We start from the raw sequence: 72,089 nt of genomic DNA, 5'->3' as shown, positions 1-72,089 counted from the left end.
TGTTGTTATTTCATTTTGCTTTCTCATTATTCCCAATATGTTATTTTGCTCTCCATTGTTGATACATCATGGGAATTTAATACATTTCCTTGTGATCTCCGTTCCACTGTTTGGCATCTAGATGGATGTTGTTCCACTGGCTGAGGCTGTGAAAATACCCGTTGTTGTACAATTCTCTCTTTAGGCCTTGCACCTGATTCCAAACACTCATGCATTGATCTTTTTTCTCTTAAAAGCTTTGGAGGAACAAATAATTTAGCACTGGCATTAAGACTTTGTGTTTTCTTTTGTTCCTTCTCTAAATGTTTCCTTCCTGAACGGTCAGATTTACTGCTGGACACACTCTGAGATTTCAAAACATTCAGTTTGGCCATTTGAATTGCAATTTCTCCATGCAAATTAAGTTGTTCCTTTTTTTTCCGTAGCTGTTCCTCTTGATCCTCCAACTCATGTTTATCCTTCAAGAATTTTTGTTGTGCCCTTAATGCTGCTAACTCAGCCTCTGCTTTGAGACGTACAGAAGAAGTAGATGATGCCGCAGATCTTCTTTCCGTTGTTGAGCTTTGAATTTGGGATAATATACTCCCCACATTTGATACACTGTCATTTGGTTTGATGTCATCTTGTAAGTTATCTGATATAATCATGGATGAAGCATGAACTAGCACTTGAGTATTGGGGAACTCTTCCTGCATTGCACCAGCACAAGATTGAACAGACATAACATTCTCCAATGATCCTTCTGGTTCACTCAACCAATGTTGAACCGCATCTTTAAATGTGTTGCTGTATTTCATAATACTCCAAAACCATTCGTTTTGTTTTTCCTGTTCATCTTTAGGAAGTAAAGGAATCACCATGTCATGCATCTTGCTGGCATTTTCACAAAGCTGAACAAGAGTTTTAAACTCAATTTGCATCTGGAAGGCATTTTCCTTTCTTTTCATCAGATTTTTCATCTCTGGTATCTGGCTCTTAAGTTTGTTTACATTTGATTTTCGTTTCATTTGCAAACTTTCAATTTTGTTCACCAAGGCCTTTGCAGTAAGTTTAGTTTCTCTTTTACCGCAATCCATTTCAAAGCCAGTGACGTCATCAACACTCACTTCACTCATGTTTGTGTTTTTTCACAAGTCAACAATGTTCGTATATTCATTCAAATCCTCCAATAACACAGTGTCGGCAGCACGTAAACAAATGCCGTCAACAACGCGACATTATTTTTCAACACAAAACGGATCGCCAACAATACGTTTTAAACACCAGAGCTCTGTGTAACATCAACTGAAGCCAAACAACAAACAATAACACAACCGCGCGATCAACCCCAATGGATAGATAGCGATCACAATTCAATATGCGCGCAATCCAATACTGCACAGCTGATTAGAACAAAGCCTAACAGGCTTACCTTGGCTGTGATTGTTTGCTTGCTTCTCTTTGGAGCTTTGCTGATCAAGTTTCGCTGGCGTTTCAACTTCTGTGGCTGTAGGATTCCTTTCCTTTTAATTGAGCAGAATCCTGTCTTCCGTAGTGCGATGTGAACTTAATCCATTTAGCGCGTCCGCTGAGAATGTTCTTTGTTGACATAATATAGCGGCCACTCAATCATATGATGATACCGCTGAGAGACTAAGACAGGGATTTTATGCACTTGTGACGCATAAATAAAAACATCGATTAGGTGGCTGATCTTTTACTAGCAATTCTTTATTGCTGGTTGATGTTTCTTGATGGTACAAAGTTTAGTGGTCAACAAAGAATACATCGCCCCTGCTCACCCCCTCACACCTATCTTAAACCGTGAACAGGGGACTAATATTCACATACCTATGTAATCCTGCGACACTCCCACCATGATCACGTGACAATCAAAACATTAACTCGTTCATGTCTACTACAGTGATAAATAAGATTCTCTGGTCTGATGAGACCAAGATAGAACTTTTTGGCCTTAATTCTAAGCGGTATGTGTGGAGAAAACCAGGCACTGCTCATCACCTGTCCAATACAGTCTCAACAGTGAAGCATGGTGGTGGCAGCATCATGCTGTGGGGGTGTTTTTCAGCTGCAGGGACAGGACGACTGGTTGCAATCGAGGGAAAGATAAATGCGGCCAAGTACAGGGATATCCTGGACGAAAAACGTCTCCAGAGTGCTCTGGACCTCAGACTGGGCCGAAGGTTCACCTTCCAACAAGACAATGACCCTAAGCACACCGCTAAAATAACGAAGGAGTGGCTTCACAACAACTCCGTGACTGTTCTTGAATGGCCCAGCCAGAGCCCTGACTTAAACCCAATTGAGCATCTCTGGAGAGACCTGAAAATGGCTGTCCACCAACGTTTACCATCCAACCTGACAGAGCTGGAGAGGATCTGCAAGGAGGAATGGCAGAGGATACCCAAATCCAGATGTGAAAAACTTGTTGCATCTTTCCCAAAAAGACTCATGGCTGTATTAGATCAAAAGGGTGCTTCTACTAAATACTGAACAAAGGGTCTGAATACTTAGGACCATGTGATATTTCAGTTTTTCTTTTTTAATAAATGTGCAAAAATGTCAACAATTCTGTGTTTTTCTGTCAATATGGGGTGCTGTGTGTACAATAATGAGGAAAAAAATGAACTTAAATGATTTTAGCAAATGGGTGCAATATAACAAAGAGTGAAAAATTTAAGGGGGTCTGAATACTTTCCATACCCACTGTATATTTTTCTCGAGTGTCTATGGTCATAATTATTAACATCCTAATGTTATGATACATTCACATAAACCTGCACAACGCCATTAAATATAAATATATATATATATATATATATATATATATATATATATATATATATATATATATACATATACATACACATACATATATATATATATATATATATATATATATATATATACACATATACACACACACACACACACACACGCACGTGCACACACATACATAGAATATATATAAAATATATATATGTATATATATTCTATGTAATGGGAGCAGCCAATTTCCCTCCAAAATTAAACACAAAAACGTATTAATGCAGTGTTTCTGCTACTACCCAGAAAAACAATGCTATTATATGCAAGTCATTTTAGTGTCAACATAATAAGCAATGTATATTATGCGTCAATATTTACCGATAATTGCTGCAATAAAAGCTGCAAGCTCTGCCCCGCTTAAAATCATTGGCAACGCAATTTGTTTGGAACTATTGAGAGCTACACGAATCACGTGACCGCGCGGCGGCGAGATCACTGTTGCAACCGTCTATGTTCACAACTCTCATATTTAACGGCTCTGGGGTTCGTTTCCCGTACAATGACGTAACTTGCTGCTCCACTACCATAGTACAATGCACTGTTGAAGAAATCAACTTGCTAGTCACGACTGTTTCCCGAAACCGTATTGTCGCAAATTGGTTGTTCAACCACGTTGGTTAATGATGTCACACATGTGGTGGAGTAAAACTACTTTTAATGAATCTGTTTGCGATCGAATTAATGCTAGATGTTTTGCTATAAATTACGGACATGTCATCTGAGGACTATCTCATATTTTTCTCAGTTATTTGCTTTATTTGCAGATTCAATCATAGGCTCGTTCTTGCACTAGAGCACGTTCACACATGCGCACTCTTCAAAAACGGTGCTTTAAATCTATTGACAAACTAAAAGACATAAAGGACATTTGTATGTCTTCTAAATAAAAGATACTGATTGTACTGAATGTCATCTTGCTTATTTGGCTCAAGATAATCATTTATTAAGCCCACATGTTATAATAACAAGAAACTCTGCTTCTAACCACAGGTCGAGAGCTGTCGTTCCAACCACACAACTCTGCGATGCTGTTTGCGAATGTTCGTTGGAACGATGGTTTCGGGAAACACCGACTCGTTGAACTATGATGATAACGACGGAACTTGCGACCATAGTTGGCTAACGATGCTTTTGGGAAACGCACCCCTGGTTCGCGCTTAGTAGATTCCGCCAAGGCAAGTTCAAAACAAAGCGCGTGCGCTGTACTGTGATTGGTGGCTCGTTTGACCAGTTACGTTTTTATCCACTCATAAATAAAAAGGAACGACTGATTTTGAAAATGTAGTAGAGTAAAAAGTAAGATATTTGACTTTGAAATGTAATGGAGTTAAATTAAAAGTCTCCCCAAATTTAAATACTTCAGTAAAGTACAGATACACAAAAAAGCTACTTAAGTACAGTAACGAATTACATTTACTTTGTTACTGTCCACCACTGAACATAGACATCTGTAGACATGAAGTGGCAGCTTCAGCCATTTGCAGCTATGAAAAATTTGGCGGCTGCAGCAGCCATTTAGGTTTTGGCTGAGCCGGCTAGCCAGCCAATAACTTCATCAGCCAGCCATTATTCTCAAAACAAATGGCTTTGGGCTCTAGTTCACACCTCCTCGCATACTACCTATCAACACTAAAAGTGTCTTACAAAAGTTAAATTACTATATTGTTTTGTATGAATGAGTGATCAGGATGGTTTTCACATCATTTTGTAACAAAAACTATAGGCTACAAGATCCGGTTCTCAAAAGTATTGTGGACAAATGTTTAGTATGTGTTCCTTTGACCTTATGACCTTATTTCAGTGACTTAAAATTTGAGTTTTTTCAAAAACCTTACATAAACATTATTTTCTCAAAAATACAAACCTGTACATGAATGTTGCTCCACATATTATTGTAGCCCAGTTTGTTCTGAATACAGTGTAATCAGACTTTAGCCATTAATATGTTTTTAAGCAACTGAAAAATGCACACGTCAAGGCATGTCAAAACTTCTCCAGGGCCCAAAATACCCTCAGACCCCAGAGGGTTAAGGGAAGTAGGTGTTAGCATTCTAAACTACCTCGATGACTGAGACGTGTAGTGGGCACACAGGAACCTGGTGCTCGCGCACCTCAGTCGGCTAGAGCAGGGGTTCTCAACCTTTTGCAAGCTGGGCTCCCCCAAAGCTGGTTCATTGCAGTTGGGGCCCCAGTGCCCCCTGCCCCATGCTTTATTGTTGTTATTATTATTATTATTATTATTATTATTATTATAATTGGCAGTAGCACCAGACTTCTAATGTGAGCTTGCAGGCATTATTATTATTATTATTATGAGTAGTAGTAGGCCTATCATCATTACTAGGCTATTGCTATATAATTATATGAGGTTACATGCTTTATTGTTGTTATTATTATTATTATTATCATCATCAGTAGGCCTATTATCATTACTAGGCTATTGCTATAATTGGGAATTGGCACCAGACCTCTGATATTAATTTATGCTTTATTATTGTTATTACTAGGCCTAATAGTAGGCATCATCTGCATTTTTTACAGAAGCTTGCTGGTAGGTGATATTAATGTGAGACCTGAGCCTGCTTTGCCTTGCAAAGATCCTCAATTCTTGGCTCAATGTTTGATAAACATAGCCTCAAATCATCCTCGATTTGTGCACAATTGCGGTATTTCGTTTTGAGTGCAGTCATTTTTGAGGATCCTGCCTCACACAAATATGTCGACGCGAAAGGAAGGAGAATCTTCAAGGCGACGTCACAGAGTTCAGGGTATTCCTGCATCAATGCTGCCCAGAATGACGAAAGAGGGCAGGAGCTAAAGAGTTCCTTCAGTCTACTGTCACTCTTCAGCTCAATAAGCTGTTCCTGCATATCAATTGATAGCTCGTTTGCTGTGCACACAAACGGATCTCGAACCCACGCAAAAGAGCGATAATCCTCTTTAAAGTACGTCGCAAATTGTTTTCTCATTGCTGACAGGTGCTCAGACGCTGATTGAAATAGGGAGGAGAAATCGTGTGACGTGCCTGCATCAGTGATAAAGCCTGCAAGGCTGGGGAACATGTCGCAGTTCCCTCGACTGATGCGGCCATGCCAGAGGTCTAGTTTTTGTGTGAAGGCGTGCACTTTGTCTGCAAGGAGCAAAATATGAGTTTCGCGGCCTTGCAAAGACAGGTTGAGGCCATTCAAGCGGTCAAATATATCGACCAAATAGGACAGAGACGCAAGCCACATCCAGATGCTTCGCCAGATCTGATTTGATTTCTGTCAAAAACCACTTCACCTCCTCTCGTAGCTCATACAACCGCTGTAACACCCGCCCCCTGGAGAGCCAGCGAACTTCAGTGTGCAGAAGCAGCTGTTCGTGCCCTGACCCCATCTCCTGGCAGATGACCCCAAACAAGCGAGAGTTTAGCGGCCGTGATTTGATGAGATTTATTATTTTCATGGATTGGTTCAGCACAGAGTCAAAGAGAACCGGCATTTTTTTAGCAGCTAGTGCTTCGCGATGGACCATGCAATGTGTCCATTTCACAAGTGGAGCTACTTGCTGAACTCGAGCAGCTAGGCCACGCTCACGCCCCGTCATTGCCTGCGCACCATCCGTGCATAGGCCAACGCATCGGTCCCAAGCCAAACCATTTTCACGGATAAAAATATCAAGGACATTGAAAATGTCTTCTCCTGTAGTGTGCGACTGAATAGGTCGGCAAAACAGGACATCCTCCTCAATCGCCTTGTCCCGCAGATACCTGACATAGGTGAGGAGCTGTGCCTGCCCAGCAATATCAGTGGATTCGTCCAGCTGCAGCGCGTAGTAAGGACTCTTTTTTACGAACTCTATCAGTTGCTCTCTGATATCATTGGACATGTCTACAATTCTCCTAGCGACTGTGTCATTGGCCAGTGGTACTGCACCGAGTTTGGCTGCTGCACTATCGCCTATCTTTATTCTGCACATGTCTTGCGCTGCCGGCAAAATGAGAGTCTCGGCGATTGTATGCGGTTTACCCAGTTTACCGATCCTTTTGGCCATTACATACGATGCCTCCAAACACTGTTTAGACACAGTGCTGTGCACTGAAATGGTTGCCAGTTGCTGATGGAGGCCATCAAGCTTTCTTTTAAAATATTCAGCTGGTTTATTTTTAATGCCAGCATGCTTTGTTTCGAGGTGCCTTTTTAATTTGCAGGGCTTCATACTGTCGTTTGCCAGCACCTCGGCACACACGACACACTGAGGTCTCAGATCAGCCGTGACTGTAAACCCAAACTGCAGGTATGCTTCATCGTACCTTCGAAGCTTTTTTGCAGCTGGTGGTGCATCGGTTGGCTTGTTGGTCCTCACAAGAAATTTCTCCATTTTGATGTGTTTTCAATAAAGTTTAGGCAATATGTAACTGTGTGTGTGGTGTATGTTGAGAGACGTATCAGGGGCTAATCAGTCGGGACTTAGGCACAATCTTTAATTAAACGAACAAAATAATTATTTTGCAGACAATTCAGATTTTATTTTAATACTTAACGATTGTAGTCCTCGTCAGTGTGTGTGTGTGTGTGTGTGTGTGTGTGTCTTAGTCATGTGGGTAGTTTTAGCTAAGTGTAGCTACTGCCTAGCAGTTAAAAAAAAATACTGGCTAGGGCTGAGATTTGATCTAATCTTAAAAAAGAATGTTTGTGGGTTTAGTCTTTAAAAAGACTGTTGGGGTTTTGTAGTAAAGGCCTATGTAAATCGAGATTGATAAGACTAGCGAGAGCTGGCACAAGCGAACTTGGCAAGAGACTAGACTAGAGTGAATGGAAAGCTATGTCGTGAGTCAATTTAAATGCAGTGATTTATTTTTGTGTGAGAGTGAGTGAACATTTACATTTATACCCCGCTCTGTAAGCCAGGGCGGTAACGGCGGCGGCCATGTGCATGCGCGATTCATTTGCAGCCTGGACGCGGATGGGTGTGTGTGTCTCCTCTCTGCTCTGACTGCTGCGTGAGGCTACTGAGAGACTGACCGCCTGTGAGTGCTTTTGGACGGGAGAGGGGCTCACGGCAGCACCTGCTGTTCGTTGAGCACAGTAGGCCTAACTGCAGAGTGATTCGTGCTTTCGAGTCTCCAAACACCACAAAAGTCTCCAAAAACACCAGTAAAAGTCGCTGGATTTGTCGCTTTTGACAAAAAAAAAAAAGCCGCCAGGAGGATGATTTGTTTGTGTTATAATCAGTGCTTGAACTCTCGGCACTCTCTTTGCATTGGCAAATCATGACATTTTTACAGTGAAAAACAAAACTTGGAGATATTGCTGTTACAACAATGTATTGTTATTTATTTAGGATAGCGCATCTCACAGCAATACTCAATCGTGTTTTGAATGATTCAGTGTTGTGAACGAATCGGTTGAGTCAAAGATTCAATGACCCATTCACAAACATCTGTCTCATTCTTGATGAATCGGCAGTTTGAACGAATCGTTTGAATGAACGACTCAATGACTCGCTTAATGAAACCGCTTGCTTATCACCTGCATTTGCGCTCACTATCGACAAACCAATCAAATTTGTTCAAAACTTTTTTTTTTAAATCAGTCCAAACACATTTTAATTTTTATTCAGGAGTTATGTATATACAAAACTATAACTTTTTATGACAGTAGTTTAGTGATAAAAAAAAATGTGCCCCTGACATGTTTTTTTTCCCTTCCGTCGTAGCCTACTCGTGCCCCCCCGGGAGAGTGCCGTGCCCCACCGGTTGAGAACCACTGGGCTAGAGCTTCGGGTCAACTGGGAAAAGAGCAAGCTCCTCCCAGTTCAGAGAATCACTTTACTCAGTTTGGAGTCTTGATGACGGCACACCTTAAGAACGAGCGCGCCCAGTCGGTGCTGACCTGTTTGAAGGCGTTCAGACAGAAGACAGTGGTCCTACTGAAACAATTTCATTGGCTTCTGGGGCATATGGCATCCTCGGCAGTGGCCACACCGCTCGGGTTGATGCATGTGAAACCACTAAAGCACTGGCTCCGGACTCGAGTCCCGAGATGGGCATGGCACCGCGGGACACATTGCGTGGCCATCATGCCGATCTGTTACCGCCTTTGCAGCCCTTGGAACGACCTTGTATTTCTACGGGCATGGGTTCCTTTGAACAGGTCTCCAGGTGTGTTGTGGTTACAACCGACGCCTCCAAGACGGGCTGGGGCGCTGTATGCAACAATCATGCGGCCGCCGGCCCCTGGATGGTCCCACGGCTATGTTGGCACATCAACTGCTTCGAGTTTTTGGCAATACTGGTTCCAGCTATTAATCCAGGGCAAGCACGTATTGGTTCGAACAGACAACACGGCAACAGTAGCATATATCAACCTCCAAGGCGGGTTACGCTCCCCTCGCATGTCACAACTCACCGCACAGCATGTGCCGCCCCCAGCAGGGCTACGAGCCCATTCCACCAGGAGTTTGGCGGCCTCCTGGGCTCTGACCAGTGGCACCTCTCTTGCTGACATTTGCAGAGCAGCGGGCTGGGCTACACCCAACACCTTTGCAAGATTCTTCAATCTCCGATCTCCAATCTCTTCAATCTCCTGGCCGGGTCGACTGGCCAGGTATATCGCTTGCGCCTAGCACCTTTCAACTCCCTTGAGCTGAAGATGTGCGTTGTTGATTTCCAGTAGTGTTCATAAATTTGTTCCCTGGTTGATTTCCTCCTAGACCTGCGGCAGATGAGTTTGAGGAGAAACTCACTGCCAGCCCAGTACTTGTGGTAGCTAAGCCCCGTACTTGGACAGGTGCCCCGCATGCGCTGGTTCACCATAGTAACACCTTGCGACATATATTCTGCTGAAAAACGTTTCCCTGCTGGCAATCTGCGTCTTGCTTGGGCAAGATCATGTGACGTATTTCCACTTAATATTCCCTCCCCTCACTCTGGGCGGTGTGTGGTCTTCGCGGTGTCTTCCCCTTGGGCGTGACAACCCCCTTATTCTCGGATCCTCAGCACAAAACCTGAATGAGCGTTATGCACTTAATGCATTTATTTTCTGTAATTACAGTGGTTGTCACAATTTCAACTATGATTTGTCCCATGCAAAAACTAAGAATGTTTATTTCATTTAAGTGTTCTTATAACTTGCAAATGATTACATATTCAGAACACAAAAATTTACTATTTTCTTAAATTTGTTATGTTTTTGTAACTGCATTCTGAATACAGTTACTTTATAACATTTTGTCATAATACTTCTACAATACTTACCTCATAATGACCACAAAATATGACAGATGTGAAAGAAAAAAGTCTCGTCAATCTAGGCTGCATCTGAAAATGAAGGCAGCTGACTTGATGATTTGCCTTATTAGTTAACAGCTTAACCAACAGTGACCATGTTTACATCCACTTAATAAAATGTTTTATTCCAGGGTTTTTGCAAAAAGCAGCATTCTGAAACGTCAAAAAACAAGAATGCAGATTTCCTTATGCTGTTTAAGGGATTAAGAGAAAGCGGTTTAACACACACAGCTTATGTGGACATGTAAACGCATAAGCGGCATTCTTACAGGTTTCTGAAGAGTGCCCATGTGCATGAATAGACTGGAAAACAAACATCATTTGATGGATCCCAAAAATGAGTCAACAAAATTGAATGAATTAAACATTTCTGGGAGTACAGTGGGAAAAGTACATACTCTATAAACAATACCCATTAATACTGACCAAAGTAAAATATCGACGGTCACTCACGTTCCTGTATATTTGTTGAAATATTGGGGGAATCGAAGAGTTTTATGTAGGAGGGAAACCTCACTATTGCAGCACAATTCTGATGCAGGTCATAATAGAAAGTTAAGACAACAAACACAGCTCGAACTGTGGAATATACGGAAATGAAGCAAAGCAAAGCAACAGAGAATAAACATAGTGAAATGTTCCCCAGATGCCATGTTTGTTATTTACACAAGCATTGTGGGGAAATGAAGTTTATTAATTAAGCTGCAGAGACAGCTTCTTACAGACTGAGCCACATGATATGGGAGTAAAGAGTATGCCCTAAAACAGTGCATGTAAGCGGCAACACTATCTCACAATAAGCCGCATTCTGATGTCCATATAAACAGTCAGTGTTTTTGAATGAATGGAACTCTTAAAGCAACTGCTCTCAGAACAGTTTCAATCTACATAGTTTTCATTCTACCTCCGAAAGCAGCATTTTCCAATTTTTTTTTATTTCTGCAAGTGGCATCCAGTTTTCATCCTGAAAATAAATATGGTTAATTTGTAGCCGAAGTCTCGAAGGGCCAGGGTGGATCCGGAGGCAGGGAGGACCAAGGTGGCACCGGAGGTTCGGAGGAGCAATTTGAAGATTCAAATGTCAAAAATATTTAAAACATTAAAAATGCCATTCTAAACATTCACAAACAACCCTGAGACTACCGGTTGTCAAGATGTACAGTGAAAAAGGAATTACATTTCTCACACAAAACCAAAAGGATCTTTTCAGAAGACATTGATTAAACCACTGGAGTCTGTTAAAGCTGAGATTTTATCCATAATCCAAAAGAAGCAAAAGCCACTACAGTTGTTTTTCAAACTTATTGTTCTTACTGACTGCAGAACTAATAGCCCCTCATAGCGCTAATTCCACAATGAAGATAAACATTCCATTGGTAACATTCACATGTAAACTAATAATACATTCTCTTTTTCAAGATATATATATATATGTGTGTTTTTTTTTGTTTTTACTAGAGACAGCAGGGAAGTACAACATTTAATGCAAACAAACCTTTTTGGCTGGAGCAAAACAAATAATTGTGTGCCTTTGAGTGCAAAGTGCAATGACACCCTAATCAATATGGGGAATTTGTACTATGCTTGAAAAATCTATTTAAAATGTCATAAACAACAATAGCAAATTACATGAGATTTTTTAAATGAATGTAGAACAGAAAGATGTAATGTTGCCGCTGGCAAGGACAAAGACGATGATGTGTGATGAACCCAAGTGCAGTTTATAATCAATTGTGAAATACAAAACCCGTAACTCCAAACATGAACAAAATACAAAAACATTATCCTGATGTAACTTGACTTGACTAAACTTGACATGACCAATTCTACAATATTACAGTCACAATACCTGACAATGTACAATGGCAAACATGAGGCTTAAATTCATGGACAATGGAGAAACATGATAACCAATGACAAGACAGATCTGATAACTAGATAACAAGATAATAAAACAATGAAAGCAAGACAAATTAAAATGGAGGGAAACATGAAATCACATGACCAGGGAACCACATGACATGAAACAAAAACTAAACTTTGAAAATAAAAGACAAGAAAAACATAAACAAACATACACAACCCTGACATATCCCCCTCTCACGATGCCCCAAAACAAAAACACAAAGATAAAGAGGGAGTGGGGGGGGTGGGGCTACCGTGGTGAGACATGGAAACATGGTGAAACAAGGTGTGGGGCATGGTCTGGTGATAAAATGGCCTGGAGCATGAGACCAGGGCGGAGCCTGTGGGGGGTGGAGCCATGAGAGGCTTGAGGGGCAGAGCCATGGAAAGCGGAGCCGTGAGAGGCTCGAGGGCCAAAACCATGGAGAACTGGATACCCGGAGAGTAGCCAAAGTCTCTAAGGGCCAGGGTGGATCCGGAGGCAGGGAGGACCAAGGTGGTGCCAGAGGTTCGGAGGAGCAAGGCGGAGTTGGGGAATCAGAAGATTGAGGCGGAGCTGGTGGGGCTGAGGACCATGGTGGAGCCGTAGGGAAGGAGGTCCCTGGTGGAGCTGAAGGATCGGAGATGAGGAATAGACAGAGGATCGGAGAGCTAAGGCGGAGTCAGGTGACCGACAGACCAAGGAGGAGCTGGAGGGACGAGAGACCCCGTAAAGCGACTGGCTGAAGGACCGCGGTGGAGACGAGGGAACATAGAGCCGAGGTGATATCGATGGATAGACAGGCCAAGGCGGAGTCCAGGGCTCGGAGGTTCTAGGTGGAGTTCGAAAGTTCTCCGTATCTGGGAAATTTCAGAGGGTGATGTTCGAGCCGGTGGCTTGGGGGGAACCGGATGATCAGGAGAACTGAGGGTGGGCACAAGGTCGGGAACTAATTCCAACTCAAATAGTCCAGTGAGAGATTGCTCTGGAACGGACAAGGTTTGCAATGCTGGCTCTGGGGCAGACGAGGCTTCCAACGCTGGCTCGTTGGATGTTGCAAAAGTGGGTGTTGGCTCGTTGACCGTGGCACGCTTGGGCAGTGGCTTGTTGACCAGAGGTGAGCCTGAGACATTGCATGGAGCAGACTGAAGTTTGGCTGTGATGTGGCATGGAGCAGTGTCAGGTATGGCTTTGAATTGGCATGGAGCTGACTGAGTCGTGGCTACGACATGGCATAGAGCAGGCTAAGGCTTGGCTGTAACGTGGGACTCTGGCTTGGTGGCCATGACATGGGACTCTGGCTTGGCGGCCATGATGTGGGACACTGGCTTGGCAGCCATGATGTGGGACTCTGGAAATGACGAAGACGATGATGTGTGATGAACCCAAGTGCAGTTTATTATCAATTGTGAAATCCAAATCCCATTTGTCCAAACATGAACAAAATACAAAAATATGAACTTGACGTAACTTGACTTGACTAAACTTGACATGAACAATCCTACAATGTTACATTCACAATACCTGACAATGGACAATGGCAAACACGAGGCTTAAATACATGGACAAGGGATAAGCATCACAATGATAACCAATGACAAGACAGAACTGATAACAAGGTAACAAGACAATAAACCAATGAAAGCAAGACACATGAACATGGATTTAAACATGAAATCACTTTACCAACGAACCACATGACATGAAACAGAAACAGGAACAAAACCTTAAAAAAAAGACATGAAAAACATAAACAAATACACACAACCCTGACAAAAGATCACTAAATCTGTACATCTTAGAACTGAAAGAGAAACTGCTGAATTGTGTGATGGAGACAAGTATTGTTGTTGTTCTTGTGAATATTAAGAGAGCAGCATAAATAAGACAAGTTCTTCTGTAGAATTACAAACAAAACTTTTTTATTATAACTTCAGACAACTTAGAAAAACACAGACGACACAAAAAGTGATTGACTTGATTACAATGTATATTCACAATGCTCTTTGTATTTTTGCTACTTTTTTCTGCTAATATTTACATTCAATATTTACATGAAAGTGGAAATGAAAAAATGCTTGCCACAGTATGTTTAATAGTAATAACAATACTACTATAAATAGCAATGAATATATATGTACATTGCAATGGCCGAAAGGACAGATAACAAAACAGCAAAGAATAAAATCATTAAATAAAGTACAAACTGAGGTGTTAGGTGTGGTTATCATGTGTTTACAATACAAAAATACAAATTAAGAAAATAAAAAGGTTAATGCTCAGCAGAATATGATGCTAAATGTTGAAGTTTCAGAGACCTTTGTCATTTCAGTAAGATAAAAATTAACTTTGATGAGAGTTTTTGTTCTCTGCACACTTTTTATCATCTATTTGGCTTCTTATAGCTTAATGTTTTCATTATATTTTCTGCGTGTAGTAGAGATAGGTCACTACAGGTGTGAATGAGATTGATGTTTTACTCCCTTCAAAGCACAAGTTGCCCAGTTTGCCTGTTTTTCAATCTTGATAAAATTGATGTATGGCTAAAAGACACCAAAAAGCATTAAAACTTTTAACTGGTCAAAACTTTTTAATCTACTTTCAAACCATTAACAGAAAAACTCCTGCAGAATATGCATACAAAAACTAGTGTTCTTCTGTCACAGTCATGACATATTAGTATGCAAAACAAACAAAGCAAATTTCATCTGCTACCAAGAGTGGCTCTGTACCAAAGGTAACATTTTCATGTTTTATACACTGAACACATATCGCATAATACATTACATCACATCAGTTAAAGCATTCTTTATGTGGTGTTTAACGTGGCTGTACCATGTAAATATTTTCATTGAGCACCTTCACAATTCCTCATATGCCACCTAATATTGTACAACCCTACCTAGATGCCCACTGATGGGCCGCCTCAGCAGACGGACAGAGCTGGCGGGCCCTGCCTCTGCTGGGTTTTCTTGAGCAGCTGGATACGGTTGTGGCAGTAGAATTTAACAGCTCTCCAATCTCGGCAGTTAGTGACCAGCAGAGGGCAGAGCGCCAGACAGCGTTCACAATCTGCTTTTGCAGGCACACGCAGCTCCATGATGTTCTGCACCAGGTGGGACTCCACAGCTGCCCGCTCTGCCTCAGACCAAGGGCGCTTCAGCACACCACGTTTACCTGAGAGAGAGAGAGAGAGAGAGAGATGACTATGTATGTTAATCATTATTCCTGTGCAAACACTGGTTAGGCTCTCCCCCAGGCCACACACACACACACACACTGAGGTTAATGAGCCAGTATTGTGCTGAAGGTCTCAGGCCTATACCTCTAGCCTTATGGCACATGTTATTGCAGACTGAACTTCACCAATGACCAGGTAAAGCCCCACACAGTACTGCTTTCCTGCTCCATCTCAGATTTCAAAAGTCTTAACGGTACAACACTATCTTCAGATGGTGTTTTTTTGAGACTGGCAGAAGTGGTTGAGTCTGGCAGACGTTCTAGAATGGCTAACATTGCTTACATCACCTTTGATTGAAATAAATTGTGGATATAAAAGTAGTCAATTAAATTTGCAGGTTAAAATCTGTACTACTCCTATAAACACAGGTGGACGTTCCATCAAACCAGCCAATAAGATTTGCGGTGAGTGGTTTGAGAAGGTGTTTTCCAATTTTGAGTGCTATGTGCATCAGACGGTAAGAGCATGGACTATGTGAGCTTGCCATCTGAGGTTGAGACTACCTCATGCCAGTGATATCCTTAAGCCTTGGAACTGAGGTGTAAAAAGAAATACTTTCACACTTTTATGAGACAGTCATACACTCAGACTCACCAGGCTTAGGCTGTCCTGAGGTCCTTTTAAGTCCTGATGAGAGCGGAGAGATGCTGCTCATCTTCTTGGGTCGGGGCGATTTGCTGTTGCTTGTTGTTTTCTTCATCATGATGGTGGTTGTTGGAGAAGCTGCCTTCAGTTTCTCTTTACTCTGCTCAACATCTGACTCCTCTGACAGCGAGTCTGCAGAGTTCCCTGACAACACTGAAATGAGCGGGCAGAGGTGTTACAGCAAGTTACTACTAATTATGACTGTTGTGTCCAATGCTCTTATTTATACCTGAAATATCTTTGTTTTTGTTTTTTTATCCCCCATTCTACCAATTTGGAATGCCCAATTCCAACTACTATGTAGGTCCTCGTGCTGGCACGGTTACAATGCGGGTCGCCTCAGTGTCTGAGACCCTCAATCCACGCATCTTATCACGTGGCTCGCTGTGCAAGACACTGTGGAGACTCACAGCATGTGGAGGCTCATGCTACTCTCTGCGATCCACGCACAACTTACCATGTGCCCCATTGAGAGCGAGAACCCATAATCATGACCACAAGGAGGTTACCCCATGTGACTCTACCCTCCCTAGCAACTGGGCCAATTTAGTTGCTTAGGAGATCTGGCTGGAGTCACTCAGCATGCCCTGGATTCAAACTCGCAACTCCAGGGGTGGTAGTCAGCATCAATACTCGCTGAGCTACCCAGGGCCCCCAAAATATCTTTGTTTTCTCTTTTTTTTTAGATTTGGTCACTTCATGCATTGTTACTAATCAGACAGCTCTTGAATCATGAAAATACCAAGTGTACATGCCGCCCAAGAACAGTGTACATTGATCTGGTCTCTCAACTTTCTCAAACTTTCAACATTATAATTTTGCCACCCAATATTAACATTATCACGGAAGATACATTTATGTTGCCAAGTGTATTGTATGGAATGTGCATATACAATCAGATAACAATCCATCAATCAAGATGCATAAAGTGACTAAATGTAAAAATCCCCTTTGGCTCAACAAATCACACTTACTCACCATCTAACTCCAGACAGATATGATGCAAACTCGTTCCTCGGAACAAGACGCCATCTCTCTCTCCACATAGTACCACCCGACCAATCAGCCCCATCAGCCCAGGGTTCTGTCCAATGGTTGCACAGTTTTGAGTCACATGATACTCTTTCTGAAGGAAGCTTTCCAATCTTTCTATGACAGCCCCTTGCTGCCCCTCCTCCTCTACTTCATTTAACAACAGCAACTGTGTAAGTATCGCCACCTGCCTGCGTACACTCATCTGTGTTAGAGCCCGTGGGTGCCAAGTACCACTGGACCGGGCTAGGCTGCGCAGTAAGTCTGTTCCTCTCAGCGGAGTGGCTGGAGAATGGAATGGCCGGGCAAAGACGTAGGGATTCTGGGGATCAATGCCTACACTGGCACGTGTCTGCAGAAGCATCTCCAGACAGGCTTCAGAGTGCGGTGGAAGGATGAGAGGCTGCACGCGGCCCCTCTTCCCCTGTACCCCGACACGAGGGAGATGGGGGAGGACCATCCGCTCAAAGGGTGAGAGTGATGCCTCGAGTGGAGTGAGAGCTGGCGGGGCTCCGGGCGGCACAGGGATGGGGATCTGGGGTGTGACGCGGGCCTGGTACTCAGAGATGGTGAGTTTGGAGACTTCACATTCACGGCGACGGTTGTAGAGGATGAGAAGTGCCAGGCTGGAGTGACAGAGGAGGCGCCAGGCCTCGGCCGACTGGGGTGAGTGAGAGAGAGAGATGAAGGCAGAGTGCTGCAGGCGCCGCAGGTACAACACCAGGGAGGAGAGGGAGGATAGAAGAGGTAGCATGTGGGGATGATGCGAACTGGGAAAAGAGAAAAAGTAGAGAATTAGATAAATGACACAGAATATACAGAGCCCCTTAGAGGACAGGGAGGGAATTACATTTTTTTTTTATGTAGTTTTGTGTTTCCATTAGGGCTGTCAATTGATAAAAAATGTTAATCTAATGAATTACACGGTGTCCCGATTAATTAATCACGATTAATCGCATATACAAATATTTGGTGAGAAAGCCCCTCATATAACAATAATGCAATATATAATGATTATGCATATTTATATCAATATATAATTATACATAGTTATCTTTAAATATTAAAAAATTATATATATATAAAATATTCAGATAATTAAAAATGTAAGCTTTACATTCCTATAGCAGAAGAGTTAATCATTGATAAGGCCATACAAAAAGCGGCTTTAGAATACAATGTATTGTTTACTAACATATAATTGATCATAAGTCAATCATTGGCATACAGTTCACAGCGATCCATTTCACAAGTGAATTTGTGGAGATTTATTATGAGGGCTTGTTTAAGGGCCCGTCAATTTACACCTGCGTCAGACATCTCGGGTGTGTTGCGTCATAAACATAAAATGTTTAGGTCACTGGCACAAGTTAAATATAGTTTAATACTCAATCTTTAAACACCTCTTGAGATCCCTTAGATCGCATTTGCGCTCCTTTGAGTGTTTTGAACGCAAGAATGTAACGCATGTTTGTTGTTCTGACTACTGAAGTGTTTTCTTCACTGTATAAACTGTGCATTGCTCATACAGCTGAAATTTCACTTACTGCCCTCTGGAGTAAACAGGTGGTACTAAAAGCTTGCATTTCTCAGGAATCTTCCTTATTATGGTCTGTGGGCATGCGATTAAATGCGCTATTTTTTTTAACGGGTTAATTCAGTACAATTAATTTGACAAAATAACGCGTTAAATAAATTTGCGCAATTAATCGCATGCTCACAGACCATAATAAGGAAGATTCCTGAGAAATGCAGCCATAAGTTTTCACACAATAGTTCAACTGGTATGTGTAGTAAAACCATAAGCACAAAATTTACCACAGTAATTTACAACAATTTACTGTGGTATAACCATGTTTTTTATTACCATAGTTTTTTGAAAAAGATAAAGTTCTTCAAGATTACTTGAAAATTACAGTCAGGTATGTAAGAACATGGTTGGAACTAAACTCTGAAAATAACTTTAGATGACTAACCTTGATAAGTCTGTATTATCCTCTGCTCCATTTTCTTCCTCTCTACCTCCATTCTCCTCTCCATCTTTCAGTTGCTCTGACTCCGGCTCATTCACCTGCGCCACAAACACTGGAGTTGGCACTTTCTCTTCTTTCATATTCTCAAAAATATCTACAACCTCTTTCTCTTTTTTCACTCTTCGCCCTGCTATCCTGGGGGGAGTCACTGGAGTAGGTGGGCTCCTTTTTAGCACAGACACTGGAACACCTCCCCTTCTGGTTGGGGTCGTCGGGGGCAGGGCAGAGCTTTTGCGAGTAGGACTAGAGAGAGCAGGGCTTTTTCTGAATGGAGACAGTGAAGTAGGGGGAGGAGACTGTGGTGCTCCCACCACCACACCTGGCACAGGAGTCTCTTGGGAATGCTTGCTGTAAGGAGATGATGATGGGAGGGAAGCCTCTAGATGAGGAGGATTGCTAGAGGAGTGCACTTGCTTCAGGGCAGAGCGAATTTCTGGTTGGTGGGCGTGGTGCTTTGCCAGATGCCGTGGGAGAGATCGGAAGTGACGGCCGCAGTAAATACAGCACTGTTTCTGTGCCATGGCACTCTGTCCACGACCCACTGCCACACTGACACTATTAACAGGAACTCCTGCAGGCGCCGGGCACTTAAACACAGGTCTGCAAGGAGCAGAGGGCTGCAGAGGGGAGGACGGGAGGGAGCAAGAAAATAAGGGAGGATGATTGGGGATTATCTGAGGTGGTTTTCTTTTGGTATGTGCGGCCGGAGAAGTGGGGGCTTTATTATTCTGATGATGGTAAGGTGTTCGCATATGCAGCTCTCTATTGGCTTCATCCGAGTCGCGGTCACTGGGCTCTGAGTGAGAGAGAGGAGAGGAGGAAGGAGAGAGAGACCAGGAAGGGGTGAGGTATTCCGACACAGGAAGAGAAAGTGGCACTGGAGCGGACTCCTCCTCCTGAGAGAGAGAAAAACAAAACACATATTCATCTACAGTACAAGATGTTTGCATCATCTAGTAAGCATCACATTCTAATTATTATGTACAAACATCTTATAAACATCTTAAAAAGATCAGATTTGCATACTGTACATTCAAAATCTTTCAAATGCTAAATGTCATTCTAAAATTTGAAATGAAAATTCTAGAGATGTTCAGGTGATGAGCAAAACTCAATTAATTAAATCTTAAAACAGACTTCTGGGCAAGGTTTATGTGCCAAGGTAAGTTTTGAGTTTTTAATAGAGTTTTAATTTTTATTTCATTTCCATTTTCAAATAATTAATCTGTTTAGTTTCAGTTATTTTGCAAACGGTGTTTGTTAGTTTTAGTTTAGTTTTTCAATTAGTTGTAGTTTTTCTTTTAGTCTATAATATACACTGCCAGGCCAAAAAAAAAAGTCGCTGTTAGGATTTAAATAAGCAGATACTTAAGAGCATATGATTGGATCATTATTGCAGTGATTAATATGTTTCAGCTGGCAACAATTTTTTTAACCCTAACTGATGCAGTGTGTAGATTCTAATTTCTTAAACAACCATTTCGGAAGACGTATCACGTGGTCATGCTAATGTGTTTCAGAAGGAGCAAATTATTGGCTTGCATCAAGCAAAGAAAACAACTAAGAATATTTCTGAAATCACTGGAATTGAGTTAAGAACTGTCCAACGAATTATTAAAACTTGGAAGGATAGTAGCGAACCATCAGCTTCATGGAAGAAATGTGGTCGGAAAATCATCTTGAATGATCATGATCGGAGATCACTAAAACGCTTGGTGAAGTCACATCGTAAATGAACGACAGTAGAACTCATGACTCACAAGATCTTGGCCAAATATTAATGCAACTCTGGATGGAAGTAAATGTTGTGATGTTGCATAAGGTTGTCGAAACAATGCCACAACGAATGCACACTGTAATCAAAGCTAAAGGCAGTCGAATTAAATATTACACTATGCAACTTTTTTTTTGGCCAGACAGTGTATTTTAGTTAAAACATTTTATTTAAAATTTAAATTTTATTTACACAGGGTTTCACTATATAGGCATATAGGCATAGTATAATAGTATATATATATATATATATATATATATATATATATATATATATATATATATATATATAGTTTCTCCAGGGATGCTTCTGTATTAGACACTGGAAATGTCCTGCCCCTTACTAAAACAGAAAATATATTTGGTAAGCAAATATCCAACTGCGTCTGAAATGAACGCTCTGATTGGTGTATCAGCTTAGTCCGACTGTCTGTCTTGCCAGTGCTCCCTAGTACATCTCCCTGCATGTTTAGAGAGAATCTCTGTAAATGTTTTAAAATAATAATAATAATAAAACACAATTCACTCAACGGTGCTGCGGCATTGCATTGTTAGATTGAAAAAGTTCCGGGTCAAAAGCTTGTTGTTCTGGTGGCCACGAGTATCATTAGTTATTTCAGGTGGGCATACAAAAAATCCTAAAACAGATAGAGGGCATACGACGTATATATGCCCTAGACTACACGATCAGAAGCTGTTTCTCTGATTTTCTCTCATTACCTCTACAAGGCACTAATCCCTCTTGTTTGAACATGTCTTGTGATGGAACAAGCGCTTGTCTTGTGTTTTTCAGCATTTATGAATGTTAAGATGAGTGGAAGAAGAAACAGTTCACATCCTGCACAAGTATTTGCTAATCTAGCCTAATCCATTTTATTTCACTTTGAAGCTTAAGATTATTGTTTGTGGTAACCAAATAATAATGTCCCTAGTTAAAAAAAAATAAATAAATGATTTAGAATCTATATTTTTGTGCGAGGATCGCTATTTTTGATACAACATCAGTATCGGAAGTATCAATACTTAAGGATCGATCCGCCCATCCCTAAACCACACTCAGGCTTGACACTAGCAACAGCACAAAATTATGATGCGTTCTTGCGTTCAAACAAAAAGTTTTACTACGATGCAACCTAAAATTGTTGTGTTTATGAAATAGGATGACCAAGCCGTGTTCCGCATCCTGACTGAGTTACAATTGTAATGCCTTTTGTCCCAATAATTAGTCTTAGCTACAGTTTGATTACTTTAACGCTACACTACAGATATGTTTTTGGTTCAACAAAATTCCATTATTGATTGAGTACATACAAAATCAGTGTTCAAAACAATGTCCTTGCCTTACCCAGATTCACAAAGTTAAGCCTACAAAAATTATTTGTATGAGTCGGTCAGTCACACAGTTCCGGACAGCATCACAGCAGTCTAGATGGATGTTTATCTGTTAACTGTTTGGCGAAGTTGCTTACTTGCTATAATGTTGGATATGTTTTATGGTAGGGTTCTTGAAGCTAACATTGCTAACACTGGAGTTGATGCTCTGATGCGAATCATGAATGACACTTTACGATTGCTGAAGGAAAGTGGATAACCACAGTATAACGTCAGATAAATATTGTGGAGGATGAGAGTTTAAGAGATTTAATTCCCACTGCAATGAATACTAAATCTATGGGGACTAAATCCATCTTTACACAGTAAAGGTGGCACAGGAGTTGCATCTGAAGTGGCAGTTGGATGAAAAGAGAGCAGGAATAAATGCATTTACACAGCAGTTGCAAATGCATAAATAATGTTATGAGATAATATTTTAATTGTAAAATTACGAGATATATATAGAGAATATAGAAATGTTAAATGGTTGAAAATATTAATGAATACTAATAATTTAAATAAGTCAACCTCCCAATTACACTTTGGTGTAATTTTAGTGCATTTCTATTTTTATACTGTGGAAGGCTTTGTTTGTAAAATAATAATAAAGCAGTATATTGTTACATATTGTTTTGCTTTCTATCCTAAGATGGAAATAAATGCATTTTGACAGGAAAATAAGTACATATGGTGTCAAATTTCCAAATTGGGCCCAAAGTGTCAATATTTTGTGTGGCCACCATTATTTTCCAGCACTGCTTTAACCCTCTTGGGCATGGAGTTCACCAGAGGTTGCCACTGGAGTCATGACGACATCACGGAGCTGGTGGATGTTTAAGACCTTGTGCTCCACCACCTTCCATTTGAGGATGCCCCACAGATGCTCAATAGGGTTTAGGTCTGGAGACATGCTTGGCCAGTCCATCACATTCACCCTCAGCTTCTTTAGCAAGGCAGTGGTCCTCTTGGAGCGGTGTTTGGGGTCGTTATCATGCTGGAATACTGCCCTGCGGCCCAGACTCCGAAGGGAGGGGATCATACTCTGCTTCAGTATGTAACAGTACATGTTGGCATTCATGGTTCCCTCAATGAACTGTAGCTCCCCAGTGCCAGCAGCACTCATGCAGCCCCAGACCATGACACTCCCACCACCATACTTGACTGTAGGCAAGACACACTTGTCTATGTACTCCTCATCTGGTTTCCGCCACATACGCTTGACACCATCTAAACCAAATAAGTTTATCTTGGTCTCATCAGACCACAGGACATGGTTCCAGAAATCCATGTCCTTAGTCTGCTTGTCTTCAGCAAACTGTTTGCGGGCTTTCTTGTGCATTATCTTAAGAAGAGGCTTCCTTCTGGGACGACAGCCATGCAGACCAATTTGATGCAGTGTGCAGCATATGGTCTGAGCACTGACAGGCTGACCCCCCACCCCTTCAACCTCTGCAGCAATGCTGGCAGCACTCATATGTCTATTTCCCAAAGACAACCTCTGTATATGACGCTGAGCACGTGCACTCAACTTCTTTGGTTGACCATGGCGAGGCCTGTTCTGAATGGAACCTGTCCTGTTAAACCGCTGTATGGTCTTGGCCACCATGCTGCAGATCAGTGTCAGGGTCTTGGCAATCTTCTTATAGCCTAGGCCATATTTATGTAGAGAAACAATTCTTTTTTTCAGATCCTCAGAGAGTTCTTTGCCATGAGGTGCCATGTTGAACTTCCAGTGACCAGTATGAGGGAGTGTGAGAGCGATGACACCACATTTTAACACACCTGTTACCCATTCACACCTGAGACCTTGTAACACTAATTTGTCACGTGTCACCGGGGAAGTAAAATGGCTAATTGGGCCCAATTTGGACATTTTCACTAAGGGGTGTACTCACTTTTGTTGCCAGCGGTTTAGACATTAATGCCTGTGTGTTGAGTTATTTTGAGGGGACAGCAAATTTACACTGTTATACAAGCTGTACACTCACTATACATTGTAGCAAAGTGTCATTTCTTCAGTGTTGTCTCATGAAAAGATATAATCAAATATTTACAAAAATGTGAGGGGTGTACTCACTTTTGTGAGATACTGTATATATATCCTATCTGTCACTCACTCGACATTGTGTCAATGAAGTGACACTAGGGGTCACTCTTGGGAGCCCGAGACACTTCTGATCTTTGATAAAATGTCAATGGAATTGGTGAGTGGTATTTGCATGCCACTCCCCCAACATATGGGTATAAAGGAGCAGCCGTGCGAACCGCTCATTCAGATTTTCTCTTCAGAGCCAAGCGGTTGCTATTCATTGAGCTGAATTCCCACGGCTTCCATTCACATCTGCTGGATTCTGACGGCGACTTCTCCCCTCTCTGCTCTGATGCACTGCAGAGATCGCCCCTGGGCACTTCGGCAGAACAAACTAAAAGAGTATATTCTAAAAGAGTATAAATCCTTAAAGAGTATATTCTAAAAGAGTATAAACCCTAAAAGAGTATATTCTAAAAGATTACACACGGAAACATCTTTTTAAAGATGTGTCTTTTTAAAGATGCCTTTCCATCTGTGTGTTATTCCTGGTTGCGTTTGTTTTCTCTCTCGCCTTCTGATGGCCACGATCCCACTGCAAGAACATGACCATGGCAACGTTGCGGTCGCAGCTTGCCTTCGAAAAAAAACAAGCCACCCCAGCGGTTCCCCGCCTCGGTCCTTCTACCTACGGGTATGACGCCAGCGTGGCAAGCACTGGGGGCAATTTGGGGAACTCAATGGGACCATCTCTGCGTATTATTTCCCCACGGACCTCCCATTCCCCAGCATGCTCATTTGCCCCGATCGGGCTTCCGGATGAGTGCGCCGGCTCGTCTCAGGGCAAGCTTGACCTCTTGTTCGGGGCCCGCGATGGTGATGAGCTATTGAGGTCAGCATCGGAGAGCGGGCTCATCCAGTCGGATGCGGAAGCCTTGGCTGGGCTTCCCATCTAGGGTACGGTCGCCCAGTCAGAGGCTGATGCGGAAATGACAGACATGCTTTCCCGGGCAGCTGCGAGCGTTGGACTAGAGTGGAACCCTCTGCTCTCCCCTGAACCCTTGCAGTTCGATGATTGGTTCCTGGGCCCACGGAGCCGCTCACAGCCACACCCCGCCCCAGTTCTTTTCTTCCAGGAAGTGCATGAGGAGCTGACAAGGTCGTTGGAGGCACCTTTTACTGCCTGGTCCTGATCTTTCAGCTCCTCCACCCCCACTACCCTTGATGGCCAATGCCTACGGTGCCGCAGGACAAGCCGCCTCCGCCCTGCACGCCATGGCTCTCCTACAAGTCCACCAAGCCAAGGCACTGAAAGAACTGCACAAGGGTAGTTCCGCCCGGGATTGATGCAGGAACTGCGCTCGGCGACTGACCTCACCCTCCGGGTGATGAAGGTCACAGCGTGGTCTCTCAGGCGGGTGATGTCCACCTTGTTGGTCCAGGAGTGCCACCTTTGGCTCAACCTGGTCGAGATGAGAGAGACTGACGAGGCACAGTTCCTTGACGCCCCATTTCCCAGGCTGGCCTATTCGGCGACACCGTCGAGGACCTTGCCCAGCAGTTCTCGACAGTGAACAGACAGAGGCTATCCAACAGACAGAGGCTATCCAACACATCCTCCCCTGACGCGGCTCAAGATCCCGCACCCCATCTGTTCGTCGCCAAGGGCGTCCTCCTGCGGCAACTGCACCAGCTCCGCCGTGGCCCACCCCCGCCCCCTGTCGAGCCCCCCGCAGGAAGCAGATGCCACCTGTTTCATGGCCGGCCGGCAAGAAGGCTTCGAAGCGCCTCTGAGATTGGCGACACGGGGATGAAGAACCTGCTGTTCCGGGGCTGGTGAACAGACCACTCCATCCGGCGGTGGAGGGCCGGGAGGAGAATCTTTTCCATCCACCATTCAATTTTGGCAGGTCCAGCGTTCCAGCGGAATTAAATAAAATTTTTTCAAGTGAACTAAGTGAAAAAAGTGACGAAACTGTAAGGTAGAGGCTTGATTTTACCATCTTGAATTTACTGGATAGTGAAAAGTGGGTGTTCACCGAATTGGAGCTAAAGCTGAACGTGAGTTTGCAGTTCATTATGGAGGGCTACTTCAGCACCCAATTTTTGATGAATCTGATGAATCTTGCACAAAAAGACCAGGAATGTGTATTAAGGAATGTGTGTATTGGTGTGTAAAAAAAAGTCTACAAATTGTGCATATGTTTACCATTTTAACATTGCTTTCATGGTCAGAGCTGCCCTCAAAACTACTAGGTTGCACAGTGCCATGGAAACCCTGGGGACACAAAAGCATTTCAAAAGCTCACAATTCTGTGACATTATAATGCTACTATATAGTCCCCCCACTATGCACTACATATACACATGAATACATTTATGTCAATGACTAAATTCAATACCATGCATTTAAAGTCATGTCACACACATCAAAAACGCCATAAAATTATGAACCGTCATCAATTTGAATATAACTAGTATCACCTAAGCGCAAATGGAGCTCAGAGCACCACGATTTCCTAGCCATTGTCATGGTTACACTTACTACTGCATTTTCTCTCCACTCCGTCAGACTGTAGTCCACTGTTATCTCCTCCCCTTTAGCAATGTCGCGGATTGCTATGACGATCAGCCTTACTTGATTGCTACAGTGCACTTCACGAATGCGACAGTTTGGTGGTGGGGGGTAAGAAATGGTCCCCCTGCCTCCACTAGAGCCTTCCACAACCACATCACTCACACTGGATGAGAGAGAGAGAGAGAGAGAGAGAGAGAGAGAGAGAGAGAGAGAGAGAGAGAACTACATCAGACAGCAATACATAACATTTTTATAGCTTACAACATAACAGCTGGGAAAACTTGCAGGGCATGTCTTGTAAACCACAGAGTAGCAAATTAATGCATATCCCATGCTACAGTCACTCTTGTCTTGGCTCACACACCTTTCATTATTAACATTAATACACATTGTATATGCTAATGCAGTGGTTCTCAAATTGGGGGAGTTTAAAAGGGGGGCATGAACACAAATATGTGACTTGCTCCATCAAAACGAGTATTAAGTCACAATGGGCCATTATTGAAAAAACATGAAAGTTGGTCTAAAACTGGATTTTCTTTACTTTTTGTATAATCAAAAACAAAAAATAAACATTTTATTTTTTTATTTTGATAAAACAAACTCACAGCTTTCAAATGATGTCAATGTTATCATGTAATTTCAACTATAAATGTTGTTTTATACTTTTAAATGCGGTGTGTCAAATCATGCTGCACATAGTGTCTCTCTCTACTGATCAGCGTTCCTCTTTACTACAAAATTACAACATGAAAAACACATGACTTTAGATGGAATGTTGAAAGACTCAATACCACTGGCTGAAATAATCATATCTCATGTAAACAGCAAATTCATTTTTCAACCATGGGATGATGTCAATGACATCAACAGCCTTCACTTAACTGTAACCTCAGAATGGTTATCCAAGGTCCATAGTTTGTTAGCTTGATAAAATGAACTGAAAATTGCTAATTTTATTTATTTATTTATTTTTAGTCTTGTTATTAAATTAAATTGTATAAGGCCTACCCTTGCATCTCTAATTGCAGTTTTTATGCTTTTTTTAATCTTAGCCCATTCTCCCTTCTCCAATTCCAATTTTAAATCTTTCTCCCATAATCTCTTGAGAGTGGTTGAGACTCTGTCTCCCAGACTATGAATTAACAAGGAGTAATACACTGATGCCTCATGACCTTTTCCAAAAGCAGAGATCACCTCTCCCAGAGTATCTGCTGCTTTATGATGGTGTATGCTATTCCCAAAAATAGTACAAAACAAGTGGTGCAGCTGTAAATACCTAAAGATCTGGGGCTCCCATAATATTGAACCAAATTTTCAAAGGATCTCAGAACCCCACTCTCATATAGGTCACCAAGTGTATTACTCCCACTTCCAATCCACTCTGACCAACAAAAATGGGATTTATTAATTCATAATTTGGGGTTTAGCCATAAGCTTGAGGCAAAATTTTGATAAATATCTGAATTAAACACTCTGGACACCTTTGTCCATACTGAATGCAAATGCAAAATAACGGAGTATAACTTAACTTCTCTGGTTAGTTTGATTAAAAGTCTTTGCAGTGGAGAGATAGGGGCAAGAACTTCCTTTTCAATACAAAACCAGGGAGGGGCTCTCAGGGGGAAGAGACGAATGAGCCAAATTTCTGAGACAGAATGCATAATAATAAAACAAAAATCTTGGGTAGGCCTAACCCACCTTTGTCAATTGGCTTACGTAACTTATTGAAATTTAACATGGGATGCTTAGCGTTCCAAATGAAGAACTTCGCTATGCTATCAAATTGCTTGAAATAAGAGAGGGGGACATCTACAGGGAGAGACTGTAACAGGTAGTTGAATTTTGGAATACAACTCATTTTAATAACATTAACCTTCCCAATCATCGATAAATGTAATGAAGCCCACCTGTCCACATCGTTTGAAAACCTTTTTATTAAGGGATCAAAATTAACTCAATTAACTAAATCAGACAAGTTTGCTTGGAATAAAATTCCCAAATACTAAATGCCCTGTTTGGGCCACTGGAAGGCGCCCGGCTGAAAAGACCTTAATGGGCAGTACGCTGCTAATGGTTCCAGGGTAAGACAGAACAATAATGGAGAAAGAGGGCAACCCTGCCAAGTGCCCCTTTCCAGAGAAAAATAATCTGAAATTACTCCATTTGTTAGTACTTCCGCTAACTTAATCCAACCAATAAAAGTACTCCCAAACCTGTATATTTCCAAAATCTTAAAAAGATAATCCCATTCTACCATATCAAATGTCTTTTCAGCGTCAAGTAAGATGGCAGCGACTAATGATCACGCCTAATGTTATCAGAAGAGCTACGACCTTGAATAAACCCTACCTGATCTATATGTATAAGAGATGTCATAACTTTACTTAATCTGTTAAGATTTTTTCAGGATTTTTTATAATTTTTTTTACATCTAACTGGATCAGGGAAATTGGACAGTAGCTTTTACACTCACTTGGATCTTTGTCCTTTTTAAGAATCAGAATGATCCGGGCTTGCGTCATGGTTGGTGGAAGCTTTCCATTCTTTAATGATTCCGTATAAACTTCTAACAAAAGTGGAGCCAGTTCTGTAGCATAAGATTTGAAAAACCCAGCGGCAAAAACCATCTAGCCTTGCCTGTAGACAGGGCCTTAATTACCTCATCAAGCTCCACCAAGGTTATCTCAGAATCAAGATAATTTTTTTTTGCTCAGTCATATCTTCATCAGTAGACGAAGACGTGTAACTATAAATATCAAGATAGAACTCTTTAAAAGCATTATTAATATCAAAGGCTGAGGTAAAAATTTTACCACCAGCAGATTTCACTGAGGGAATGGTAGAAAAAGACTCTCTCTGCTTTACATATCTAGCCACTCAAAAAAACTCAAAAGGTCCATGTATGCCTACGTTTGATATTTTGCAGTCATCCATAGTGTCCATTCTCAATCTAGCCAAAAACTTCAGTCTAAAAGCGATCTTCTGTCAATACACAAGTCACTTGGAGTGTCATTCCACAAAACAAACTGCAGCCGCTAGACGGAACCAACACAAATAGAAACAAAAATGATGCCCAGCTTCCTCAAACAGTCGAGTCAATGAACATCGAGTCGATCCACTCGCAAGGGAAACACCCAATGGTTACTCACCCACTGTTTTTATGAACTACAATGCTTGTTTGGACACACAATACCTTGCGACCATCTTTGGTGTCTATTCTCAGTTTGGTCGGAAACATCAGTGCAAAAGTGATCTTCCATTGATGTAAGAGTTTCTTACATTCCTTGAACCGATCGCGCTTCTCTCTTGTTGATTTCGCAAAGTCTGAGAACAAGAAGATATAGTGATTCTTCCAAGAAAGATTTCCTTTGCTCCTCGCCTGTCGCAACACGAGATCTTTATTGAATGATCTCAGAAATTTGGCTAGAATTGATTGATGCCTGTTTCCCTCAGCAGATCTCTGAGCCGGGACTCTGTGATCTCACTTGATTTCTAGCTTGTGACCTGTTATATCAAGCAGACTCGGGAAGAGCTCGTCTAGGAATTTCACCCTCTTCATGCTCAGGAATTCCAAAAATTCTGACGTTATTTCTGTGGCTCCGATTCTAAAAATCTTCAAGCTTTTCAAGAATATTTTCAAATCAACATTGGTTATGCATTAGCAGATAATTCCTTCTCCGATGACTCCAGATAATCGATTCGTTTTTCAACATCTGGCACTCTTGTAACTAACTCTAATTTTGTTTCCATGGCCGTAATCGATCAGCGTATTACAGTGAGATCTTCCAAGTCAGTAACAACCTTCGTCAGCATCACAAACATGTTGGACAATTGACGCTGGATATCCCCGGACGCGCCATCCAACTGGAGTCCCCGGTCCACAGGCCCGTCAGCGCTCTCATCTTGAACACTTAAGTGTTTTTTAATGTCTCCAGAGCCCAATGATTTTGACTTCTTGGCCATGTTTAGCTCAAAGAGCAAATGCATCACTGGGTGTATTGAATTTCACCAGATTATGGCATGAAAATAATAAAAAAATGTGCAAAGTGTGCAGAGCTGACTCTCACACGTCTGCTTGTCACATGGCGTCACGTTACTCCCACAAATTGCTGAAATTTGTAATCCTTACTGTAAGACATGTGACAATTGATGCAGATTGGATACAACTAATTTCAGAGACTTTAACCTATTGAGTGCCGGTGGATATGTGATCTCCACATGGATGCGTGAATGGAATCTTAAGAGCCATTTTTCTTAAAAGAGGTTTTATGAGAGCCAACATTCAAATGATAATATCTCAGCAATATAGATAAAATAAAATAAAAATTATATTGTTAGAAAGCTGAGACCTTTTTTTATTTAGTGCATAATACTCAAAATTGTGATTCTGGGTCCATGCGAGTCAAAATGATGGAGCAAGTCACATATAATATTTATAAATATCTATTTATTATAGTTTTTTAGCATGAAAAAGTGACCATAAATACTTATCATAACATTAGTTTTGGAATCATTAATAATTATTTACCAAATTATTCTAAGGATCCAGATGTCTGCGATGGCTGTAATTTGAAAAATAACACATGTTGTTTGTTTGGTTGCCATGGATTCCATCAGTGTGGGGACTGTTACAGTTGGCTATTTAACCTTGAACAGCAGCTTTCCTCCATAAACACCAGCGAGAGCAGCCTGTCTTTATAAATCATAGATGCATTTGTCACTCGTGAAAAGAGGAGTGATTGTAGCAATAGCCTATCAACATCTTCAAATAAAAAACAAAAACCTTTTACCTTTAATATAATGATTTACCGTTGGGCCTCATGTGCTCAGATAGGAGACAAAGGACAGCCTACACACAGTCATAAAGCCTGACTGAGGCCTGTAGGAACACTCAACACCTGATAACACAAAAACTGTGCCAAAATCAAACAAAGGGAGTCCAAACAGACTGAAGATCCCATCAAGCCTTGCTCACTTTACACCTAGGTGTGAAATTCTGAAGGATCGAACTCTCAACTCCTTTTGGATGGAACGCACAACAGAACGCATCCCTCAACCACAATGCCATCGAGAGTATAAAACCCTGGAGATTCCTCCTCAGCCTTGCTTCCAGTGACAGTATTTGTCACTTCTAGTTGCAGCCCTGCTGCTCCCAGCTGTATCCTCACTGCCCAAGGAAGTAATGTATGCACCTGAACTTTGGCCATACAATCTCCATCTCGCTGGATGGGCCGAGATTCTCCATGTTCCACCGAGCACGCTAACGGATCTGAAGGAGACTGCTCAGCAATCCGCATCTCACCCTTTTGCCTGCAGAAGTGAAGAATTTTTTTTTTCTTCCTAATTCAACTGAGTCGACTTCGCTGATTTCTCCGCCAACCCACAGAGAATCAGCTACATACTGCCCGTCGACCGAGCAAGGGAACGGCCTACCATCATCCCCTGAGCTTTGAGGAACTGAGTCAGACAGCGGACAAACACAAATTCTACCTGCATCCTCATGCGACTCAAGTAAGAGGTTTACGTCTAGGCAGAGATAGATTATTATAGTGTGTTATTCTTGTGTATCAAGGTTATTGCTTGTACAGTTTATGCAATAATAATAATCTAGGTATTACTGTAACTTACTATTACCATGAATGAGATTTGCTGTGTTGTCATCCAACCACGTTGGGCTGTTTGTGCATTTCTGCCATCGCGGTTGACCGGCACACTGAGTTTATCCATTAAAGAACCATCGGCCAAGGCTGACTGATTACGAGCCTTCTCTGAGTGATAAAACTAATGCTTGCCATTTCTCCCACGATCACAAAACCGGCTTTGGTGCTGTCACCCTGTTCTCTCTCTCTCGTACTAACCGTATACACACACACACGACCCCTCACAAACATACCCGCACACACATTTGGCGAACAGATAACAATATAACCCAGCTCTATCCCAAAGTTATCGTACCAGCAGAGACTTGTGTTAGACAGGCAGATGCCATTAACCAGTCTCTCCGGCCACATTCTACGCCACATTCTTTGGCCAGACATCTTGCATGACGCACTACTCACGAGAGCCACACCCACTATTTTGTGCACTCCTTCTCTCCTTACACACACCCATTCACACAAACACACCTCCACCCTCCTCTCATGTATTATAGGCTTATCTGTTACCATATCTAATCATGTTACTATTTAGTTTGTAGTTGGAAGTCGGAAGTTTATCGACTGCATTGTATTGATTATTTATTGATATTACTGCATCAATAAACTTTGTTATACTTTAAAGAGAAGTGTTCTGGCATTGTTCTGCATTCACCTGTTCCAAGGGCTAGCAGGGGATGTCAGTGCTCAGATTCAAGCCTTCATTGTTCCCCTTTTGAATGTCGATGATCTCCGGAATGACGATATTCTCTCTGTATATTGAGACTGCTATACTGTCTGGTTATTAGTCCCTGATTCCAGGGTGGCCCCACGGCAATATTCATTCTTATTAATATTCTATTGATTTTGATCATTGATAGTTATCTTTGATGACTGTTGATGTGAAGGATTAATAAGCTAATATTGATTCTAATAAATGTTCTATTGATTTTAATAATTATCTTTGATAATTATTGATTATTGCTAATAACCAAACACGTTCCTGAACAAAGCCCCAACAGGGGCTGCCACATCTGCTGCAGTTTGTGTATACGTATACCTTTTGCTTACAGCCCTCTGCATATTTGTTCAAAGCAGGGTTTTCAAATTTCATGGTACTGAATAATAAATACTACAATCGAGCACAAGTCGAAGATGATCTCAGACTGTCCCAGTCCAATATTAAACCATGGATTGTGCTGCTTTGCAGAACAATGCAAACTCGTCCTTCACACTGATAGTACAACTAGATGCGTATAATTCAGTCTTTCATTTTCAACAGTTTATTGTCCTTTATTCAAGTTTAAATTTGTATTAAATTGTGTCCATTTTATTACAGTGCAAATTAAACACTGCAATAAAATCACAGAATATTTTCCAATTTGTCAGGTACATTTTATAATTGGCAACCACCAACATTTCTTAGTAGAAACTCTGGTGTGTGTGTGTGTGTTCTCTGCATTGTGGCTAATTTATAGATTTTATTTGACAAAATAAGAAAATATTGCTCCGTGTTATAGTGTCCACAGTTCATTTGTGTGTTGTTTAAGTGTGTGTGTGTGTGTGTTTCCCAAACAAAATTCTTCAGAGTGTCTGATAGCAACATGAAGGGACACAGATATGAGAATCACTCAAAATAAAAGCTCAGTTTCAGGTACTGCACTAAAATAACCCAGAATTCTGCTCTAAGTGTCATGCTTGCGTATAATTAAGAGAAACTGCACCAGTTTTTAGTGCTTTGTTTTTCTTCTTTAACATTTTTGCACTTAATTATTATTCAGGAATACACAGATGTAATAATGGACTCTCCCCTCGAAATCCGAAGGTGTAACGTTGATATGTCACACTTGTTAACTTGTGATCGTATACCCCTAAACGCATCTTAATACCAGTGTTCACATTGCCTCAGTCAGGGATGAATGGTCGTGTAGTTGATACACCCAGTCTGCGATCATTCATGTAGTGTGCACACCAAAACGAAAGAAAACAAAAGACTGTTTGTCGCAGGGCGCTGACTGTAAGTCGTGTTGAGTGCATTTGGCTTTACTAAAGTTTGAGAACCCCTGTGCTAATAATGTATACTACTTTGATAAGCCCACTAAAACCACGATAAACTTCCTACATAAATAATAACTCATAATTAAAAAAAACACTGTGGGCCCCCCACACACAACTCTACATCATAAACACACATATACACATGACCAGTCTGACTCCATTTACACATATTTCTGTCAGCACTATGACTAAACACAGCAATAAACAGATGCAAACACACACACGTACCATAGGCCCAGCTACACACTGCGATAAACACACACAAATACACACATTCCCTCATTGGCCCAAAGATAATAAACACATTACAATAAACACACACACAAAGCCTGCATTCCAGTAATTCCCCACCTCCACACACTCACACAAACCAGTATCTCCGAACCACACAACACACACAATTACTTTCTATCTCCCCCAAGCATGCATATGCACAAACACACACCATTACAGTTTGCCTACACAGAGCACACACACTAAAGTCACTCACTCACTCACTCACTCACTCACTCACTCACCAGAGCTGAGCAGATTGTGTTTCATAGTATTGTCCAACAACTCCAGGCACTTTGTGTCTATTCACTGCTCCTTCACGACCATCACCTGAAACACACATTTAATGGGCTTTACACACAAAAACAATGCCTGAAATACAGTGGTTTTCCACATTGAAATCTCACTGAAAACTTTCTTAACAGAAAGTTTTAAGATTTGGAATTTGTTTAAACAAAAGTTATGATATGACATAAATAAGTCTCTAATCCAATAAGCAAATTTGTGACATATTTACAAAAGATTTGATGCTCTACATTCTCAAATCATGCTGGATTACATGGATCATCAGGAGTCCATGCCAACTTGAGTACATACGGTCATTAAACCAAATACTAAAAAATTCAGAAATGTATCTTAATTTTTCAATGAAACTTTTCAATCAAATTGTTTTGTAATTTGTAATTGATTTTGTTTTTAATTAGAAAAATGCAAAAGAGAAGCATTTTAGGTGAATTTTTTGCTTTAAAAATGAAATTCATTTATTGAAAAACGAAAAAGAACTGGATTCAGCCTCGTCGCAATTGGATGGGTGGTGGGTGCTAGTTTCGCACCCTGGGCTACTGTTTAACATATTTGCTGAGTTCACAGATCCATGTGTTTTCTATTTCCAAATATTGTCGATCGTCATCTGTCAAATCGATTTGGTAAATTTGTAAGATATTGTCGCTATCCAATTACATCGTCCCATCGCCCAGCCCTAGTGCACATGTTCAGGATATATGAGAGCTGTTCAAGTCCCACCTGGATTGTGTCTCGATCAGAACCCCCTCACCCACCCCCTTCCTGTCTACACTCTACTTTCCTATGAGTAAAAAAAAAAAGTAAAAAAAATAAAAATACACACTGTTGCACGTCACCTCATATCACCAACTCCCATTGAAAATGATGCTGCAAATTAGACTCTATGTTAAGCCACAATTTTTCAGTTTGGCTCATGTTATTTCCAATCCCATTCCCACCTCCACAACAATAATTTCAAGTCCTCTCTTTATTGTGCTCTCTGTATAACAATGACTAAAAAAACAGTAAAAAACACATACTTTACCTTTCTCTTGTCCATAGCTGTGCTCAGACATGCTCTCCTCCTCATCTTCTGCAGCAAATACTCTGTCACACACCTTCACTGGTGTCCCTTTCCTTTTCCTTCTACAGCCACGTCTACATCACACACACACACACACACACACACACGCACACACACAAACACACACATGTTGGTCTACCTATCATTATGAGGACTTTCCATAGATATAATGACTTTTATACTGTACAAACTATAGATTCTATCCTCTAAACCTAACACAACCCCTAAACCTAATCATCACAGAAAACTTTCTGCATTTTTACATTTTCAATAAAACATTGTTTAGTATGATTTTTAAGCGATTTGAATTATGGGGACACTAGAAATGTCCTCATAAATCACATTTATAGCATAATACCCTTGTAATTACTAATTTGTAATTTACAAAATTGTCCTCAGAATCACAAAAATCACACACACACACACACACACACACACACACACACACACACACACACACACACACACACACACACACACACAAACACATACAGATACACAAACACAAACACCATCACATTAAACTGACAGCCTGACCAGCTCAATCTGCAACATTACACACAGATGAATCAATAAACTGGTCACATCAGTGGATCAATGTAAATCATTGCACAAATGAATCTTTAGATCTCACTCACTCTTGCATATTCTCGAATTAAAAAAACAAGCAGAAGAAAGTTGAATTGGAGTCTTATCCTTGAAATAGACTTCTTTGAAGTTCAACTGCATTTATATGTTCCTTAAAATAGCACTACCTACATAATTAATCTTGGGGGATGGGTGATGTCACAAAGGGTCGAAATTCAGGAATGACAGACAGTCATTCTTGATGACCAATTTAAGAGCTCCAATAAATATTTCACATAATTAATTTGATCATTTGATCTGGACATCCGGCACTGTTAGTACTACTATTTTGTTAGTTAGTGGGTAAATACATTGAATACTAAACTTTAGCCAGAATGAATGATTGGACGATTTTCACTTGAAGTACAAGGAGTTCTGGGTTCTAATCCATCCAAATATAACTTTTATTAAACTTTTCAGGTAGGGGTAGGGACATGTACCACCTGTAAAACATTTTCTGAAGAAAGAGTGAATGAAATTTGCCCCTGCAGAAGTCAACACCATTATGCTTTGGTGTTGGGTTGCTAGGGCATTGCTAGCTGGTTGCTAGGGTGTTCTGGGTGATTTCTAGGTGGTTGCTCATGTCAAAATACCCCGCCATCAAACCTCTATGACCTCGTTTACACCTGGAAATAAGTTGCTTCTCTGGTGATCTGATCACATGTTGTCAGGCGAGACACATTGCTGTTTACCAGCGATATTCCCATGTGTCTCCTGTGACCAAAAGTGATAGGATTTCGAGGGGAGGTTCTCTGATTTCAAGACGACATACATCAGTCATTGTATAACTGCATGATATTAAAGCGTGAAAAAGAAATGTTTTGTTGACATTGTTTTATTGGAGTACCTGTGTAAGGTGAGTTTCAGATGTGTGTGCTTTTTATCTGTCCTCCCTTCATGTTGATATCAGACACATTGAAAAACATCAATAAAGCTTGTATATGTATTAGTTTTTTAATTTTCAGGTTATTTCCTTTTAAAGCTGCATGTAACCGGCACAGTTTTAAATCTTGTTTTAGCACAACGGTTGATTAACAGGTGAGGGGTGGTGCTTCGCTGCTGTCCGGGACGTTTCAGGATGGATTAGTGTTTACACCTCAAATGAGATGTGGTCTTGTGTTTTTTCGACACCCTCCATATGTGGTCTTTGTGATCGGATTACAAAATGTTTTAGACCCATTTAAACTGTTTTAGCACTGACCACATGTGATCTGAACACCAGAAATGCATATTAATACCAGGTTTAAACAGGGTCTCTGATATTCTCGTCCCTATTTTTTGTTCGGGTCTTTATTTCAATGTAAAGGTCCTTTCACACCAAATTGTGTTTGTCAGCAAATTCACGTACAACAGGTGGCACAATGCAAATGTCTGCTAACCCTAAAAGTTCAAGTGGAAGACAGTGGATCAGCGTTCACGTGCGTCCTCCGTCAGTACCCATGTCCGCCTGGGCAAACTAATGATCCTACCAGCAGACTTAATTCCAAGAGAAGACACTTGAGAGCTAAATCATAGTCACAACCCCCAAGCAAAAAGCAATAACAACAAACAGCCACAAGAGCACTTAGCAGTAGGACCTGCCCTCCGAATACAAATAAATGTTGAAGGCCTGTCTGCAGCCAAGTGAAGCCTCATTGAAGTCCTTGCTTTCCAATAATCTATTGATGTTATCTGCCTCCAAGAAATCCACATTGGTACAGAGGAAGTAGGTCGCTACTCCATCAATGGCTTTGATCTTCTGTGCTATTCACCCCATACCAAACATGAATGTGCTACCTATGTGCAAACTAAAATTGCTGCAGCATGCCACTTGACAACAACTAGTTTCTATGAAACTATAATCATTGGCGGTATCCATATTGCTAATGTATACAAGACCCCTAGTGCCTACTAGGACCAGCAAGTCTTACCCAATCTATGTGGGGAACTTCAACACCCACCACCCTGACTGGGTATACCCAGTAGCGGACAGTGATGGCAAGGCACTTTCAGACTGGGCATCTAGAAATGACCTTACTCTGATACACAATCCCAAACAAAGAGGAAAATTCCACTCAGCTAGGTGGAACAAGGATTACTCCCCTGACCTGTGCTGGGTCAGCTATGTGAATGGAATCCCCTGTCCTGCACAGATCCTCATCCTTGACAATTTTCCACAAGCCAACACAGGCCCTCACTCATACACATTGGCCTACATATCCCAATCATTAACAGCCCAAGGAAGATACGATAGGGCCTTCCAAAATGCCAACTGGACAAAATACAGCGAAGTCCAGGACCAGAGTACTGTCACCATCCCACTCCAAAACATTACTGTAGATGAAGCCATTAACCGCTTTTGATGCGCCATCTACAAAGTTGTCCATCCAGCAATCTCACAAGGCTACTGACCCCTCTATGTCCCATGCCAAGACAAAGAAAGTGCAGCCCTCCTACAAGCCTACAAAACATCAGGGGGCCCTGAGATAGCAGACCATCTCATTGAATCGCTAAACACAGCTCAGTGCAATAAATGGGAGGAGACTGTAGTGGAGCTGAACTTCACACACCCTAGTAGGAAATGCTGAAACCTCATCTGCCTCAACCTGGCTGACTCTAATTCTAATTCTACACTAGGATTATACACACAAACTCAATCCCGAAGAAAAGGCGAACAGCAAAATTCATTGCTATTCATTGCAAAATTCATTAGGATTATACACACAAAAAATCACTCAGTGCAGCTGTTTCAATGGTGTTGTCTGTATTTAATTTGATGCAAATGAAAACGAGGCTATGAGGATATAAATACAGTCTGTTCAGTAGGTTATACTAAAGCTCTTAGGTCATGTCTAATTTCCACAACCCATATTTTGACCATTTGAATTTGTTTTAGGAAAGACAAATTTTCAATGTTTCATCAACTGAACAACCTACAGACTGGACGTCTATCCTTATTTACATTCAATTAAATTAGTCTGTCCTGACTATGATACATAGAATTGGCTTTTACTGTCTTTTTCATCATATCAGTTAAAATTCTGTTGCTTACCTGAAATACTTGTAATAGGAATGAACATGTGAATGTGACTGCCTGTACATGCAAACACACACTCTCAGGTCCAGATGGAGGGTCGGCCAGATCAATATCCAGTCAGCAAGGCTGAGTCTGATCACAGCTCAATGAATACATCAGACACACACACACTGAACACATCTATAACCAAGAAACTGTGCACATCTCCACACTTGTCTAATTAAGCATTCACAGTTACATCTGTGGAAAACAGAGCTTTGGCTTTCATATACATCTCTATTAAAGCAGCTCATGTACACACACACACTTATGTGGTCAGTTACTCTTCTGTTAAAATAGAATCTAGCTAGATCAGTGTTCTGTTAGGTTAAGTATAGATACAGTACAGATTCTACTGAACACATTAATTAGTTTAATTGGCTTGTTGAAGAGCGGTATGCTCGTAGTTTTCTAAGCATTTAGACTCTGACAGATGGAAAACTGGATAAAATCCCAAGTCAAGCAGTTGCCTCCTGATCTGCTGTATGGAGGGTTACTAATCCTCTCTTTAGTCTTTGGAGAGGCCAAGCTTCAATGATGTGTTCCATTGTTTGCTCCCCTCCACATGCACACAGTGGGCTTGGGCTGCTGCCCCACTTGTGAAAGCTGGCCAAGCTGGGGCTGTGGCCAGTCCTGAATCTTTTGAGGGTTGACCATTGTCTCCTTGGGAGGTTGGTGCTAGGGACCTGTTGAGTGGGATCTTGGGGGTTGTGACTATGTTGTGACTATGATCATAGTTGTGACTATGATCTGACACTAGGATTATACACACAAACTCAATCCCAAAGAAAAGGCGAACAGCAAAATTCATTGCTATTCATTGCAAAATTCATTGCTAAATTCACTGAGCCACCACTGGGGCAGTGGTGGCTCAGTGGTTGAGGCTCAGGGTTACTGACCAGAAGGTTGGGGGTTCAAGCCCCAGCACCACCAAGATGCCAGGTTGCTCCGGGGGGATTGTCCCTGTAATAAGTGCACTGTAAGTCGCTTTGGATAAAAGCGTCTGCCAAATGCATAAATGTAAATGTAAATCTATAACAAAACCTGGTAAAGACCAAAATCTACCAGCAAGCTACCACCCAATCTCTCTACTCTGGATTCCTTATAACATCTTGAAATGTCTTATACTACATTGTAGGGGGCAGGAGTAGGGAAGGTCCTCTGTGTAGATCAGGCAGCAGCACAGGGGAACAAGTACTGGAAATAACCACCTACATTGAGAATGGCTTCAAGAGCTTCAAAAAACTGAAGACAGTTTCTGACTCACTGGAATAGGTCCTTACTGAAGACCTCTCAAAACTGGACCAATACTGTAAAACCTGGTGACTAAAACCAAGCCCAGCTAAAACAGTTTCCAGTGTATTCCACCTTCAAAACGCAAATGCTGCTAAAGAAGTAAACATCCAACTGAACTAAAGGTGAAGCACGCCCCCAACCCAACCTATCTTGGAGTGACCCTTGACAAGTCCCTGTCCTTTAAGGAACATCTGAAAGGAACTGCGGCAAAGGTGAAGTCTAGAAACAACCTGCTTTGTATGCTCGCAGGCTCAAAATGGGGGCCAGCAGCCCCCACATTGCGTACCTCAGCACTGGCCCTTGCATACTCTGCAGCAATACTGTGTATACCCCCCCACATATCCGACGAGTTGCACTTAATCAAAGGATGCTCCAAAAGATCAAAGATTCCCCCCAACTACCAATCCACGCAGGCATCTTCAATCAACCTACCGCCCGTCTCACATCTAAATGATCAATTTAGAAGAAAATCCTACCAGCCGACTTTACCACCCAATCTGCTTGGGAACATGAATGGGAGTCCAAGGATCCCCCAGACAAACATCTGGTGTCAGATCCCACTCAACAGGTCCCTAGCACCAACCTCCCAAGGAGACAGTGGTCAACCCTCAAAAGATTCAGGACTGGCCACAGCCCCAGCTTGGCCAGCTTTCACAAGTGGGGCAGCAGCCCAAGCCCACTGTGTGCATGTGGAGGGGAGCAAACAATGGAACACATCATTGAAGCTTGGCCTCTCCAAAGACTAAAGAGAGGATTAGTAACCCTCCATACAGCAGATCAGGAGGCAACTGCTTGACTTGGGGTTTTATCCAGTTTTCCATCTGTCAGAGTCTAAACGCTTAGAAAACTACGAGCATACCGCTCTTCAACAAGCCAATTAAACTAATTAATGTGTTCAGTAGAATCTGTACTGTATCTATACTTAACCTAACAGAACACTGATCTAGCTAGATTCTATTTTAACAGAAGAGTAACTGACCACATAAGTGTGTGTGTGTACATGAGCTGCTTTAATAGAGATATATATGAAAGCCAAAGCTCTGTTTTCCACAGATGTAACTGTGAATGCTTAATTAGACAAGTGTGGAGATGTGCACAGTTTCTTGGTTATAGATGTGTTCAGTGTGTGTGTGTCTGATGTATTCATTGAGCTGTGATCAGACTCAGCCTTGCTGACTGGATATTGATCTGGCCGACCCTCCATCTGGACCTGAGAGTGTGTGTTTGCATGTACAGGCAGTCACATTCACATGTTCATTCCTATTACAAGTATTTCAGGTAAGCAACAGAATTTTAACTGATAGGATGAAAAAGACAGTAAAAGCCAATTCTATGTATCATAGTCAGGACAGACTAATTTAATTGAATGTAAATAAGGATAGACGTCCAGTCTGTAGGTTGTTCAGTTGATGAAACATTGAAAATTTGTCTTTCCTAAAACGAATTCAAATGGTCAAAATATGGGTTGTGGAAATTAGACATGACCTAAGAGCTTTAGTATGACCTACTGAACAGACTGTATTTATATCCTCATAGCCTCGTTTTCATTTGTATCAAATTAAATACAGACAACACCATTGAAACAGCTGCACTGAGTGATTTTAATAATCAGAATTTTAATAATTCAAATAAATAATACATATAATTAATACATCTTCGCTTAATCACATAGCTTCTCCTTTTATTTATTTAAATGGTTTATCAAAGTGTGTTTACCAAATCCGAGCTACAATCACATTACCTAAGTCTGATTTCATAAAAATGTATTGCTTTGACTCTGAAATGCTTTTAATCTTTCTACATTCCACGGGCCCAAATCTGTTTCCCTTTCGTTCATTTGTGAATCACGACTGTGTTTATCTCTCATTTTCTCAGTTTTTTCCTCTTTCCTCACACACACAAAATCCCATTCCACTCAAACCCATACACAAACAAGTCAGAAAATGCACATGTGTCAGAGAGACACACATATGCACAAGGACACAAACACTCACACCTCTTGAATCAATGCACGTGCACAAGCACACATACACACAAACACACACACACACCACCCCGCCAGCTGGACACACACGTGTTCACACACACACACACACACACACAAACAAACACACCCCGCCCTTTTAAAGCTTTCATTGCACGCATATACACACACATATGCAGACACACACACTCGCAAATATCCTCTCTTCAACTGAGTTCACATGCATGCACGCACACACAAACACCCCACCCCCATCTCAAGCTCACACACACACACGCGCGCGCGCGCACATGCACGCACGCACGCACGCACGCACACGTTGGTGCGGCATTCCTTATGAGGACTCTCCATAGACATTATGATTTTTATACTGTACAAACTATAGATTCTAAAAATGACATTTAGTATGTTTTTTAAGTGATTTGAATTATGGGGACACTATAAATGTCCTCATAAACCACATTTATAGCATAATACCCTTGTAATTACCAGTTTGTAACTTAAAACATTTTTTCCTAGTAAACCACCCAAACCCAACCCCCCCCACACACACACACACACACACACATTGCTCACGAAAGCACGCACACACACACACACATACACACTCACTCACTCACTCACTCACTCACTCACTCACGCTCTCTCTCAAATAACCAAGCCCACAGTCTAATATTCTCAGTCTCTCTCAGACAAACACACACACACACACACACACACACACAAACATTCAAGTCTGAAGTCTGCAGCAAATGCATTCTCTCTATAGCCTTTCTCTTTAAAAATGCCACTCACCCACTCCGTTTCCATAACACATTTCTATCACATACACACACATTTAAATAATGTAAACATACAATATGCACGCTCTCAGTCTCAATATGCACACATTTGCCTTTGTTGAGAACACTCTCTGCCTTATTCACTCCCACAAACAAATCACACACAACCATATAACATATCCGCCTACACACACACACACTCTTGTTGTGTTTCCATGTTTTATGGGGACTTTCCATAGACATAATGGTTTTTATACTGTACAAACTTTATATTCTATCCCCTAAACCTAACCCTCACAGAAAACTTTCTGCATTTTTACCTTTTCAAAAAACATAATTTAGTATGATTTATAAGCTGTTTTCCTCATGGGGACCGACAAAATGTCCCCACAAGGTCAAAAATTTTGGGTTTTACTATCCTTATGGGGACATTTGGTCCCCACAAAGTGATAAATACACGCTCACACACACACACACACACACACACACATGCAGTCTCTCAGTCACACAGCCTTCTTTTTCTCTCTCTCTCTTAATTTTTTTTTTTCCACACACACCCTTCTCTCACTATAAATCACACACACACTTATGGAGTGAAAAAAGTCCTGAAACCCCAGACAAATGCACGTATAACAGATCCATAGACACACACAGCAATCCACAATTGCACGCAATAGATAAACACACGCATGTGTTGGTGCAGCTATCATTATAAGGACTCTCCATAGACATAATCATTTTTTTACTGTACGAACTATAGTTCCCCTTCTGTCGCTCTCTCCATGTTGTGTCGGAGAAGCGACACTAGGGGTCTCTCTTGAGCGCCGATATATACCTCTGTTCTATGAAAAAAGGCCAATTTTCAAGAAGTTGGCAGACGGTATTTGCATATCCCGCCCTATTTAAGCGGGGCGAATATGGGAGTTAATTCAGAAAATTTCTTCAGAGCCGATGGTCGTGCATGCAGTCTGCTGCGAGTCACACACCAGTTCCTGTTTAATCCTCTGATGCTCTGCATGCTGTTGGATCTGATGGTGCATAACAGCGGCTTTCTCCTTCATTGCACGGCTGTGCATTTGTTGCCCCTGGGCGCTTCGACAGCGCAGACAACTCGAAAGAGTTATTCTAAAAGAGTAATTTCACTCTAAAAAGAGCAAAACACAGCGGCGTTGAACATCCTGTTCAGGACGCGTCTTTTTAAAGACGATTTTTCCGCCCCTGTGTAGTTTCTGGATGCGGTTGATTTCTCCCCACCTCTGATGGTCATAAAAACTGCCTCGCATACCTGGGTTGCGATCACACGCAGGCAGCGTTTTTATGAATGGTCTATGTTTTCAGTACGAGAACATAGCCATGACAGCATTGCGGTCGTGGCTTTTTCTTGTAGTGAGAGAAAGCCACTTCAGCCGCCCCCCGCGCCTCGCCTCCTTCCAACGGGATTGGGGCAGGCGCCGTGGGCGATGAAAGACGATCTGGGGAGAATAACGGGCTCTGTTTCGCCGGGTGAACCCCCTCGAAACCCCCCGCCTCCCCGGCACGCTTGCTTGTTTATGTCCAAGTTCGGGATGAGCATTCTCTCCAATGGGTTATGTTTTCAGTGTGAGAATGAAAGACGATCTGGGGAGAATAACGGGATGCTTTTGCTGGGTAAATCCCCTCGAAACCTCCCGCCTCCCAGGCACGCTTGCCTGCTTCCCCCGAGCTCGGGATTAGTGCGGTCTGCTTAACGGCCTACCATCCGGTCCCTCGAGCTCCCCGGCATTGGATAATGACATCACCGCTGCATCGGAGAGCGTAACAGCGGCGTCTGATGCGGATAACCTGCCTGGGCCGCCACCTTCGGGTCTGCCGCCCAGTCTGAGCCTCCACTATGCTTCCCCGGGCTTAATTGGTTCCGCGGGCATGTACGACGCTCACAGCATGTACGACGCTCACATGATGAGCTGCACAAGCCCAGCTTCATCGCTCCTCCACTCTCGCTACCCTCGGTGGTAGAACGGTCCCAGACCACTCCCTCCTGCACGACATGGCCCCCCCTGCAAGTCCACCAGGCCAAGGCACTTCAAAATCAGCACTTGGGTAGTCCTGTTCTTGACATGCCGCAGGAACTGCACTCGAACAGGCGATGGACACCCCCCGTGGTCCAGAAACGCAACACATGGACAGGACCTCAGCCCCACCACTGTTCCCCGGCCGGGCGGTTCAGACAAGTCCAGAGGACGCCAACATCAGACCTCCTCCTCAGTCACGCACCCGCCCCCTGCCGGGAGCACGGAGCAAGGTAAGTGCTTCGAGTCTGTTCTCGGTACCAGAGCCTCGCGACGCCGTATTACCTGTTCTGCCCCGCTGCGAAGCCCCGCCGGGTACGTCCAAAATACTTGTCCCCTTGGTGCCCCTAGCACAGAGTTTAGAGGTGTGGCTTTCACTGCCCAACCCGTCACACTGGCTGCACCGGACCATTCGACTCGGTTACGCAATTCAGTTTGACAGGCCTCCGCCCCCTTCGCGAACGTCCATTTTTTCCGCAGTATACGGCAAACATGCCAAGTCCCTGCGTGAGGAAATCGCCTCTCTTTTACTAAAAAAGCAAAGACGCAATAGAGCCTGTCCCTCCAACCGAAATGAAGAAGGGTTTCTAAAAATCTTTCTCTCAAACGGCCCTGCTGATCCATCTTGATCCATCAAGAGGGTCGGGGACCTGCAAGCGTTCTCTGACAGCGACACTTGCCTGGAGTTCAGTCCGGCAGACACATACGTGATCCTAAGACCGCGACCGGGCTACGTGCCCAAGGTTCCTACCACACCCTTCAGGGGTAGTGAACCTGCAAGTACTGCCCCAGGAGGAGGCAGACCCAGCCCTTTCGTTGCTGTGTCCGGTACGTGCTTTGCGTATCTATCTGGACCGCACGTTCTAGACGTTCTGAGCAGCTCTTTGTCTGCTTCGGGGGACAGCAGAAAGGGAACCTCTGTCTCCAAACAGAGGCTTGCCCGCTGAGTTGTCGACACCATTTCACTGGCTTATCACACCCAGGGTGGGCAACACCTAACACTTTCGCGAGATTCTACAATCTCCGAATTGAGTCAGTATCATCCCGTGTTCTCTCAGGTCCGAGCCCGTAGAACTCGGTAACACGCTGATGATCTGGCCGGGTGAATCGCTTGCGCCTAGCACCCTTTCCCTCAGCCGAGGTAAAATAGTGCGCCTTTGTTCCCAGGAGACCCCATCTTCGGATCCCAGGTTGATTCCTCCCTAGCCCTTTTGGGTCTGCAGTTCAGCGGAGGAAATCGCCGACCCAAGCCACTACGGGTACTCAATCTACCCTGTACTGGAATAGGTGCTCCACAGGTTAAGGCCTCCTGTTCGGACTCCCCCTGTGTGTAATACCGCGGTACTGTCCCCTCACGAGTGGACCCCCGTGTCTCACTTAGGCAGCTGCCTCGGTCGCCGTGCTGTAGCTTCCCCCCTCCACAAGGCTGGATCTACCACCGCGCCAACTTTCCCACATAGGACCCAAGTGGCCATGTGATGTATAGGGAGAAAAGAGGCCCAGCCAGGCTTGGCCCGTTCCCAGGTTGGCAAGCATCACCTTGTTCCCCTCACTATGGTAACCAGAAGGATTCTGATGACTTTAATGGGGCATTGGGGAAGGGTACGTACAGCCTGATACAACTGGTCGCCTTTGCACGTAAGAATACCTGCCCGCTCCTGTATCAGCAGTTCACGTACACGGCTCAGCACATGGCATGATTGAAGTGGGACCCCTAGTGTCGCTTCTCCGACACAATGTGGAGAGAGTGACAGAAGGGGAACGTCTAGGTTACGTATGTAACCTCCGTTCCCCAGGAAGTCCCTTGAGACTAAAATCTCTTTTCCGAGGGAGACCTGGCCAAGACGGCACACCAGTTACAATTTAAATACAAATACAGCATACAATACAAATAGCAAATACAAACAAACAAGCATCACACATAAAAGAAAGGAGCAGGTCACATATGGCAGTTACATTTTTGAGTTATATGGCATTTTAACATAGCCTTAAATTCATTTAATGGGACTTGATAATTTAGATGTAGTATGGCAAGCCGTTTTAACATTTAATCATTTTAACCTACTAGTCTCTATTTTCAGGCTACTAGTGCTTATTTTTTAGATACTAGTATCTATTCCATTAAGTACTAGTACTTATTCATTAGCTACTAGTGCTTATTCTTTAGGTACTAGTGCATTTTCTTTAGATACTAGTGCTTATTCTTTAGGTACTAGTGCCTTTTCTTTAGATACTAGTACTTATTCATTAGATACTAGTCCTTATTTATTAGATACTAGTGCTTATTCCAATAGTGTCTAGTATTTAATTATACCCAACTTGTTAAGAAAAAATAGAACTATTGCTTATTTTTTAGTTACTAGTAACATTTTAGATCAAAGATATCCTTACCTTAAGACACTTATTCATTAGATACTAGTCCTTATTTATTAGATACTAGTACTTATTCATTAGATACTAGTCCTTATTTATTAGATACTAATGCTTATCAATAAGCTACTAGTACTTATTCAATAGATACTAGTACTTATTCATTAGTTACTAGTACTTATTCATTAGATACTAGTACTTATTCATTAGATACTAGTACCTATTAAATAGATACTAGTACTTATTCATTAGATACTAGTACTTATTCATTAGATACTAGTACTTATTTCGATAGTCACTAGTAACTATTCTTTTGTTACAAGTAACAAATTTTTTTTTTTGCCATTGACTTCTATGGGGATCTGTCATTTAGATATCAACTATTCAGTTCTGACTAGTATCTATTCCAATTGTGACTAGTACATATATATTAGATACTGGTAGTTATTCTTTAGGTACTATTACTTATTTTTTAGATACTAGTACTTATTCATTAGCTACTAGTACTTATTCAATAGATACTAGTACTTATTCATTAGATACTAGTACTTATTCATTAGATACTAGTACCTATTAATTAGATACTAGTACTTATCAATTAGCTACTAGTACTCATTCAATAGATACTAGTACTTATTCATTAGATACTAGTACTTATTCATTAGTTACTAGTACTTATTCATTAGTTACTAGTACTTATTCATTAGATACTAGTACTTATTTCAATAGTGACTAGTAACTATTCTTTTGTTACTAGTAACATTTTTTTTTTGCCATTGACTTCTATGGGGATCTGTCATTTAGATATCAACTATTCAGTTCTGACTTGTATCTATTCCAATTGTGACTAGTACATATATATTAGATACTAGTACTTATTCAATAGATACTAGTACTTATTCATTAGAAACTAGTTCTTATTCAATAGATACTAGTACTTATTTCAATAGTGACTAGTAACTATTCTTTTGTTACTAGTAACATTTTTTTTTTTTGCCATTGACTTCTATGGGGATCTGTCATTTAGATATCAACTATTCAGTTCTGACTTGTATCTATTCCAATTGTGACTAGTACATATATATTAGATACTAGTACTTATTCAATAGATACTAGTACTTATTCATTAGAAACTAGTTCTTATTCAATAGATACGAGTACTTATTCATTAGATACTAGTACTTATTCATTAGATACTAGTAACTATTAATTAGATACTAGTACTTATTAATTAGCTACTAGTACTTATTCAATAGATACTAGTACCTATTTATTAGACACTATCCTTTCCTCTGATTTATCAGCCGAAGATCAAATTGTTCCTTCATCAGTTCCGCACAGCAGAATAAAAGTCCTCCGCGGCTGCATTTGTATGGATTCTTAACGCCTTTATTGCAACTTAACACCTTTATTGCAACTATATTTAATCTTTTTCTCATCAAACAACCAGACATAATCCGTACCAGGGAAGAGTAGACAGGGATTTTCTTCTGTGTAGAGACCATAGACTGGTGTAGACCAGCAGTTCTCAAGTGCAGGGGGGTGTGTGAAATAATTTGATAACAGCCTATACTGTATTTTCTGGACTGTAAACTAAAGTCACATTTTTTATAGGTTAATGAAACACGCTGTGATTTATTCCAAAGTGACTTAGGCCAATATAATGCATTTAACTTCGTTCAAATAATCGAAATGTTGACTTTCAGAAGTATAGACACGCCAAGAAGGCGTTTATTGCTGTATTTTGGTTAATTTTAAGTGTGCGCCAGAAAGATGTTCAAAGAGACCGAGACGCGCTAAAGCATGTTTTCTTTATTTTTCAAAGGCATGACATGATTTGTAGTCATTTTGAATGTACACAAATAAAAATATACATTTTACTCTTTCGAATGATGTCATATTATCTGTATGACTAATGAGAGTGTATTAAGTTATTTCCCTGAGGATCAAATCCAGTGATGGCGCCACGCCGCGCCGCACGCTCACACATTATCAGTTCACTTCTGGCATGGCATTGCAACACGATGTCGAAAGTGCGTAGACTATCTATACCACGACTTTAATTTCTCGTGCTATGTATAGGCCTACGCCAAAATATTTTCTATTTTTTTTTTGCGTGCATATGCTACGCACTGCAAATCTCTTGGGATTAGGGATGTGGAGTGCGTGCGTAGGCTGTATTACAGTTGCCATAGCACGCGAAAACTGCGTATCATATAGCTAGGCCTACATGCAAAAACTATTTTTGGTGTATAAATGGCACGATAAATTAAATTTGTGGTATAGTTACGCACTTTCATGAGACCACATAAAACAGTCAACAAAACATAAAAAGTTGCTTAATTTAATTTGGCAGCCTAAAATATAAAGGCTGTGCCGGTTAGTCAAACTCATATCCCTTGATGTGAAGTTGCGGATTTAGCCTATGTTGGGACTCGACTTTATATTAATAGATGCAAATGTTACATTGCAAATATGGAAACTTTTGGACCGAATGAGAGATGCGCGAACCCAACGTGCGTACAATTTCAGTTTCGATACAAATAAATTTGTTTAGCCTTGGCGTTTAAATAGGCTAAATGTTGTTTGTAATAAAGAGCACAAAAGGCTTTAGGCTACTGTATATTTTTTATTATAGCCTACATGGCTACTTATTTTTTTAAATCTTGTTTTCTGAATACCATTTATTGAAGGATTTGTCATAAAGTAAGGGGAAGTAAAATTCGCATAGCCTACATGTTTATTGTGTTTGCAATGTTAAGGTTGTATTTTATTTACCGGCCTTTTACACTATTGCTGAATAGGCTAAGAAAAAAACCTATTGGAACTGTGAACTAGTAACTCAGTCACCTTATGAAATCTTACCAAATCTGTCGTGAAATAACCCAAGCAGACCAAAATGACAAGTTATTACCTTTATGAAAATCTTGTGTTGCAGACCTGTGTGCGAGTGAGCAGTATAAAAAATATAATAATGAATAGGCATGTAGCCTAATATAGTGCATGCTACTTTAATTTTGACATTCAGTCGCATATCAGACGCAGACTATCCAAATTTTTTTATGTGAATTATGAATGCTCTCCAAAAGTCACAATCTCTGGATTGTGGTTGTTTGGCTGGTAATTATGAACCGGTTGTTTGGATTTTAATATTGGCAGTTAAGTCTTTAGTATGGTCTATATGTAAAAGTCATATTAAACGCATCTTTTCTCCCCTTATCCAATCAGCTTCTTCTATTGCCGTAGTTTAGCCTGCATTACCATATGAACTCTGATTGGATGGCTGAGAGTACTCATGTTTATGTAATAATCTGCTTGAAAGAAGATATCTCCTAATATTTCCTTACTAGTTCCTTATGAGGTTGAAGATATCTGCAAATTAATAGATACTAGTAGCTATTCTGTTTTGATATCATCTATTAATTTATGACTAGTAAGTATTCCAATTTTGACTAGTATCTTTTTAAATATTACTAGTACTTATTCATTAGATACTAGTACTTATTCATTAGATACTAGTACCTATTAATTAGATACTAGTACTTATTAATTAGCTACTAGTACTTATTCAATAGATACTAGTTCCTATTAATTAGATACTAGTATTTATTCCAGATGTTACTAGTAACTATTCTTATCTTACTAGTCACAACTGCTTTTTTACTAGTCTTATGTTATGACTAGTCAGAACGGCCACTGTATAGTTCAATTAAAAATCTTACTAGTAACATTTGGAATAAATACTAGTATCTAATAAATAGATACTAGTATCTATTTAATAAGTACTAGTATCTATTGAATAAGTACTAGTATCTAATGAATAAGTACTAGTATCTAATGAATAAGTACTAGTATCTATTGAATGAGTACTAGTATCTAATGAATAAGTACTAGTATCTAATGAATAAGTACTAGTATCTAATGAATAAGTACTAGTATCTAAAAAATAAGTACTAGTACCTAAAGAATAACTACCAGTATCTAATATATATGTACTAGTCACAATTGGAATAGATACAAGTCAGAACTGAATAGTTGATATCTAAATGACAGATCCCCATAGAAGTCAATGGCAAAAAAACATTTTTTGTTACTAGTAACAAAAGAATAGTTACTAGTGACTATCGAAATAAGTACTAGTATCTAATGAATAAGTACTAGTATCTAATGAATAAGTACTAGTATCTATTCAATAGGTACTAGTATCTAATGAATAAGTACTAGTATCTAATGAATAAGTACTAGTAACTAATGAATAAGTACTAGTATCTATTCAATAGGTACTAGTATCTAATGAATAAGTACTAGTACCTAAAGAATAAGCACTAGTAGCTAATGAATAAGTATTAGTACTTAATGGAATAGATACTAGTATCTAAAAAATAAGCACTAGTAGCCTGAAAATAGAGACTAGTAGGTTAAAATGATTAAATGTTAAAACGGCTTGCCATAGATGTAGCGAATTTTGCAAATTATTCCAAGACCATGGCGCAAAGTAAGAGAAGGCTATTTTTTTTTTTCGGCTCAGAAAAATCCTGAATGAACTCCCGTATTCGCCCCACTTAAATGCCCGTATGTCCGGGGGCGGGATATGCAAATACCGTCTGCCAACTTCTCATTGGCCTTTTTTCATAGAACAGAGGTATATATCGGTGCTCAAGAAAGACCCCTAGTGTCGCTTCTCCGACACAACGTCTCGTTCCCTCCATTGGGGAACGGAGGTTACATACGTAAACTAGACAATTCTATCCCCAAACCCTACCCCTAAACCTAACCCTCACAAAAAACTTTCTGCATTTTTACATTTTCAATAAAACATAATTTAGTATGTTTTTTAAGCAATCTGAATTGTAAGGACACTAGAAATGTCCTCATAAACCACATTTATAGCCAATCATAGAAGTGATTTGATTTGATAACACCATTGTAATTACCAGTTTGTAACCTAAAAAAAAGACAGTCCTCATAAACCACGTAAACCTGCCCAAACACACATCCCATGCAATTGGCTCAAGGTAATAAATAACTACAAGGAGAATAACAGAATATAGTGATGTGGGGTTATTGTCTATCTCACACACACACACACACACACACACACACACACACACACACACACACACACACACACACACACACACAATGACCAAACAATAAGGCCGAGAGGGCACTTCAATTTTTAAATAGGAAGCTGGTTTTATCATCATCCCTCATGTCTCCCATAGAGCCCCGCCAGTTTGTGCACATAAAACATGCCAATAATTTTATGATCTAATTACTATAAATGCAGTTGTTAGAAAGTCACCCTCTATTTAGATGCATATTAATATATTATTTGGCTGTACATCCTGTGCTTGTGTGATAGACAATACCCCACATCACTATATTCTGTGTTATTCTCCTTATTGTTATTTATTACCTTGAGCCAATTGCATGGGAACTTTCGCAGGCAACTGTGAAATACGACCGCTTGTTGCAAAATAAGGTGGATAGACATTTATTACATGTCATCACTTTGCGTCAAATAAATGTAGAGGATGATCCTCATATATTAGAGATCAGCTTGATCAGTGTTGAATCCAGGCTTGCACATTTGTGAATCAAGTCAACAGAACAACAGTCTCAAAAGGATCCACGAAGGCAAAAGCACATTCACGGACACACATTCACATTCTCGAGGTACAACACCAGAAAAAGGCTTGGCATTTATTTGGTACATTTGTGGATTGTGTTGTGACCATAGAAAACAGAATACTTGTGCATTCTGTTGTGTGTGTTTGTTAGAGCATGTGGATCTGTTGCGTGCATTTGTGGATATCTGCATGTGGCAGGGTTGCCATCACATTTGTCAAAACTGCATTGCTGAATTTAATGCCATGGCGTATATATTGTTAATACAGTGGACTACCTGGTAAAAGCATGTTTTTTTCCTTCCAATTATGTGTTTATGTAAGCATATTATCACTGGACATATACTTTATATAAGTATGTTAAATGTGTTAATTTACATCTACATGTTACGGGCACAGACATTCCTTATTAATCTAGATTCAAGACTTCTAGAGTCTTTTTATTTTAATTAAATTTTTTTACAAAAACAACACCAAAGCGTTAAATAATGATGACTTTTGAGAAAGGCATTTTAGATTTTCTTCAGTATGTGTACTAACATTCATGCAGCGTAATTTGCATTTCCTTTTATGGCTGTTTGCCAGAAAGAATAAAAATATAGGTATTTTATAGGTGTTTTAAAATACATCACAAATCTATGATACTGTAAACACTACATGAATCTGATGGAACAAATAAAAATAAAAGGGTGGCACCAGTGGAGTCATTCATGTTCCTGGGCGCTACCATCTCACAAGACCTGAAGTGGGAGAACCACATTGACACATTGTGAAAAAGGCCCAGCAGAGGTTGTACTTCCTTCGCCAGCTGAGGAAGTTCAACCTGCCACAGGTGCTGCTGATACAGTTCTACTCAGCAGTCATTGAGTCTGTCCTCTGCACTTCAATATCTGTCTGGTTTGGTTCAGCTAAGAAAATTGGACATCAGAAGACTACAAAGGACAGTTTGGACTGCTGAGAGGACTATTGGTTGCCCCTGCCCTCCCTTCAAGAATTGTACACTTCCAGAGTGAGGAAAAGGGCTGGAAATTGTCTTATTGTGTATTTCTATATATACTTTTTTTATTCTATTTTTGTAATATTATCTCTGTCTTGTTGCTGTATTGTTTGTGCACTGGAAGCTTCTTTCACCAAGACAAATTCCTTGTATGTGTAAGCATACTTGGCAATAAAGCTAATTCTGATTCTGATTACTCACTCACAATATGCAAGATCACTAACATCACCAACATCAGATTAAAGTTATTCTACCACTTTACCTACTGCCTCAGATCTCTTTAATATCTCAGTTATATGGCCAAATGTAGTGAGTGGTTTTCTCTTTTCCTTGTTAATGTTGTTTGATTAATAGCCTTTACATGACGTAGCCTACTAAACAGTGCTCAATTCAGTTACATGTACACTTCAAGTCCAACATTTTGATGCAAATACGCTTTTTGTCCCAGAGATTACGTTCACTTTAGACCAAACCGACTGCGTTTACATTAATGCATCAGCAAGATGGGCATTGGTGGAATTATTCGATCGTTTAGTCACGTACCCGCATTAGCGCACAAACATTAGCCGCCTGTCAATAAAACATCACACAGCAACAGACGTCAGGAAATAAAAAGTAAATCTTTTATATTTTATCTATATCAATCAAAAGGTGGATGTCTTGCTATCGCGATCGATGTAATGAGCACCCCTGGTCTAAATGTAGAACACAGGCTAAGTATAGAAAATTACTCATAAGTTTGATCGAGGTCTTTTTTTTTTTTTTTCACATAAACATCGAGATTGTTTTAGAACACAGCCCTACTGATAACATTGTATTAATCTCTCACATCAACCCAGTAATCTCAGTGATAGATAGCTCATTTACAGGCTACGTTATAGACACAGAATCTTGTAAGCAGGAATATGAAATTTACCTTGATATGTTTCTTACAATTAGAGGCAGGATTAATGCTGAAATCTTTCTTGAGCAAGTTAAACTCACATGACACAATCAAGTTATTGGCCTTTTTCACTACGAAAAGCCCTTTCAAGTCCAGCCGTGATTACAGTTGGAGCCTGATCTACAGCTGCCATTCAAGTTTTTTTAAGTGTGACTTGATTTGACAGGACTCACGAGACTCTGCATTTGTGAATTGCTGTAAGTGGATCTGTTGCATGCATTTGTAGATTGCTGTATGTGTGTGTGAAGCTGTTATGTGGATTTGTGGATTGCTGTGTGGATCTTTTGTGTGCATTTATGGATTGCTGTGTGTGTGGATTTGTTGTGTGCATTTGTCGATCACTGTGTGTGGCTCTGTTGCGTGCATTTGTAGATTGTTGTGTGTGTGTGTGTGTGTGTGTGTGGATCTGTTGCTTGCATTTGTGGATTACTGTGTGTGTGTGGATCTTTTGCGTGCATTTGTAGATCATTGTGTGCGTGTGTGGATGTTGCATGCAATTGTGGGAGGTTTCGAGGCTGTTTTCACTCCATACATACTGTCTCTCTCATACAAACACACACACACACACACACAAACTTGTTTTTATATCATTGTGGGGACTCGCCATAGACTTCCATGCATTTTATGAATTTATGCAGATCTAACGATAATTTCTATACCCTAACCCTAACCCTACACCTAAACCTCACAGAATTTTGCATTTTTACATTTTCTAAAAAATTATTGTTTAGTATGTTTAAAAAGCTATTTTCCTCGTGGGGACCTCTGGCTGGGCCCCATAAGGTAGATGATCTCATGATCTCTATCCTTCTGGGGACATTTGGTCCCCACAATGTTGTGTAAACATGTACACACACACACACACACACACACACACACACACCCTCTCAGCCTCAAAAGCACAAACACACTCACCCTCCCCTCTACAGTGAGCAACTAGAAAAAATGCACACCTACACACACGCACACTGATCTAAACACACATAAACACTTGCGCAGGCACACAAACTCTCTCACAGTTCCATACACACATTCTCTTCTTCTTTATCTCCCTCTCACACACAGCTCTGCACACACACACACACTCTCTCTCAAATAATAACACACACATGCACACACACCCTCTCTTTCTGCCTCATGAGCACACACACACACACACACAAACACACACACATACACCCTCCCCTACTCACTCAACCACAAGAACAACACACACACACACACACACACACACACCTCTCATACACACACACACAAAACTAAACACATACACACAAACACACTCACACACAAACTGAGCCATCTCTCTGTTTCTCCCTCCCCATCTCTTTCAGTTTCAAACCTGCAAACATGTGCACGCGCACGCACACACTCTCTCAAATAGTAACACACACTCACGCCCTCTCTTTCTGTCTCATGAGCACACACACTAACACACACACACACACCCTCCCCTACTCACTCAACCACTAGAACAAACACTCACTCACACACACACCAAACACTCACTCACTCACTCACACACACACACACACACACACACACACACACACACACACACACACAAACTTAGCCTTCTCTCTATTTCTCCCTCCCCATCTCTTTCAGTTTCAAGCATGCGCATGCGCGTACACACACATACACACACACGCATGCACACACACACAGACACACGCACACACACACAGAAAAAACACACACACACATCCTCACCATTTTCCCTCCTCTCTGCCTCTCTCTCTCTCTCTCACACACACACACACAAAGAAACACACACACCCTCCCCTCTTCTGTTTCTTTCTCTCTCTCACACACACACACACACACACACACACACACACACACACACACACTAGCCTTTGCCTTGCTCACACACACATGTACACCATCAGACACACACTCTCCCTTCTCTCTCTCTCTATCTCTCTCTCTCTCTCTCTCTCTCTCTCTCATACACACACACCCTCCCCTTCGCTTTTCCACACAAAATACTCTCTCTGCTTTCTCTTAAACAGCCACACACTTTTTTGTCTCACAAATCTGTCACTCAAACAGCTTGTTTACACACAATACCAAACATATCATATATCAGTTTCTGTGAGGATATATGCATTCGTACTAGGACTTATTTAACATACAACAATGACAAACCATAGTTTACAACCAAATTCAGGCAGCTTCGGCAGGCCATAGAGGATGCTTACAGAAGTGGGGATAAAATCTTGTACAATCAGGCCAGGAACACAATAAGGAAATCTAAAATAAGCTACTCTGATAAGCTGAAAAACAAGTTTTCAGCTAACGACCCTTCATCAGTGTGGAGAAGCCTGAAAGACATTACTAACTTAAAGACACCATCCACCAAAACTATAGGGAACCAACAACTGGCTGACGACTTGAATGTACTTTACTGTAGATTTGAAAGGTCCAGTCTCACACCCCACACCTGCTCTGACCTTCACTTCACACAAACATCAACACCTCCTGCAACTCCCCTCCTCCCCCTCCTGCTATTCAACCTGCACTTAAGATCTGTGAAGAGATGTTCCATGTCTTCCTGAAACAAAAGACAAGGAAAGCACAGGGCCCAGACTGTGTTTCAACCACTTGTCTAAAATCCTCTGCTGACCAGCTGGCCTCAATCTTCACACAGATCTTCAATAGATCACTAGAGCAGTGTGATGTTCCCTGATGCTTCAAATGCTCCACTATCATTCCTGTCCAAAAGAAACCCAAAATCACAGGACTTAAAGGAATAGTTCACCCCAAAAATTGGTATCCATTCACTTGCATTGGATGAAGCTAAAAACCTGGGATACATTCCTAAAAATCTTAAATCCTGTTCTGGTCTAATTTACACCAACTCTCTGTTCCATGTCTATCTGTCAGTGGATCCCCAGCTTTCTGATGGACAGGCAGCAGATAGTGAGACAGGGGAAATTCACTTCCAGCACACGTAAGATTAGCACTGGTGCCCCACAGGGAGTGTGCTCTCCCCACTACTCTTCTCCCTGTATACCAATGACTGTGCTGCCAAGGACCCCTCTGTCAAGCTCCTGAAGTTTGCAGATGACACTATTGTCATCTGCCTCATCCAAGATGACGATGAGTCTGTATACAGAAAGGAGGTTGAATGGCTGGCTCACTGGTGGAGTCAATACCCCTGGAGCTGAACACGCTCAAAACAGTGAAGATGATAGTGGACTTTAGTAGAAACACTCCAACATCAACCCTGCTCACCATTCTGAACAGCATGGTGGCCAGTGGAGTCATTCATGTTCCTGGGCGCTACCATCTCACAAGACCTGAAGTGGGAGAACCACATTGACACATTGTGAAAAAGGCCCAGCAGAGGTTGTACTTCCTTCGCCAGCTGAGGAAGTTCAACCTGCCACAGGTGCTGCTGATACAGTTCTACTCAGCAGTCATTGAGTCTGTCCTCTGCACTTCAATATCAGTCTGGTTTGGTTCAGCTAAGAAAATTGGACATCAGAAGACTACAAAGGACAGTTTGGACTGCTGAGAGGACTATTGGTTGCCCCTGCCCTCCCTTCAAGAATTGTACACTTCCAGAGTGAGGAAAAGGGCTGGAAATTGTCTTATTGTGTATTTCTATATATACTTTTTTTATTCTATTTTTGTAATATTATCTCTGTCTTGTTGCTGTATTGTTTGTGCACTGGAATCTTCTTTCACCAAGACAAATTCCTTGTATGTGTAAGCATACTTGGCAATAAAGCTAATTCTGATTCTGATTACTCACTCACAATATGCAAGATCACTAACATCACCAACATCAGATTAAAGTTATTCTACCACTTTACCTACTGCCTTAGATCTCTTTAATATCTCAGTTATTACTCACAGACATCAATGAGATTAAATGAGGAACAAATGGAGACTTTTTCTAAATTCTCCTGCTTATCAGATTTTTCTCTTGAGAAAAAGACTTGCATGTGTCTCCTCTAGATTTTCAGAAGAGATCTCAACAATCAGTACGTTTACATGCACTTTAAAAGTTTGATTTCAGTTTGACAAAAAAAATTGTCTTTTTTAAATATCAATTAAGTGTTTTAGTCCGACTAAAATTGTAAAAGTTTTTGCAAAGTCAGATAATGACAAACAGACCTAGATAATGTGACTGTATATTGGCCTCTTCCAGTATGTATACGTACACGTTACTGTATTAGGACCACAACTGGCTGCAGCGTTACATGAATGATCCGGAAGACAACGGTGACACAACAGGTATTTAACACTTCCTGGTGTTCTTCCTTCAAATGTTCGATTAAAGAGCAACATGCAGGTTGAATTTATAACTGAATTAATACTTTATATTGTCTGCAGAGGTCTTTTAAAAACACATATGTAGAAATTACTAATGAAATCTCATTTGATGTAGAGATTTTGATGAAAATGTGCTAGGCTCTGGAATACGCCTTTCCCGCTATCAATGCGTCATATGACGTAGGGCGAGGCAAACAAAAGAGCTCGCGGTCAGCTCTCATTGTGGGTGTTGATGTAGTTAGAGCAGTAGTGAGAGACAGAAAGTTTTAGAGAAGCCATAATGGTAAATTATTGTGTTTGTGCTGGTTGCACGAATTCCAGCCTGTCAGGACATCGTGTCCATCATTTTCCTTCTAGAAAAAACAAGGCTTTTCGGTCTTGAGTGCGTTTTGTGCAGGTGAAGAGAGCAGACTTCACTGCCGCGTCTGTTACCACACACTCGGTCGTTTGTGGCGCACATTTCACTCGGAGAATTATCGACCTGGAGATTTGTTGGAGTCTCGGATGGGATTTCGGAGTAAGGACCACGTGAGGCTGATTACTGATGATGTTCCCTCGGTGCACTCGATGGAATCAAGTCCACCGTCAAAGTGTACACCGGATTTTGGCGCGGGCTGGACTGGAGGACAAAGTGCTAACGTTAGCAGACATTCTGTGCAACGAAACGAGGACTTAGCAGAGTAAGTCTTACTTTTAATTATTTTAACTCTTAATTTGCTCATAATTATAGGCCTGTGGGCCATCATAGGCATGTTCGGCCACACCGGAGAACTCGGTTTCTTCATTCGCATCCATTGTAACCTGAACTTGACCAGACTCCCTCGCCCATCGTCACTTCCGGTTAGTGCTTTATAGACGCGGAAGTTATTTCATCACAATTTATCTCAAAATATCGTTAATGGCTAAATATATATTACTCCAGTTCAGAAAATCTAGTTGTTTTATCATCAACATACACTATGCTATATAGGGGTGTCCAACCTGCATGTTGCTCTTTAAGCATTATGTCACGCATACTTCTATAGACAGATGAAGACGGTCTCGTCTTGAAGATGGGATGATCCAAGACGGCGGCGCGGTAGCACGTATCGGCCACTCTGGATCCAAAATGGTGCTATTTTTGTCACTTAGCCCGACTTTTACGGCACATGGACATCAGAGAAACCGGTGTTCATGTCTACCATCGCCAGACACTTGCTAAAATATAAGATCCATGCAACACCCAAGCAGCATGATGATCTGCAGGATAAGCTACGTGAACTCGGCTTGCTGCGGAGACCAGGCCTCCAGTCCTTGGCGTCACCTGATTCCGGTGACCGGAGGAGGAAAAGTCGTACGCGGTGTTAGAGGAAGCAAAAGCACGGCAAGAGGGCGGGGGTCCATGCTAGGCTAAAAATAAAGCCTAGCCGGCCGGCTCTACCATCTATCCTGCTCTCAAATGTTTGCTCCATGGACAATAAACTGGACTACATCCGATTACAGCAGACTACGCAGCGTGAACTTAGAGACTGCTGCGTCTTTGTTTTCATGGAGACTTGGCTCAGTGACAGAGTTCCGGACGCAACCATTCAGCTAGACGGGCTCGCCTCATTTTGTGCCGACAGAAATGCAGCTCTGTGCGGTAAGACTGGCGGTGGTGGCTTGTGTGTTTACATCAACACAGAATGGTGCAATAACTCTATGCTAGACTCTAGTTACAGCTCATCGCTGGTGGAGCTTGTGACTGTTAGATGCAGACCTTTTTATTTACCACAGGAATCACCACTGTTATTATAACCGGAGTTTACATTCCCCCCAGCGCTAATGCTAAGGAAGCGCTCTGTGAACTGTATGGGGCTATTAGCGAACTGCAGAACGCTCACCCTGACAGACTGTTTATTGTCGCCAGAGATTTCAACCATGCAAATCTCAAGACAGTGCTCCCTAAATTCCATCAGTATGTGGACTTTGCAACGAGAGGGGCGAACATGCTTTATCTTATTTACACAAACATCACAGGCGTGTACCGGGCGGAGCCCCGCCCCCACCTCGGCTACTCAGACCACATCTCTGTTATGCTAATTCCAGCATACAGACCACTAATCAGACGCAAAAAAGCAGGAGCAGGTGAAAACCTGGCCAGCAGGAGACATCTCTGCTCTTCAGGACTGTTTTGAGTGTACTGACTGGCACATGATCAGTGAGGCTGCAACATATGGCGACTCTACCAACTTGGAGGAATACACAGCATCAGTGACCAGCTGCATCAGCAAGTGCATTGATGATGTCACCTTCTCCAAGGCCATCACCACACGCTCCAACCAGAATGGATGACTGTGGAGTTGCGTGCGCTGCTGAGGACCCAAGACTCCATCATCAGAGCAGGCGACAAGGCTGCCCTAAGAACAGCGAGGGCCAAACTGTCCCGGACCATCAGACAGGCAAAGCGTGCACACATCCAGAGAATCCACAGCCACTTCCAGGACAGCAGCGACATGCGGTGCATGTGGCAGGGCATCCAGACCATCACCAACTACAGGACAACATCAGTTGCCTGTGACAGATTACCTTCCTTCCAGATGTGCTGAATGACTTCTACGCCCGGTTTGAGGTGCAGAACAACGTGGTGGCGAGGAAGACCACCCCTCCACCCAACGACCAGGTGCTCTGTTTTACCACGGCTGATGTGAGGAAAACTCTATGTAGAGTCAACCCACGGAAGGCTGCTGGACCAGACAACATTCCTGGCAGAGTGCTCAGAGGATGTGCAGACCAGCTGGCAGATGTTCTTACCGAAATCTTCAACATCTCTCTGAGCAGTGCCGTCGTTCCAACATGCTAAAATGCCACCACCATCGTCCCCATGTCAAAGAATTCTTCAGTGTCCTTCCTCAATGACTACCAACCCGTCGCACTCACACCCGTCATCATGAAGTGCTTTGAGAGGCTCATCATGAGGCACATTAAAACCCAGCTGCCCCCCTCACTAGTCCCACTGCAGTTTGCGTATCGTCCCAACCGTTCAACAGACGACACCATCGCTCACAAGGTCTCATATGTTCAAATGCTGTTCATAGACTTCAGCTTAGCATTCAACACAATCATTCCTCAGCACCTGATTGGAGAGCTGAACCTATTGGGCCTGGACACCTCCCTCTGCAACTGGATCCTGGCCTTCCTGACTGGGAGACCTTAGTCAGTCTGGATCGGAAACAGCATCTCCACCACCACCACACTGAGCACTAGGGCCCCAAAGGGCTGTATGCTCAGTCCACTGCTGTTCACTCTGCTGACTCACGACTGTGCAGCAATGCACAGCTCGAACCACATCATTAAGTTCGCCGATGACACGACCGTGGAGGGTCTCATCAGCAAGAACGACGAGTCAGCATACAGAGAGGAGGTGCAGGTGCGGACTGGTGTAGAGCTAACAAACTGTCTCTGATTGTGGATAAAACAAAAGAGATGGTTGTTGACTTTAGGAGAGCAAAGAGTGACCGCTCTCCACTGAACATCGACAGCTCCTCTGTGGAGATTGTCCAGAGCACCAAATTCCTTGGTGTTCACCTGGCGGAGAACCTCACCTGCTCCCTCAACACCAGCTCTATTGCCAAGAAAGCCCAGCAGTGTCTCTACTTTCTTCGAAGGCTGAGGAAAGCACATCTCCCACCCCCCATCCTCACTACATTCTATAGAGGGACTATTGAGAGCATCCTGAGCAGCTGCATCACTGCCTGGTTTGGGACTTGCACCATTTCGCAAAGCCCTGCAGAGCATAGTGAGGACAGCTGAGAAGATCATCGGGGTCTCTCTTCCCTCCATCAAAGACATTTACAAAAAACACTGCATCCGCAAAGCAACCAGCCTTGTGGATGACCCCACACACCCCTCACACAAACTCTTCACCCTCCTGCCGTCTGGCAAGAGGTACCGAAGCATTCGGGCCCTCACGGCCAGACTGGGGTAACAGCTTCTTTCCCCAAGCCATCAGACTCCTCAATACTCAGAGACTGAACTGACACACAAACACGTGTCCTGAGTTGCACTTTAATTAGTGTCACTTTATACCTGGCTGCTACCTCAATAACTGCTATGTCTATAGAACACTATCTCATAGTATGTTATGTTTACATTTGGCATTTTTAGAAACTGTCATCTTTTTGCACTACTGTGTACTGGTCTCTCACTGTGCCTATTGTCCTGTTCATTTTTAGTAATTTATTGTACTGTCCCGTACTTTTTGCACACGTTATTTAGTCTGTGTAGTCTCATGTGGTTCTGTGTTTGTCCTATGTTGTTTTATGTAGCACCATGGTCCTGGAGGAACATTGTCTCTTTTCAATGTGTACTGTACTAACTTGACTTGACTTGACTACGAGAAAACCTGCTGTAGCTCGATTATAACTGTGCATGTAAACGAGTGATCAGATTTGCTAAAATACCAAAGTCTGCAATCAAATGTCAAAGATTTCAATATAAACTCAAAAATGTCTCATCCTATTCTCCCACAAACAAATGATCTGAGCAATACCATCCACAATCATTTTACAGCTCTATACTCTCACTGTATGACAGGGTTTTAATATTTTCAGTTGTGTCTGTTTTTATTTCTTTTGAAACTCAGACAAAGTGGATACTTAAATGAAACAAAACTCCAAGTCTCCTCAGCTATGAAAGAGCAAGAAAATGTTTGCAAGAATAGTGTCATCTATGCGAATTCTGCAAATGATCTCTGACCATCTCAGGAGGTGCTGTGAATTTAGTTTTGCTTTATTTGCACCAAGTAGTTCGCATTTCACCTATTGTCGTAGATACAGTAGATACTTGCATGATGGCAAATGGGGCCCTTGGATTTGGAAAGGTGGTTATTTAAGATTTTTTTGATCACTTCATTATTTAAATAGCTTTCTCATTTTGTTTAATGTGTGATTTTGTTTAAGTTTTTAGTGTTTCAATAAATTAATTACATTTTTAAAGCAAAATCAATAAAGCTGACCCTCGGCATGGGGGTTGATGATGTAATCAGATTTTTTATATCTATATTTAGCAAATATTATGAAAATATTTTTTTGCATATCACCCAGCCCTTTATATGTATGTATTCGCATTTTCATATTTTCTGATCAGACTGTTATTTCCTTTTAAAATCACACACAATCAGCACAGTTTAAACTCTTGTTTTGGCACAATGGTTGACTGAAAGATAAGTAGGCGGGTCTTCACTGCTGTTTGAATGCATTCGAATGAATGAGTTTTTACACTACGAACCCAATGTTGTCACTGAATTTTTGACCATTTTCAGCAATCTCCGAATGTAGTTGAAGTGGACAAATTTCAAAAAATGTTGGTCCCTGTCTTTATTGCAGTCCTGTTTCAAATGGATTGCCCTTAACGTTTCTTCTTACCAGGTGTAAACGGTTCAAATGGTTTTATTAAAGCTGTCAATCTCTTTCAGAACACACATACTGGTCTCACACACAACATGCATTACAATATCTCACTCTCTCTATAAATGAGCTTTATCTCTCTCTTTATAGCTCACAAACACACATACTACCTGTTCATCCAGCTCTCCCTTCCAAACACAATCAACAAACACAGCACTGACACACACACACACACACATAATATAAACACAGATTTTCAGTTGTCCACCAGCTTTATACTTTATACACACACGCAACTCCCATTGGTTACACATAAACACACACGTGCAAACCTAAACGTTGCTGTCCTCTTTCTCTCCCTCTTTTTCTCTCACGTACACACAAACACTTTCACTCCATCTCCCTCTCAGTAACACACGTTACTGCACAAACCACACACACACACACACACACACACACACATACATTGGTGTTTGTGGTTTACAAGGATTCTCGATAGCCATAATGTATTTTATACTGTACAAACTGTATATTCTATCCCCTAACTCTACCCCTAAATTTAACACTCACAGAAAACTATCTGCATTTTTACATTTTCAAAACAACATCGTTTAGTATGTTTTTAAGCCTTTTGGTTTATGAGGACACTTGAGACATTATTACATGTGTATAATCTAGAATAGTGCTAGTGAACAGCTCACATAAACATATGAACACACACACATAAATATACACACACACAAACTTGTTTTTATATCATTGTGGGGACACTCCATAGACTTCCATGCATTTTATGGATTTTATACAGACCGGCCAGTACGGAAGCCCCCCGTCCCACAATGCAGGACAGGCATGCCTAAACCAGTCAAGGGCTCTTCTATTCTAACTGCTGCGGGGGTTCTCCCATCCGAATGCTGTGCAAGCTAACTCACATAAATTTTTTAGCGTGGGCTCCCCCTTTCGATGTGCAGCGAGGGCTCCCCCGTTCGAATGCTGTGAGGGCCCCTAATTGCCAGGAGAGTCTAAGGTCGTCCCGAGCGCCTAGGATCCACTCCCATATTCGGGGTGACCTGCCCTAGAAGCTAGGATTCACGGCTTCGCTCAGGCGGGCCTGGCTCCCCAGCACAATCCACAAGGGTCCTCCCATTCAAACCGCAGTGGGGGTTCTGCTGTTCCGAATGCTGTGTGAGCTATTCAAGTTTATTTGTATCACAGGCTCTCCCGTTCGAAGCTCAGAGGACTCTCCTGGTCAAATGCAGTGAGAGCCCCCATTCTATTGCAGGTTGGGCTCGCCTGCTCGAGCGGAGCAGTGCACCATCCCTCGGGGTTCACCCGCTCGCTGCAAGGCCCCATAGATCGAAGTCACCAAGCCTGGAGGGAGACTTAAGGTTCGGCCTGGGCGGCTAGGATTCTCACCTCTGTCCGGGGCAACCTGGCCCTAACGCATTCGGGCATAACAATCCCCTCATTTCAATGTGGCCGCAACCGCCACTGTCTCTTCAGTGCTTCCACCTAATTTCCATTCTCCACCTCTACCTATTTTACATCTCCCAGTTTCCTATCCCCCGAGCGGACCCTAGTGTGTGGCAAACTCATTTCATTGCTCCACACTCCTTTTTGGGGGGTACAAGAGGTATCATACATACTTTGTCTCATCTCAAATGCAAGAGGTATCATAAAATACTTTGTCTCGTCTCAAATAAAAGACTCTACAGACAACAGCGTGCTGTCCCGATTTCTGGCATCTTTTGGGGGGTATTTGTGCTCAGGTCAAGCCTTGAGCCTCAAGCCCTTTGCCCAGAACAGCGAGCCACACATGCATCCCTCCACCTCCCCTTTCCCCTCCTATTAATTTACTAATAACTAACCTATGTGTGTGTGTGTGCGTGTGTGTGTGTGTGTGGGGGGTGCTCAGGTCAAGCCTCTAGCATCAAGCCCTTCACCCAGGACAGCGAACGACAAACGTTTACACTATCCTTTAAGCAAAATTACATTAACTTGCGAAATACTGAAACTGTTTGCTGTTACTGACAATGTTTTAGGTTTTAACCTGTGATTTCAGGTTTTACTATCCTTGTGTGGACATTTTAGTCTCCAAAATGTTACCAAAACGTGACACACACACACACACCTCTTCCAAACACTCTGACACTTTTACACACAACCTTTATTCTACTCTGAAATAAAATCACACCCTCACACTGTCATAATGTGTGACTGTCATACACTCTTCCCTTTTTCACACGCTATCTCACATGCAGCAACATATTGTGTCTGTCTTTGTCATGCACACACTCACACTGTCTTTCCCTCCCTCCATCCCTCATACTCTCCCTCACATACACGCAAGCATGTACACTCTGTCTCTCTCTCACACACACACACACACACACACACACACACACACACACACACACTGTACTTGTTCCTTTTTCTCTCACGCTCTGCTCCCTCCCTCCTCCCATCTGCACACAGTCTCTCTCTCTCTCTCTCACACACACACACACACACACACACACACACACACACACATACACACACACACACACTCACACTCTCTCTCTCTGACACACATAGCAAGCAGTATCGCTCGCTCTCTCTCTCTCTCTCTCTCTCACACACACACACACACACACACACACACACACACACACACATACGATTATTCAGTCTTAATCATGATTAAAAAGCATTCTGTATTATTTTAGAACTATCCTGATACGTGAGCCTGTTATACTGAGAGCAGTGTCATTTAAATGACTTACACACACCTGATTCCAATGATAACCAACGGAATAACGTTACTTATAAAACATCTTATCTCATAACTAATTAATTATGATAATTTGTTCAGCTTTGTTCACATTATTCCCTCCCAAAAACGACTTAAAATATTAGTTTTTACGATATTTTTGCTTTAACAGAAAAGTTGTACTATGTGACAAACGTTTCTGAGCTTTGAACTCGGTGTCATCTCTGGAAATGTTACTCTTTATCGAGTTTGTTAACTCCCTCACCCTCGCGGCGGCTTGCTGCTCTCTCCGTCGCTGTCCAGCGTCGGCGGCTCCCGGTATTCTAAAAGCGAGCGAAAGGTCTCTGCCATTCCCCAAGAAGAGCGCTGCATTCTCTCACGCGCAGCGCTAGCGGTCTCTGTGTATGTACAGGTTATTTCAGACGATACCATTCACACACACGCGAAGGGAGGACTTGCGGTCGGACTATCATACATTTGCAGTTGTTCGTTTGAAGAAAACACTTATTTTGTGATTTTTACTCCAATAACGGTAATATATATATATATATATATATATATATATATATATATATATATATATATATATATATATATATATATATATATATATATTATCTCGTTTCACTTATATTGGAAATTATTTGAACTTTAGAAACACAGACATAATGTCCCCTATTAAAGGAGTGGTAGCAACCTCTAGTATTATTTGTTGGTTTGTGCGAGAGAGAGAGAGAGAGAGAGAGAGAGAGAGAGAGAGAGAGAGAGAGAGAGAGAGACTGTTTTTAAGCAATGTTGACTGAACTCATCCGATGATATCAACAGCTCTGTCTCTATTTAGGTATTATATTTTGACGTGTGAAATGTTTCCCTTTATTTATTTTTACCTTGACTAACTTTGGTCAAATAACACAGTAGGCTACATTGTCTCGTTACATGTTACCTATTATCGTAATGGCTATGTAGATAAAACATGCAGTTGTGTTCTTTGCCGTTACCTGTGTTGGGCTGTTTTGAGGTGATGCTGATAAATAACGGGTAAGAAATAAAAACATAAAAAAATTAAAAAATAATAATACAAATTATTTACAAACTCTTCAATATCTAAATCCATATTTCATTAAAAATAGAACTGATGCGAGCCATCCACATGATATCCACGTCAAATTATGAATTCTCGTTTGAATTAATTGACAGACTATTCTGGATTTCTCTATCACACGAACATATACACAAACCTCTGACGCACAGATCCAAACACCCCCTCCCCCCTCTCTTTCACACACACAGACACGCACGCACGCACACGCACACACACACACACACACACACACACACACACACACACACACACACACACATGTTGGTCTACCTATCATTATGAGGACTTTCCATAGACATAATGACTTTTATACTGTACAAACTATAGATTCTATCCTCTAAACCTAACCCTACCCCTAAACCTAACCCTCACAGAAAACCTTCTGCATTTTTAAATTTTCAATAAAACATTGTTTAGTATGATTTTTAAGCGATTTGAATTATGGGGACACTAGAAATGTCCTCATAAATCACATTTATAGCATAATAACCTTGTAATTACCAGTTTGTAACTTACAAAATTGTCCTCGTAAATCACAAAAACACGCACACACACACACACACACACACACACACACACAGATTCTTCCTCCTACGCAGGCACACACACACACACACACACACACACACACACACACACACACACACACACACACACACATTCCCTCTTTCTCGCCTCTCACACACACACACATCCTGCCTCTCACACAAACACAGTTTCTCTCTATTCTCTAACTCACTTGCGCACACATACACTCAGACAAATACACGTACACACACACACACACACACACCTCCCCCTTTCATAGGCATCTTGACACTGTTCCATCACACACACACACACACACACACACATGTTGTGTTTCCATGTTTTATGGGGACTTTCCATAGACATAATGGTTTTTATACTGTACAAACTTTATATTCTATCCCCTAAACCTAACCCTACCCCTAAACCTAACCCTCACAGAAAACTTTCTGCATTTTTACCTTTTCAAAAAACATAATTTAGTATGATTTATAAGCTGTTTTCCTCATGGGGACCGACAAAATGTCCCCACAAGGTCAAAAATTTCGGGTTTTACTATCCTTATGGGGACATTTGGTCCCCACAAAGTGATAAATACACGCTCACACACACACACACACACACACACACACACACACACACACACACACACACACACACACACACACACACACACACGTGCTCCTATCAATACGAGGACTCTAAATAGACATAATGATATTTATAATGTACAAACTATATATTCTATCCCCTAAGCCTACCTCTAAACCCTCACAAAAAAAACGTTCTGCATTTTTACATAAAAAAAAAAACATTGTTTAGTACGTTTTTAAAGCCATTTCAATTACAAGGACACTAGAGGTGTCCTCGTAAACCACATTTTATGTATAATACCCTCGTAATTACTAGTTTGTAACCTAGAAAATACCCTTGTAAACCCACTCACACACACACATACACACAGAGACACACGCACACAGACATAATCATCAAACAATGAGTTATTGAAAGCAACCTGTTTGAAAGACAGCTCAGATATTGCCATTTATTGCAGTGCATGTTTAAAATACATTCAATAATAATAAATTATTAAATTATATTGTTTCTCAATTCTTCACAAATTGCAGTCATCTTCATACAGTAACCAGGTGCTGATTTCTAAATACTAATGCTCTGACTTTCTGTCTTCCACCAGAGGTCTGACTCCACTATCTCCTCTATACAGTACATGTTCCCTATACAGAGGCAGACCCAGCCTTATTGATTTATAGACTTTTGAGTAGATTTATCATATGCTAAAGACAGTGTAAATGGATGGACGACTTCAACGTAAATGTAAAAAGGGCCTAGTTTGGAGATTAAGTCTTTTCTCTGTCAATAGGGGACCAGAGTCACGTCTGACATGTTGACCTGGAGTACAAAGCAGTAATTTTATGTAGCCAGCAGAGGGCGTGAGTGTCCCATAAGTGTGCATGAAGGGGGATTAAGGCAACAAACCTCAACAGATGGAAGACCTCATAACTAACCACTGAACATGTAGAAGGAATGAGAAATATTTGTATGATTTCCTTTCCAATTATATTTTTTATTGATTCGTAGACATCAACATTTAAACTTTAACCCCCACTATTACCCCTCCCCCTCCCCAATCACCAATCCCACCTTGACACCTAACAAACACCCATGTGGTCACAAATAAGAATACACACACACACACACACAAAAAAAAGAAAAAAAGAAAAAGAAAATTACAACAAAAAAGAAAATATAATAATCATAATTAAAACTAAACTTCTCTCTCCGCAGCCTCTCCATGAGAGTCCCCCCAAAACATTAAATAATTACCCAATTTCCTATCAAATAAATCCCAAAATCCCAGCCTTCTGCTTGAAATGAGGGCACTGCATCTGACTTCCATCCCCTTAAATTAATCTGCCTGCAGATCATAATACTGGTCAGAACCAGAATCTCCATCTTTTGATTGGCATCACCAGCAGGTGGGTGTGTCTTTAAGACCAAGCCTATACAATCTAGATGATGTCCAATAGAATCTATGTAAAATCTTGAATTGCATAAGGCAAACCCTTGCATCTCTAGATGCAGACTTGACGTTCATTCGAATCCTAGCCCACACTTCCTCCTCCAATACTAAGTTTAAATCTTTCTCCCATAATCTCTTGATAATAGTTAAAGCTCCAACCTACAGACTCTGAATTAGCAGGGAGGAATACACTGATGACCTTTTCCAAATGCAGTAATCACCTCTCCCAGAGTATCTGCCACTTTAGGGGGGTGCT

The 72,089-nt window shown here is 41.5% G+C and overlaps 1 protein-coding gene across 2 annotated transcripts; it reads right to left on the bottom strand.

Annotated features, from left to right (window-relative positions):
• Positions 1 to 13,870: 13,870 nt before the first annotated feature.
• Positions 13,871 to 68,549, bottom strand: si:dkey-117m1.4 (uncharacterized). Of its 2 annotated transcripts, XM_052127487.1 has the most exons (9): positions 68,428 to 68,549; positions 35,987 to 36,099; positions 34,905 to 34,989; positions 26,660 to 26,855; positions 26,324 to 26,392; positions 18,882 to 19,834; positions 16,852 to 17,675; positions 15,823 to 16,026; positions 13,871 to 15,164 (listed from the first exon to the last, which is right to left on the bottom strand). In XM_052127487.1, the coding sequence occupies exons 1-9, from the start codon at positions 68,532 to 68,534 to the stop codon at positions 14,914 to 14,916; spliced, it is 2,802 nt and encodes a 933-aa protein (XP_051983447.1). In that variant the 5' UTR covers positions 68,535 to 68,549; the 3' UTR covers positions 13,871 to 14,913. The 2 variants fall into 2 exon arrangements, with proteins under 2 accessions (XP_051983447.1, XP_051983448.1); XM_052127488.1 differs by lacking the exon at positions 26,324 to 26,392.
• Positions 68,550 to 72,089: the final 3,540 nt, after the last annotated feature.

This window comes from Xyrauchen texanus, chromosome 5 (genome assembly GCF_025860055.1).
Source record: "Xyrauchen texanus isolate HMW12.3.18 chromosome 5, RBS_HiC_50CHRs, whole genome shotgun sequence".
Taxonomy (NCBI): Eukaryota; Metazoa; Chordata; class Actinopteri; order Cypriniformes; family Catostomidae; genus Xyrauchen; species Xyrauchen texanus.
The sequence above is the reverse complement of the archived record's forward strand: the minus strand, read 5'-3'. Positions and strand labels throughout refer to the sequence as shown.

Bases quoted from the DNA above. Each gene is read 5' to 3' on its own strand.
- si:dkey-117m1.4 (XM_052127487.1), bottom strand. From the start codon at position 68,534: ATGCAGCGCTCTTCTTGGGGAATGGCAGAGACCTTTCGCTCGCTTTTA. The intron at 34,990-35,986 runs GTAAAGTATGTG...TGTGTGTTTCAG, and splicing joins CAGCTATGGACAAGAGAAAG to GTGATGGTCGTGAAGGAGCA. The intron at 19,835-26,323 runs GTAAACATATGC...TCTCTCTCTCAG, and splicing joins ATGAAAGCAATGTTAAAATG to GAGGAGGAGTCCGCTCCAGT.